The sequence below is a fragment of the Cryptomeria japonica genome, chromosome 1 (assembly GCF_030272615.1).
Source record: "Cryptomeria japonica chromosome 1, Sugi_1.0, whole genome shotgun sequence".
NCBI lineage: Eukaryota > Viridiplantae > Streptophyta > Pinopsida > Cupressales > Cupressaceae > Cryptomeria > Cryptomeria japonica.
This window is the reverse complement of record NC_081405.1, coordinates 534757000-534829088: the sequence shown is the minus strand read 5'-3', so window position 1 is coordinate 534829088 and position 72089 is coordinate 534757000. Positions and strand designations below refer to the sequence as shown.

The window sequence follows — 72089 nt, the reverse complement described above, 5'->3', positions numbered from 1 at the left end:
ATCAGTTGCATGCAATGCAAAGCTGCAAGATAGGCTAGAATTGATTTGGTTCATCGTGTGCACAAACCAATTTCATGAGCACATTCAGGTGGGAAATTTTATGCTAGGAATGTTCTTCTCATACATCCCAAAGTGCCATAATGTCGAGAGTCATAGCCTGTCAATGCGATGTACAAGTTGCTTGACAACTTTTTTGACATTTTATTGACAATAATGACAATTTTTGCTCAAAATGTATCTAGACTCAATCTATAACTCCTATGACCTGATAATGACTCAAATAATTCTCTATGATTATACAAGAATCAAGAATGCTCATTATTGACCTATCACATCACATAAACTCAAAACATAGTCTCAAAACATAGACACAAAAAATAGCCACAAAACATTGTCACATATTATTCAAAAATTTGCCTCTAAATATGGTCAAATTAGCTCTTGGCTATTTGAATATACAAAAAAATGTCTTACAAATCATCTCATGGGCTTTTATATAAAATTTGGCATTACAATATGTGCGATTCAGCTCATCGCCATTTTAATATACAAAATTTGGCATCTAAATATGTACAAATCAGCTCATTGCCATTTAAATATACAAAATTATGCCCCTAAACATGTAAAAATCAGCTCATGGGCATTTATATATATATATATAATGAATATAGAACAATTCGTCGATGATATATACAAAATTCTCAAAATCATTCTACTCTAAACCATAGAATCAATCAAGTGAGCCTTCAAGATCGGCTCTAACCCATATTGTGTCAAGTATTGCCTCGTGGTCAGATTCACAAACTTTCCATAAAATCTTGTTATGAGGTCTACCACGATACTTCATCAAATGAATATTTGTTGCAACAACAAGGTTACAAAAATAAATAATATGTCTACGTGTTTCAAAGTCCTCAAACAACCAAACATCAGAATTCTTGATAGGGTATCTCCTAAGCCATGTTCCTATCACGACAACAGACCCTATTGGGTACTCAATACCCTCTCTGTCAATGATTGTGGTTGTCAATTTTATTTTAGGCTCAACATAATGACACAAATAGTAATATGTTCCTTCCTCATTGTTCTCTTCTACAACAACTGCATAAACATGACCTACATTTTATAAAGTGATAATTAATACCAAAAATAAAGTGTGATGTACAACAAAATGAACCAAAAAGAATACTTGCAAAAAAATTAACTCATAAAATCACCTGAATTCACTAGGCCAGATACATGGTCAAAATCCAGTGATGTCTCCATCTGGCTCAATTGTAGTGCTTTGGGAATTTGATATGTATCAATGGGAACCAATGGTCTACAAGACCATTTGTCAACCCATTCTTGTGATTCACATTCTTCCCACAAACAATACATGCATTAAGAGAAAAACCATACCATTTGTCTCGTATAAATTACTAGTGAACTTGCATTTGAACTCATAAATGAGTGCATGTCACTCGATCCTAAAACTATACAACAATCTAGATAGTTTTCAATGTTAGATTCAGTGATCAACCGAAAATATCTATAAACCATTGATGTACCTGGATTACCTAGACCCATCGTAGACACACCATCACACAATTGTTTTTGCATCTATCAACTGAGCACCACCTTCGTACTTCAATTCTTCTCTAGCTAGGGCTTTTTTTACACATGCTCCTACACCATCGTGCTCTCCCTTACCATGTCCAGTCTTAGTGAAATTCCAAAAATGTAGTACACTACTTGTCATATGCATCCTTGTCAACCAATAAAACATCCTTGCATTCTTGAATTGTGCGGTGCAATTATCTGACCATATTAAGTGTTGGTTATATTGTATGTTTATTTCCTTTAAATTATCATAGAAAACTTTAAAGCATCCTTGTACAAACTCTGATGAATGAGTACGATCATCACTTATGTAGAAGTGATACTCTCTTAAAACCTTTCTATCCTCCTCTGTGCTATCATTTGCATGCATGAATGTTATGTGTACAAAAATAGAAACTTGTGTAGAATGATAATACATAGATTGCACTTCATTTTCATGTTGTCATGTATAATTTTCAGCAGAATCAATGATAGAGACAATGGTGCCAAGAGGAAATGTGTCCTTACATAACTTGAATTTCTCATCTAACCATCGATCTCTATGTGTATGCATTATGTACTCATAAACTAGTTTCTCTTGAAACATTTTTATAAATTCAGCTACACATATATCATTTTTCACTAGCTCGCATCTCTTCAAATCTTTTCCATCTTTAACTCCATATGTGATTGTCTTGTATTTTCCAAAAGAAACAAGTTTACTACCAATTTCATGTGTGCTCTCCAAATGTACACATCTTGGTAAATGTTGCAAACCACCACATATAGCACAAAAACCTTTCAAACAAAGCATCTTCTAATAAATGCAACCATCATGTCTATTACATAGCACACTTGAAATAAATTCTCTTACCTACTTAGGAGGTGCTTGTATATTGCATTCCTACAAAACATCGTTAGTGTGCAAAGTAGAAGAAATATGATGAAAAATATCATAGTGCATGGAAAATTCAATATGCATCCTACAACAACACATGGTCCATACATGATTAATCTTAATATAAAAAGGTTTTTCCATTTCAAAAAATCTTTGAGAAATTCTTATTTAAGGAAACTTTTGAAGGAATCTTTCATAAAATTTTGTTTGAGTCATATCCAAATAGTGTTTGGCATGTGGCTCCTGATTTGTAGACCCGATTCGTCTTCTAACAAAATCTCTTTGGTTGGGCGAAACTCTTGTGTTGTCATGCCAAAAATTTTAAATTAATGTTCTTAGTGCATCAACAACAACCTTGTATTTGTGTGGTAGTCTACCCGAGAATGCCCAAAGAGAATTATTGTTAGGTCCCTCTATTTTTCCTTGCCTCTGTAATGCTTTACTTAATGTTGTTCTACTAATGTTTAATGACTTACTTGTTTTGCTTATCAAATGATGTCTTTTTATTTTCTTGTTGATTATGATTGATGTAATGACACGTCGATTAGCATTAGAATCTTTAGGACGTGATTTTGAACCAATAGCTTGATATGCATCAAATAGATTTATCACAATAGTTCTTTACTGTTACTTTTAGATGATCTTAGGCCTAGAATTTTGATTGTCTCTCTAAAATCCAAATTTTTAATCATTTGAACAATTAATTGACATCTTGCAGTTTTTTTTAAGTTTTCAAAATAGTTTTGCCATATTATTTTAACCATTCTCCTACAAGTTCGTTCATTCATTTTATCTGGCATTGGATTCAATATATTCTCATCAATGTCAATTAGATACTTTGGTTTCTTACGAATGATTCTAGGAAGTGTTAATATCAATGCATTGTGTACATTCAATTCATCAAATAGAGAAGGTGTATGTTCATCATTTAATTGATTATTTAGTCTAGTATCTTCTTCAATTGCATTAGGTTCATATGGTAAATCAAATGTCTCTTCTTCAATTGCATTAGGTGCATTATGTTCATTTGGTAAACCGAATTGAGATGTTGAGGATGACATACCATCTTCTCCCATTGTTCTTATGTCATGTAATTTCTTCATATGCTTCCTTTGTCTTTCCTTTTCAGCCTCTCATTGCTCCATTGTTCCTCACTTGTTCTTTCCCCTGGTTGATATCGATTGTCCTAAATAGAATCATAATACATATATATGTAAACAGAAGTTCATAAAAACAACAAATAACCATAAATATGCATCTTATCATTATTTTTTTGAATCAAAGCTATTAAACAATCACAATAATATTGACAAAACTAATAAGAACAACAATTCAATCATTCGAAATCATGCAAAAACAAAAAAATTGCTTACTTCTATGTATAAAAAAGTGATAGAAGTGCAGACACAATTGTAGTGAGGCCTTTAATGACCTCAAAAACTTCTTTTGAGGTCGTTGAGGCTCTTGGGAAAAACAAACGATGTCTAAGTACCCTGTACATGCTATATTAATAACCATGTGTGTGTTGTTAGTCCCTAAAATGTTGGCAAGCCCAACGGTATTTTTTTTCACCCTGTACTAATAAATAGTGCGTATGCGCTCATATGCCTTAAAAATGTTATGGCAGGGCAATGAAGTAATAGGCTCATTACCTCATACATGCTTACAAGTAATAAGTAGCATGTACGTGCTCCTACATCTTTAAAATGTTATGGTAGGGCAGCGAACTAAAAGGCTTAGTAACCCGTATGCGCTATTTGTAGTAAAGAAAATGTGAAGGAAAAGGGGGGGAGAGAGAGGGAGAGAGAGAGAGGGGAAGGGAGAGAGAAGGAGGGAGGGAGGGAGAGAAGAAGGGGTATGGAGAGAGAGAGCGATGGGGTATGGATGAAGGGAGAAGGGGAGAGAATCAAGTCTCAATTTTTCACTTAAGTCTCTCTCTCTCTCTCTCTCTCTCTCTCTCTCTCCCATTCTTTATCTCTGAAGTCTCTCCCTCTCATCCTCTATCTCTATATATCACTCTCCCCTTCTCTTAGGTTTATCTCTCTCTCATTCTCTCCCTCTTTCCTCCCCCTCCCTCTCTCCCTTTCTCATTACCTCTGTTTCTCACTCTCTCCCTCTCTCCCTCTCTTCGCACCTCTCTCTCTCTAGTCTCTTGTACTCTCCTTCCATCCCTTCCTCCATCTCACTTAGACTCTCTCTATCTCTCACCCTCTCTTTATCTCTCTCTCACCTTCCCTCCCTCCACCTCTTAGGTATCTCTTCCTCTCCCAATCCCTCTATCCACCTCTTAGATCTCTCTATATCTCCCCTACACCCTATCTCTTTCTTCCCCTCTCTCTCTCTCTCTCTCTCTCTCTCTCTCTCTCTCTCTCTCTCTCTCTCTCTCTCTCTCTCTCTCTCTCTCTCTCTCTCTCTCTCTCTCGTAGTCTCTATACTCTCCTCCTCTCTTAGATGTATCTCTCTCCAAATCCCTCTTTCTCCTCCCCCTCTCTCCCTCTCTAGGGTCATCTGGTATCCTAGGGATCCATGCATGTGTCGTAAGGGGTCATAGGACACCATATGACTCCTTAGGACACCATATGATCGATAATGATACATAAGAGGTCATATGGAGTCGTAAGGGGTCATAGGACACCATATGAACCCTTAGCACACCCTACGAGCCATAATGACACCAAATGGTGTTCTAAGGGGTCATAGAACACTATATGACCTCTTAGGACACCATACGACCCATAACAACACCATATTGAGTCCTATGGGGTTGTAGGAGACCATATGACCCCTTACGACACCATATGACCCCTAACAACACCATATGGTGTCTTAAGGGGTCATAAGACACCATAAAACACATAACGACACCATATGGTGTCCTAAGGGGTCATAGGACACCATATGACCCTTAGAACACCATATGACCCTTAGAACACAATATGACCCCTAACAACATCTAAGGGGTCATAAGGTGTCCTAAGGGGTCATAGGACACTATATGATCCCTTAGCACACCCTAAGACCTATAACTATACCAAATAGTGTCCTAAGGGGTCATAGAACACCATATGACCCTTTAGAACACCATATGGTGTTGTTATGGGTTGTATGGTGTCCTCAGGGGTCATATGGCATCCTATGACCCCTTAGGATACCATATGGTGTCGTTATGGGTCGTATGGTTTCTTAAGGGTTCATATGGTGTCCTAAGGGATCATAGGACACCATATGACCTCTTAGAAAATAATATAACCTCTAATGACACCTAAGGGGTCATAGAACATGATACAACCCATAACGACACCATATGGAGTCCTAAGGGGTCATATGGTGTCCTAAGGGATCATAGAACACCATATGACCCCTTAGGACACCATATGACCCATAACAACACCTAAGGGATCATATGGAGTCCTAAGGGGTCGTGAGACACCATATGACCCCTTAGTACATCATACGACCCATAAAGATTATCCAACCAATACATCCACATGATCCAAAGAAACCAATACATTCATCTTCTTCAAACGTTCTACTTTATATCCTATCTTCTTTATAAAAAATAAATAAATCTGACCACCTTCTCAATCTTCTTATCACCTCATCTATATGCAAATAAAAAGAAGATATATTGGAGGAGCCTCCCCATAACTGTTTATAAATTATGTCATACAATTTTCTTGATTAATAAATGATAGCTAATAAAATGATATATTATTTAAATTTATGAATAGAACATCATACAATAGAACATCAGTATTTTAGTTTTGATATAGCTAAGTTAGACCATTGTTAGCTTAAGAGAGACTCTAGGTGAACAAACAATGAGGCTTCGCTAAAAAGTAAGTGTAAGAGCTTGACCTAACCCTAAGAGTATTGCCTTTCTAAAACATATGTTGCTCTTAAATTTGCAAGGCTATAGGACTGATCTCGATTGTGACTATAGGAATTACACACTTGATTTCTTTCATGGGTATGTACCCTTCCAGGCCTTTTCACAAGTGATGATCATCATATACTACCACTGCCATGATTACAACAAATTTCAATTTCTTTAGATGACATGTGTTGTGTAACAACATGGGAACTCTCGCATACCCACCACTATCATTCTCTATGACATCATCTATGTTACTCTCCCTCTTTCTCTTCCTACCGGTTGTTTCCTTCTGAAAAACATATTGCAGGTAGTCTGACTTGTCATTTTTCTTTGTTGACACTATTTTCCACATCTTCTTTGCTCATTAAAAACACATTCGAGAAGAATATTATTACAAGTTTCCTTGTTTGTCATAGTAATGCACCTGTGGTTCAATTTCAGACCCTTCTTCCTTGTATTCAATATACACACACAAATCCATCAGTCAATTTTATTAGGAGAGCATACATGATAAAAATCAAAGAGGAAGTTGTGGAGAAGAAATAAATTCACTTACTTTTATAGAAGTGTAGACACAAGTGCAGTGGGGAATGGAGGGAGGGAGGGAGAGAAGAAGAGAGAGAGGGATGGGGTATGGAGGAAGGGAGAAGGGGAGAGAGAGAGAGAGAGAGAGAGAGAGAGAGAGGCACCTTGTATGCAATTGAGAGGGGGAGAGAGGGAGACAATACACTTACATACACACATATATGTGTATATATACTTAATATATTATATATTATTATTATATATATATATATATGTATTATATATAAAAATTATATATTATATGTATATACATATATTATATATACAATATCATAATATACACACTCCCAAAATTTTAAAAAATGTAGCGTGTACGCGCTATTTATAGTAAACATAGCGTGTACGTGTTGTTTATAGTTAAGATAGAGTGTACGTGCTTCTTACACCATAAGTACCTCGTACGTACTTTTTATACCATAGGTACCCCATACATGCTTTTGACTGTTTAGGCTTGAAAATAGGCTTGAAAGACAAAGCTACGGTTTGGAAGTTTGATTTCCCTCCATTTCCCTCCCTTTTGACGTGTTTTATTTTATCAACTTGGTTTCTTGACTTTGTCATCATTAGGCTTACACTTCATCAAGTGGGTATCTCTAAAATTTCCACCATATTTTCATCCATCTTCTCAAATTTCTAACCATATAATTTTTTTAAAATTTGAACAACAATAACATTATTATTGAATTTCTTTTACCAATGTCTCCATAGTTCTCACAGACATAGGTGCACAATTTTTTTAATAACTTTTGATATACAAATCCAATTTTAAAAAATTTTACATATTATTGCAGTGCACTTGATTCTTTACAATTTAAAAAAAAACCTATATTTTCAATTTTTTAAGTGCAACTTATGCTTTGCGCACGAACAGGTACCTAATTTTCAGGATGTGCTCGATTGGAAAAATCATAAAAATAAAAAACTCAATAAAAAAATACACATCTTCTAGTGCTCACTCTTAACTATTTTTTTTCCAATGGATTTGTCAAAATACTAAATCTAACTATGACTTTTTTGATGCACACGTCAGACACTATGTTATGTTTTTCAAAAAAAATCAGCGTTTGTTTTTCATGCGCGAAGGATTTGACCCCCTTAATCTTATCCAATTTTGAAAAAGTTTAGTAGTTTGGAAACTAGATTGAGACTAATACAATATTTGTTCTTTGAGTATCTTCATATCTTGAGTGGATGACTTTCAAATTTTGCCTCCAAGTTCAGGCTCACCTGATTTAAAAAAAAAAATTTGTCCACTTATACCCCCCTTTTTTATCACCATCTTTGTGCACTTACGCGTCTATGAGTGTGTCTTTTGGATTCATGGTAAAAAATCATGCACTTTTACAAAAAATAGCACTCAGTTTTGAGTTGTTGAGAAAAAGTTATGAGCAAAACAATTTTTTGCCTTATTACAAAATTAATCTCCTATAATAAATTTTTTTTTAAAAATATATTCAATTTTAAGAAAATTGGCCCAAAAATCTAGAGTGCATTAAGCACCCTTGGGTTAGGAAGAACCAGGGGCTAAAATTCCATGTGACCAGGGGCTAAAATTTCATGTAACCAGGGCCTAAAACTCCATGTGACCAGGGGCTAAAATTCCATGTGACTAGGGGCTAAAGTCCACCCCCCTGAGTTTATTATGTCATCAAAAAGAGGCCAAAAAGAACAATAAAGGTTGCTTCCTGAAAAGGGGTTACCATGACCCACTATTCCACGTGGAGTGATGACTTGTCCAAGAACCTCTCGTGCTCCTTTTCCTTGTAGTCCCTTGCGGATTTGACTCTTGGATTGAAAAAATCTCTCACCACTCTGATACCTTGTAATAAAATAAGAGATTAAAATAAGCACAAGATTAACCCAAAAATGAGCACAGTTGACCTCTTAATAAGATAAAAAGGAGAGTACAACTAGATAGAGTGATTGGGTCGAATCAAAAGTCAAACCCAACACTCAATGAGTGGCGGCGAGTTGCCTCCCACTAAACTAGTATGAGGTGTCAAAACTAAGTTGACACCTCTCTAATCAACTCCTAAATGATCTTGACAACTTGCATGGACAAGTGTCAAGTAGAAATAGATGAATAAGTAGGCTTAAGTAAGCCTAAATGTAATTAAATAAAATAAATACACTAACAAGGAGGAAATGGGAGAAGAAGAGGGAGATGTGACATAGGGAAAGAGATAACTAGAGAGCAATATAGGGAGATGGAGATGGATAGAAAAAGAGATAGGGAGATAGGGGTAGAAAAATATATGAAGAGAGAGAGAGAGAGGTATAGACAAAAAAAGATAGAGAAGTAAGAGGGAGTTAGTGATAACTCAATGATGAACGCTGAGTACCAAACCGGTACTGAGAGGGGGGGTGAATCAGTACAGGCACAAAACTTTTCCTGAACTGATTTGACTGCAAACAGTGAACTTGACTGGCAATCACTAACACTGGTCTGAACTAGATTACTACTGGTTAAACACAATGTGACTATGAAAGACTTAAACTGGAAACACTTATCTGTCCACACAACCTACACCTTCATTTCCACTTTATCCTTGTGCATAAACAAGTAATCTACCATCAGAAACATACAAACTTGCTAGATCAACATGATTCACCATAAAACAAGAAATAACAAAACATCACATGAAAGAGGTATCACACATGACACACATATTTTTCACGTGGAAACCCAACTAAGAAAAACCACGGTGGGGATAAATACCCACAAGCTATTTTTGAACTCTTTAGAAGTCCGCTCTATTAGGAGCCTAGTTCGGTTAAAGACTATTACAACAGGTTCTGTTAGGAATTGATCCTGTTAGGGATCACCCGGTTAAGGGATGGCTAGAATACCCGGTTAAGAGTTAAACCCTGTTGAAGGTTACTTTGTTAGAGGATTTTATGAGCTCAATGGCTTTGAGTCACCCTGTTAAAGGATTTGCAGTAAGCTAGTTAAAGCTACCCTGTTAAGGGATTTTCCAACTGTTGAAATGGTTAGAGATCAACAGGTATTACAATGATTTGGTAATAGCACATGATGCCAATGCAGATCCGCTTTAGTTCCTTCCTTTTGCACACACACTCTGCAGGTATCAATTCTTTTATTTAGTCTAGCAAGAATCACATATCTCTACAGTTAGATACACACACAACATTTGCCAACAACCTCAACATGAAACACAACCTCGACCTTATAGGAAATAGATAGGCTGGTAGCATAAACCCTAAACCCTAAACATTTAGGTTAAGCAGTTTTGTCGGTTCAATCCTGACCATTAAACACTTTGCATTTGAATACAATGGTGTTGAATAGATCTCAAGACATTCTCCATCGTTCGTTCTTCACCACTTATTGGAGGTGATAACCCATCACAAGTTCTTCACCGTTTGCAGAGACTTTGCACAATCTCGAGGTAGATAGGATCAATCTCCTTCATGCAAGATCCTTCACGCGCACGAGGCTGACGTGGCAACATGATCTGATCTTCATTACAATGCTAACTCATCATACAATGCCATCGGTTGAATCACATAGGCTCGAAACACTTCAACTGGAAACCCTGAAGCTGAGACTAGCAACCAGTAGTCATACCATATTAAATCTTGATAGAAAACATTCCCTATACCGGTTCTCAACAGCATACCGGTTCACTTTTCAACATATTATCGATTCACTCTTTAGCATACCTGTTCTCAACAGCATACCAGTTCACTTTGCCAATTGCTTGGCTTCAATATACTGGTTCATTCTTCAACATATTACCAGTTCACTCTTCAGCATATTGACATCAATGACAACACAATATCATCATGTTAACATACTCTGCACATATGCCAACAATTAGAAGGAGAGAGAAATTGAAAGATGGAGATTAAAGAGGAGAGATGGAGTGAAAAAGAGGGAGGTAGAGATAATGAGACAAATAGTTATAAACTAAATTTATTTTAATTACTTTTGATTATTAGTTGTAATTTCATACAAAGAAATAAAAAATTAAAACAAATTTCAAACTTAAATCTAAATTAAAATGAAAAGTATTGAAAAGATGATAAATCAATTTGTAATCTTACAATTTATATATTTCAACTTGTATATACCTAATAATAATTATTAATGTTACTAAAATTTATATATATTATTTTTAATTACTTTTAATTATTAGATAAATTATAAAAAGATATGATTAATTATAATAAATTTTAAATTTAAATCTATTAAATGAATCTTATTAATAAGATAAAAAATTAATTCATAATTAAATATGATTTATTTAATTCAGTTTGTATATACATGATAATAACTATTAATATTATTAAAATCTTCATATATTATATATTAAAATTAATTTATTATATATTATAGTTTAATATATATTAAAATAAAAAATAAAAAATTTACAAATTATTATGTATTATTTAAATATTATATAATAATTATAGAAAATTAAAAAGTTCTAAATGTATAAATAGCAAGATAATGTTAAGTCGAATTTTAAATTTAATAGAAAAGGAGGAAAAATAAGTGCAAAATCTACATTATATAAAGATAAATAAATAATTAAAAATTATATAAATTAATTAAAATATTATAAATTACATTATATAAATATAATTTAAATTTATAAAAAGTCATCTATTTTCTTTTATATTTAATCTCTCAATATTAAATCATATAACACATTAACATAATATCGATTTCATAATAAAAAAAAGTTATTAAAAACAAAATGAAAATACCCTCTTATATAATTAGAATATGCAATTTAAACGTGGTAATTAAAGCAAATAATATAATATGGACTATTTTTTTATTTTTTTATTGAAAATGTGAAAATAGGGTGGGGAAAAGATCCATCACAGTACGCCTGCAACTTCGCCATGCATCCAGGGCTTGGCACGAGATTGCAGGGGTCGTAGCCTCTAACGTGGGGGAGAGCAGGCGGCCTTCTCCACATAGGTAAGTTTCTCTTGTCTCCTGGGTGTCTTTTTATTTTTTGACTCTTCTTTTTCTCTTGTCCTTCCCCACTGTCACCCGTGCTCCTCTCTATGTGCGTGGGTTTATGAGCATTTATGGAGGGATCGTCCAAAGGCATCTCCAAATTGCACGTCAGATCGGGTGTCAAAGATGTGAAAAAGAAAACCTTTAAAGAAGCAGTTGATCAACCACTTGATGCCATTGCAGAGGGTGCTAGGTTTGTTACAATAAATAATGGTGGCCCCGTGGAAAAGGTAAGGACCCTAACTCTACCCTGGACTCCATCTTTATCATTCCTAATGATTTAATGTGTAACGAAATAGCTCTTGAAAAGAATAGGTTAAAAGATACTACTATTTTCTTTGCTGCTATTGATGTTGATAAATGTCTGGCCCAGAAATTTCTTGATGACAGGTTTAGAAATGTTTGGAATATCAAATTAGGTTATCATGTTTCATTTTGTAGATTAATTCAAAAAGGATTATTCTTTTTTTTTTTCAAGGATCATAAGGCTTAATTGGAAGTCATTAGTAAACAATACTGGACAGTGGGTAAATGTACATTGCATGCCCTAGGGTGGTCTCTTGAAGTGGTCAATGAAGAAATATTGGCACTTTCATGCCCTAGGTGGCTTCTGGTTAAGAATGTCCCTCGGTTGCTATGGAGATTCATACCCCAAATGATTGATCCTATTGGAAAGACTATCCGATTGGATAATTTGGCTTCCGATTTCAATCAACCCTGGCCTTGACCTACCCAGTTCACTAAACATTGAATTAGGGGATGAAACTGTGCCTTGCCCAATTGAAATTGTCGAAGCAATTAATGCATGCTTCCTCTGCAGAAAAGAGGGACATATTCAGAAGAAATGCCCCATTATTAATCAACATAAAGGAGTGGATAAGGTCTATAATGATGCTAACGATCCTCCACCAGTCCACAACAACCAAGTGCCGCTCATAGATAAACTTAACACCCTTAGTAAAAATATAAATAGAGCTATGAATGGAGCAAATAATATGTCTCCTGAATCTGATAAAAATGCAAGTATTGGGAAATATAATGAAGTCCCCCCTTCCCATTCTGCAATTTCGGAAGCCCTAAAACAGATGGATGAAGATCAGTAGGATGGTTTTCAAGTGGTTGAAAAAAAACCTAGGAAAAGGAGAAGGAAAAACGCCCAACAATTGGCTCCAGAGAAAATTAGAGCTACTAACCCTAATAACAATAAACATAAAGAGGATAAAACCTCTGTGGTGAACAACCTAGCCTTGCCTATGGAAGATGATGTGCAAGAAATCCCCCCAGAAAGGAGATTCTGAAACACGAATGCAACCTCCACCCTTGACAGATCCATAGCTAATAATTTCGAAGAGAGGGATGGTTTCAGCAGTGAGTTAGGTAAGGGAGGGAGCCCTAGTGGGACGTTGAGTTCAAAGGCTACTCATAAGAACTCTGTAGATATGGATGTTTCCTATGAGCTTGCCTTAACCTATGTCCCTGATAATGCGATAGGAGCCCCCTCCCTTACAGAATCCACTCCTGAAGCGGTCATCTCCCTCCCCCCTAATAAGTTTGTTGAAATTGAGGATAACTATGTGATTGAGGTCATTTTTGCTAACCCTAATAGATGTGATGCCAGTCTTACTAATCCTTTAGCACTTGAGGATGAGACCCTAGGCAACTATAATAGTTTAAAGGCATTCAGACGTTGTTCTGAGAGTGGAGAGGCCCCCAGTCAACCTGATCCCATTAGGGATCTAGATTTCGAGGATGACTCTCAATATGATGAATATACCCACGAAGAAGGGGAGTGCATGACTGATAGTGAGAACACTGTGGTTAAACCTAGAAGAAGAAGAGGTAGACCACTGGGCTCCAAGAATAAGGGTTTAACCAATAGAAGGAAAACAAAAGAGAAGAAAGATCTCCCCAGGTGTTTCAATAGTTTTAAGACTGCTAAAGAATAACAAGCTCTCATTTAGTTATAATGAAGTGCATTTCATGGAATATTAGAGGCTTGGAGTCACCAAATAGGAAACAGACAGTTAGGAAGTTTGTTAACTAGCATAAAGATGTAGATGTTGTCATGTTACAAGAATTAAAATTTGTCACGTTTACCTTGGAGGTCAATCTATAATTCATCTAGAAAAACTATTAAGATTTGTTCAGACCATGATAAGGGAAGAGGGGGAGTTGGGGTTCACATCAACTCCAAATGGAAATATCACATTGTTAACCAAGGGTGCTCATCGTGTAATAGAACAGTGTAGGCCTCACTGGACATTGACAAAACTATCATTGATGTGTGTTAAATCTATGTTGCCAATGACTATAGGGAAAGGACTGAATTATGGGATTGGATTGCCTCCCTCCCTAATATTCCATGGATTATTGGGGGAGACTTCAACATGATTGAAAGTCATGAGGATAAATGCGGTGGTGTAGCTATGGAATGGAAAGGAGCTAAGAAACTTCATTGGGAAAGGATGAAGAATTGTAAGAAACTCTTTGACCCCCTACTTGGTAACAAGAAGGATGCGAAAGGAATTTGGTTCACTTGGTGCAATTACCAGAGAGCAAAACATAGAATCTATTGTAGACTGGATAGGTTTTATGTAGATAGAGAACAATTCTCCTTTACACCAGATAATCACGGTAATCCTATGATAGCATGGCCAGTTTCTCTCGGACCATCACCCCATGGTTTCTCTAATTAGGTTCAGAGACACTCCAACCAAGTAAGGGAAAGCAGGAGATAAATTCATCCTCAACACCCATCTCCTTAAGGACCCAGATGTGTTGGTCGCCATAAAAATTATTAGATTACTCATCAAAAGAAATAAGGATTTGAAATCTCAGGTTAACAAATGGAACTAAAATGTTAAGAGTTGGCATACCCTTCTGTAGACTATTGGGTAGAAAAAAGCTAAAGATTATAGATCGCAGGAGAAAACACTTAATGATGAAATATATCAATGCAAAGTAGATATCCAGAACAACTCGAGTAAAGTAGAATTATCTAACAAAGTTGCTCAGGCTAGAGATGCTCTGAGGAAGCATCAACAGGTTAAGATTAGAGGTGCAATGATTAGGGCCCAAAGTCAATGGATGCAATTTGACGACAAAGGGTATAAATTATTTTTCAATATGCTTAAGCAGAAACAAACTAAAGAAAAGATTGATAGGATATGGGTAGACAATGAAGAGGTAATGGAAATAGAAGAAATTAAATAGGTGTTTTGCCTTTTCTACAAAGGACTCTTCTCCTTGGAAGATTCACTCAAGTCTCAAGAAGCCAAAGAGAAATACAGAGCAATTATTCCCAGTAGGATTACTGAGGAGGACTCACAAGCATTGAGGAAAATTATCTCTGTGGGTGAACTGAAAAATGCCATTAGAAACCTTAATAATGAGAAGACACCAGGCCCAAATAGACTGCCTGTTGAGTTTTATAAAGCTAATGAGGAGTGGATTTGCCAAGACCTCCATGAATTCTGAGGCCTGTGGGAGTGGTTCTCTAGGAGAATTTATCAATAAAGGGACTATTAAGCTATTACCCAAAGAAGGGGACAAGTCACTCATAAAAAATTGGAGACCCATTACCCTCCTCAATGTGTCTTATAAAATTCTAACCTAGGCTCTTGTACTCAGGTTAGAGAATGTGATGCCCAAACTCATTTGTCCCACACAAACAGGGTTCATTAAGGGAAGATTCATCCTGGAGAATCTAAGTATTATTTTGAAGGCGATGGACTAGGCAAATGTCTCAGGGAAGAATGTGCCCATGTTTCTTTTACATTTTGAGAAGGCTTATGACAGGGTTGAATGGAAGTTTATTTTGATGATGCTAGGATCCTTTGGGTTTCCTATGAAGTTTTGTAAATGGGTGAAGATTCTCCTTAAAGATGCGTTCTTTGTACAAGTAGAGATTAATGGATCTCTCACTCAGGTAATTACACTCAGTAGGTCTATTAGACAGGGTTGCCCTCTTGCCCCTGCACTATTCATTATTACTTCTAATGCCATGTTCTATATATTAAGTGACTACACCATATCCCCTAAAACAAGAGGTGTTATTCTTCGTGATGGGTTCGAACTGATTAATACCCAATTTTCTGACGACACTGCACTTTTTGTTGAACTTACCAAGAAAAACATGGAAGCCCTGGAGTGCAAAATTAAGTTCTTAGGTGAGATTTTAGGAGCAAAAATCTCTCAAGCTAAATCTACCCTGCTTGGGTGAAAAGAGGAGCCTCTAGAATGGTTACACTATTTTGGAATCCAATGGGGGGGCCTAACAAGATTGTCAGATACTTGGGGATACCCTTCGCCATCTCCCCCTCTCTCAAGGAGATGTGGATATGGGTTAGAGGTAAAATTGACAAGAAGCTCAATAAATGGAATAATAGATATCTATCACTTGCTGGTAGAGTGCAAGTTTGTCAAAAAATTCTATCCTCATACAACATTTACTATTCCTCTATTTGGATGTTCTCCAACTATCAAATCCTGGAAATACAAAATTCTATAAGGAATTTCCTATGGTTTGACGGGAAAGGAAATAAGAAGATACACTCTATTAAGTGGGGGTGGTGCCACATAGATAAGAGTCTAGGAGGGCTCGGGTTAAAAGACCTAAGAGTACAAGGGGTTGCTCTTGCTGCAATATGGATCTTCCAGGCATTTGATGGTAGTGAACCATGGAAAATTTTGGTCAGAAAAAACATCATGAGACTTGTTCCTAAGAAGGTTGAATCTTGGAAATATTTACCCTTCTGTGACCTAGTGGCTGGAGGATTTGCAGTCTCAGTGCAAGGTTCGAGTGCCTTTAAGTCCATTTGGAAAGCCTAGGAAAGTATTAGACCTTACATCACCAATAGTAGGGCCATCAACAATGACCACATCCATGGGGAGAGGTCTATCTGGTGGAACCTTTTTCATTCTTCTAAACCTCTTACGCTTACTCAAGGGTGATTTGCTAAGTCATGGGCCATTAAAGGTATTTGCTGCTTTAAAGACATTATTGAGAACAATAGGCTTATTAGCTTAGATACCCATAGAGTTAGATATGATTTGCAGACTTCCCAAAAGAGAACCTACAATATGGTGAAGCATGCCTGTATAGATCTGCATTTGCCTAAAACCTGTAAGATAAGTAATGAAAGATGCGTTGATCTTATGTGGAATAATAATATTTTTGTTTCCAATATCAAATATATTAATGTTTATAATACCATTTGATATGACGAATCTATTATAAAGTATGCTAACACTTTGTGGTATGCAAACCTCTCTGTGAAACAATGGAAGAAGATATTTTCATGACTATGGAGCATCCCTACTACACCCAAGAAAAAATGTTTTAAATGGCTGATGATTATTAACAAGTTGCCATTCAAAAAAGATCATAATAATAGTGATATATGCAATGTGTCTAGAGTACCTGAGTCTGTTAGGCACATTTTCTTTGAGTGTAATATTGCTAGAGAAATTTGGTTGTTGCTTTGGTATTTCTATTCCTAATCAGATTCTTTTTCTAGATGTTCTCACTAGGTATGTTAAGGGCTTGAAAAAGGATACTAACCTATTTTGGCATATTCTATCCACTAAAATTTTATGGTATATATGGAAAAATAGAAATGAAGATAAGTTCCAAGGTAAAGCTAGGGCCTTTACTAAGTCATTTCGTGGACTCACTCTTCATCGCATCTTTTTGCAGGTATCTGTTACAATGAACATTGACAAGAACAAATTCCTTAGATTCCTTAAAAATGGACAAGCCAAGATGTTCATACATGAGTTAGAGAATGGGTTCAAATGGAGGCAGGCCACAGGGGAACACCAGCCCATTCATTTAGTATTGGAGAGTCTTGGGTTAGAGATTGGGAAAACCAGAGACCCAGTGGTGGAACACATTCAGAGGCTTAGTTAGTTACTTGAGGGAAAGTAGGTCGTGTGGATGGAAGTTCCTCTAGGGTGGATGAATTGGATGGAGACCTTTCAGGACCATGAGAAGATGTGATCTGGCTTCTCCATTCCATATGCACACCCATGTGATCTGGATACTTCATACTACATACTAGTGTCTTCTTTGTAGATATATATGCATAGCCTTTTATAAGTTTTTTGTAGTCTTCTATAGTTCTTTGTATCAGAGATCCATATGTACACACAAATGTAATTAGTAAGGTATTGGTAAAGACAACCTTTTTTGTATCAGTTCACTCCTTATATGCAATATAAAAAAAAATGTCAAAATAATTGAATACAAAAAGGATAGCCAGATTGTCAAAAATAGTGCATTAGCCAATCATAACCAGGACAATTAACTGGATAAAAACTTTAGAATCCATAAACAAAATCATTCCCATATAAATAGCCATGGTTTGCAACCATAAAAAGTCTCATTATACAAAAGAATATCACTCATAATTGTAGCAATAGCAACAACATGAACAACTGGAAAAGCTAATTTAGCATAATAGACCTTAGTCTTTGAGGAATACATATCTTCTTATCTCCGAGCAGTAGGAACCACTTGACATTTGATGTGTTGGAATTGAAGCTCCATATTTAAATTCCTTCTAGAATCCACCTGCAATTGAGAGAAGAAAGAAGCAAGACAAAAAAATATGCCAGAGTAAAGCTTTAAAAATACAACTTTGTAACAATCGTTATGATGCTTATTTAAGATAGATTTTCATCTGTATATCCATTTATGTAATAGGATTACATGTCAGATTCCATCAGTAATAATGTTATTATCAAGCACAACACCAATCAAGGCCTCTTTCCACTTAAGTTTTTGTTCAAAAATAGTAGAGAAATCCTAAAAAATAGTATTCCATTGTTTCTTAACAAATGGGCATCCCTAGAAGACGTGCCTCATATCTTCTTACTTTTGATAGTAAGGGAAATTAAGGGGTTGAACCATTATACACTTCAACCTACCACCAACAGACAACTTGAAGTGTAAGATCTTTCAAGACATTAATTGAGCCTCTGAATTGGATTTTGACTTCTAGATCCGAGCAAGAAGTTTTATCTAGAATTTTTCACTAAATCTACACTTCCACTTCACATTTAGATGAGATTTCATGGGAAAAGCAGGAAGAAAATGCTGATAAACCTTTTTCAAAGGAAATACTAAAAACTTATATGATGACAACCAAAGCCAATCTTTGAAAAAATTATAGTCAAGAGGAGTATATAGCTTCATAGATAGCTCCAATGGGACCAATGATTGCACAAAAAATATAAAAGATTTATATTTGTAACTCAGATTGAAATGAGATTCAACCACATGCCAAGGTAACCAATCCAAAGTAGTGAAATCCCATAAGTCTCCAACATTATTGATACCTTTTTTTATACAAAAAATGGGATTTCTTTAAAAAGCTTAGCTGCAATGGTTGCCCATGATATTGAATATGTTTATTCTACCAAATAGATGAAGTGGAAAAGATAAAGCCATTTTTAAGAGAAGAATCTCACCATCTTAAAAGATGGTTGGTATGTTGACAGGCTTTCCAAATTGATTGGAGAGGAGGGGGGCCTCAATAGAGAAAAAAGATGAATAAAGAAGTTTATCCAACCAACCCATAGTCTGCCATTTTCCTTTGACTGAAGCAAGGTTAATTATATTTCAAATAATGATTTTCCATAGCTCATCATCTTTGGCTGCTCTAATAATCCATTTCGTGGCTAAACAAGCCCCTTGAGTTTTTGGGTCAATTAATCCTAGGCCACCTTTAGATTTGAGCTAAATGAAATGAGCTCAAGAAGTGGCAATAAAACCACTGTTACTATCCCATTTAGTCCATAGAAACCTTCGAATAATCTCGATTAAGTCATTAAACCCTTTATTGGAAGGCATCCAACAAGATGAATAATAGACATGAGTGGAAAGAAATTTTTTGTAAGCAACTTCAATTCTGCCAACTAAAGATAGAAATTTATTTCCCCAGATAATTTTTTTTTCTTTGAGTCTATTGAGATACTAGTTCCACATGTCGGAAAGGGGAACACCAAGACCGAACAATATCCCAAGATACCTAATAATTTCTCCATGTTTAATCTATTTCCACTCTTGAGGAATCCAATGAGGCACATGCACTACTTGAAACATCAAAAGTTGAATTTTCTTATGAGAGAGTTTAGATCCAAAAATAGCACAGTATAGTTCCAGAATATCCATTGTGCTAGAAATTTGTTTTTTAAAATTTTATAAGAATAATAAATTGTCATTAGCATAATGAGAGTTTATAACAACACCATTATGAGGGATGGAAATACTTGAAATGATATTCATTTTATTAGCACTTTAAAACATATAACCCAAAGCATCGGTCGTGAGAGCATAGGGATAAGGGGCTAGGGGAAATCCTTGGCGAATGGATCTCTGTAGTGGGAAGGAATCAATCATCTGATTAATGTTAATAATCTGATCATTAGCATCTTGAAACGACATTTGCACATGGGCTTGAATTTTAGGACCAAACCCCAACCATTGAAATGTCTTAAGGATGAAATTTCATTGAATCCTATCATATGCTTTGTCAAAATCAAGTTTGGTAAGAACATTTTTATTTGTTTGTTGGGCCCATTTACAAGTTTCCCATGCCAAAATTAAATTGTTAAGAATGTATCTACCAATAATAAAGCCTATTTTTTCATCTTGAACAATTCCTTGAACCATAGGGTTAATCCTTTTAGCTAAGGCCTTTGCTATAATTTTATAAGAGGTGTTAAGTAAAGTAATGGGAAACCAACCAAAGATAGTATCCTCTTCTTTCCCTTTCATAACAAGCTTGATAATGCCACCATTAATGACTTAACCTAAAGATCCCTTCTCAAATGCTTCAAGGTACAAGGAGTAAAATTCTTCCTTAATGTGAGACCACATGGCTCGATAGAATTCCATAGGGATCCCATCGCTTCTTGGACTTTTATAAGGGGTCATAGAAAAAAGATCATTTTCTAACTCTTCCAGGGAGAGAGATTTATCAAGATATCGGCTACAATTAGGGTCAATTCAATTAGGAATATAACCTCTAACCATATCCTCAAGGGCTTCTTAAACATCTTGCCATTGATCATTTTTGAGGAGATTTTCATAAAATTGTTTGAAGAGATTGCACATATCAGCTAGTTCAAAATAAAGAGTGTCCAATTATTCTTTTATAGCACCATTTTTTTAATTTTTTATGCTTGTAGGGTAAGTGCACCAAGATGGTGTGCTTGTAGGGTAAGTGCACCTTGATTTGATTGTCCTTTGATTTGAATGTGTGCTTGATGCTATGCTTTCATAGATGCTTGAAAATTCTCCATGAATGGATTGGATATGTAAAACTAAACAAAAAATGTATTCAAGATGGATGGATGTGGGGAATCAAAAAGGTATTATGATGTTACAATAGCATGAAAGTGGATGGATTGTGAAGGGAAAAAGGGGATTCAATAGGATTTGATGGGGATGAGAAGAAGCTTGAGGATGTGCCACTTGTCTCACATGAGGGCAAGTGGTAATGCAAGGAGTGACAAGTGTCCTTTAGAAGGGCAAGTGTCAATGCAAGAAATAACAAGTGTAACCAAGTACACATGCCTATTTGGGAGATAACCACCTGAAATTCTAGTTTTTTTCATAATTTATCAAAATAAGCAATGTGCACATGACTTGGATAAGGTTGGTTGAAGGGACAGGGTTGGTTAGAACCCTTGGGTTAGGCTAGATGGGAGGTTAGAGTTAAAAGACATGTGACTAAAATGAATTATTTTAATTATTAAAATTCAAATAATAGGAAGAAAAATGTGACATGAACCAAATAAAATAATTATTTATTTTATTTGGTAGAAGAAGGATATGGTAATTAATTAATTAAAATAGTAATCAATTAATTGGACATGGCTCAATTAATTAAATTAATTTACTCATAAGGGATGCCATAACCAGTTAGGTGACCAAAAGGGATTAAATTTGATTAAATTAACTATCCAAATTTAACTGTCTATAGTTACATATAAAAATATTTAAATGGTTCGTTGAAGATCCTAGCTTATGTTTTATAAATTAAATTTCTAGTTCTCCTGTTTTGTCTTACAAATGTACTTGTGAGAGCAAAGGTTTAACTCAATTGCCTGAATGAGTAGTGCACTGATTTTTTTGTCATATTTCCATCCTCCACCATTCCTAAAATATTTAATCATCTCACTTCTATTGTAAGTTGGGAATATTATAGTTTTAATTTGTTATATAATACTACATAAATTTTATCTATTAGGTATCTTGAGTGATCAAATATTTTATTTTATGATATATTTATCAAAGATCTTAGTCATGCCAATCAACATTGATGAAAACCTTAGGTTGTTGAATCTTTCATGCCTCTCATCCAATAATGTCAATGCTATTAAACCATTGCATTTGGACTCACAATCCACAAGATTTCATGAGAATGCTAGTGATGTTGAAATAAATCTGGAGTGAATGTTGATCATATGCCATCATGTAAAAGAAGCTACATACCTAATGAGAAATTTGATATTATAGAGGCCTTGATGAGATAACTATACAAACCACGAGGGCTTCACTTAGTGAACTTGGTTTATAGAGCATGAGTTCATGGCATACTAAAGAATCCCCCTATTTTCAAAAAATATTACGCTAAACTCCTTTTTTGTCACCCCCTCCCAATACACATCCCGAATTAAAAGCCCCCCTATTTTCACCAAATATTATATTTTTTCATAGTCAAAATTAAAAACCCCTCCATTTTCACCGATAGGCAATATATTGCACCCTCATTTTTGGCATATTAAACCCCCCAATATGAGTGCATGTGATATAATATTGCCTAGCTAGTGAAGCCCCCATGATACAAACTAGTATGTGAGGTTGATATTATTGTAGTTATTATCAATTTTGAATGTAGAATTTCTCATGAGTTTAATGACACCACTGGTGGAGATATTTCTATTTTCATTTAGCTTGATGTGCTTACAAGTTGCTTGTATAAAATTGTTTTGGTAAATTATAGACAATATTTAGGATATGGTGTGTGGGCTCATTAATGATTCTTATATTTAAATTATATTTAGCATTTCTTATGATAATCTACTATTAGAGTACCAAAATTATTCAACTACATTCTTTGCACTATTATCTGGCCTCTTATTCACTCCTAAAATCCTACCACTAAAATTCAAACTATCATTCTGAAGAGTACTAATACATTAATACATATTCTTGATCTAAAGTCCATTAGTACTTTTTACAATATTTAAGATTTGCATTTAAGTTAAGATATGTTTGCCTCATTAATCAATGTTTTCTTAAATGCTTACTTATTTTTGAGGTTACTATTACTTTATGAACAAAACATGTATATTTATCTGTGTAATCTTTTTGATGTAATCAACAATATTATAATAATTTTATCACAATTGAATAATTTGTTTGTTTGAATCTTTAATCCATTTAGTAAAGGTCTTATTTTTTATATTTTAAAATTATGCAAAATATTGGCGTTGTTCAATTAATACTTTATTTATAAAATTATCATTCAAAGCTCACAAAAAAATGATACTTGAGGAATTATCATCTTCAATCATTTTCATTATGTTTTCATTGATTTCAAGAAATGATATATATATGGTTAGTTGGATTATTTAATTTGTTGTTATTTTTAATTATGCCGAAGGTGAAGACATTCTTTATTTGAACTCCAACAACTTGACTAAGTCTATAAATAGTTGTTGAAGTATCTGAAATGATGTAAGACAAGTAGGAAGACTTCAATCATCCATCACTTTTGTCATCTTTTTCCCATCATTTTTTTTTTTTTTCCAAATTTTACTTCACACAAGTCTTATGGTTGCTAACAATTATAACTCCCCTCCAAGGAAAATGACCTAAAAAATAAAAAAATAAAAATTGTTCCTCTCAACCTAAGATTTCATAACAACTATTTCTTAAAAAAGTGCTATTCACTTTAAGTTTAAAGATAATAATACAATCTCAATGTTTCTTTACATATTTTTTTGAAAGCATTTCGTGTAGAATTCCTCATCATAAAGCTACATAAAAAACAATTATAATTAGTACTCTTATGTTCCCTAAAAACTTGAGCTCTTTTCATTTGACAAAAATTAATAACTATATAATTCATTGAAATATTTTTTTTCAAAGTAATAGTCATAAATTTGTGTATTAAATGGTGAGACACTTGTAGAACCCTTTTTTTATAATGAAATTTGTAAATTTATGGCAATCTTTTATATTTATCTTGTCCACTTCCAATTAAATTTTAGGTACTTATTATTATGAATTTCAATTACAACTTTTTTAAGCAGATTTTTTTTAAAAGAGTATCAAAACTTTTTTTTGTTCAAAGTTGATTTAATATCGTTGAAATAATATATTTGGGTGGGTTCTCTTTCTCCTGGCCGCTATTTCTCTATCTCCTTCCCCCTTTTGTCTCTCTCTATTACAAATATTTTGTGAGCCTATTTTCAATATAGCTTGATTATCTTCCCAATTCAAAGGGGTTTTAGTTATTTTTGGATCCCTATGAGTGGATGTAGACTTGAATTGAAGCTATCACTTCTCCAATTAAACTTTTGTTGCACAAACATTGTCGTTTGCTTAATGGCCTAGAAATTGAACTTGTACTACATAAATGCATGAAATAAAAGATTAATTTATTTCCTAATTGCCTTCCACACTTCTTCAACATACCCATTTTTTCTATTTAGGTAGCTATTATAGTAGTTTTAAATTCTTCTCAAGTCTTTAAAGAGTTATTTTCAAAAGAGCATATAAGAATTTTTTTAGTTATAAAAAATATTAATGTAGATTTGGTTTTGTGAAGTTTTTTTAATTCTTTGTATTAGATCTAAATTAAATTCTACCTAGACTAATGAGATTTTAAATGAATTTCTAGTTTTCTATTTCAGATTTACAAAGGTTTTTGAATGTTTCTTCAAATCTCAACTTCATCAACCAATAGACTAAGGCACAATCCTTTTACATAAAATGATTATATTTATAATTAAATCTCATCATATTATTCTTTAAAGACTAATTTACGTTAGATTCTACCAACGTACACAACCTACTAATACATTATTCTAGCAAATATTGTGGGAGTCTATATTTGTTGTCTACCTTCATAGAGCTATGCATGTTAAGTTACTAAGTTGCATGTAAGGTAAGAAACACATAAAGAGATTGATTTTGAAAAATCTGAATTTAGTTTGTATCTCCAATTACATCTCAAACCTATTATTAATTAGATTTAAAGTAATCTTAAATCCACACAACTAATAAACTAATATAAGATATATTTACAAATACATACTCAAAATATCTATAAAAAAACAAAAAATATTACATAGGGGAAAGGACCCAGTAGTTGTGCACCCTAACTTTGTGCTTCTCAAAATCCTATGTGGAAATTTCAAATCACTTCAAATTTTGTGCATCATCTTACTTGGCAAGTCCCCTTCTTATAACTAAGGTTTCAGGGCCACATCATCAAATATGATGCCACATGTCCAAAACAACCAAAAAAAAAAGTGAGACCAATAGGTGTGCAAAAATGCCCCAATACTTGTGCAGCTGATGTGGCATCACATGATTGGTTACTTTTCATAACAAATAGTATATTTCATTCAATTATTGGTACTTATCATACAACTATTGGTGCAATGTTGTACAAAAGTTGGACATTAAATTAGCAAGTATTGGGTATTAAATCAACAACTTCTATCACAAAAATTGGAACGCGCTCAACTACTGGGTCCTTTCCCCTACTGACATCATTTTCCATTCCTTTCAATTGTCTTGTCAAAATCTATGAATACCCTCTTAAACCCACAAAAATTAATTATTAAATATAATACTCTAAATTAATACAAAATAATTACGCTAAAGGCTTCTCTTACTATGGAATGCACTGGATAACTTTTGCAAATCAATGGTTTACATTTACGTAGAGGCATGCAAGATGATTCAAACGTTTGCCGCCGTTGATCGATTTTCATCAAATTTTGGTAGCGCTTTCCTCATAAACTTCCACGGGAAATGGTGACATGACAACTGTATTGATATTATTCTTACCACTCAGCGGTGATGTACTTGAAATGCAATTGTCATGTCAGTACCATATGGTTGTCATGTTAGTGAACTGTTAAACGCCAACTATCATGTCCCAATGTTAATAATGTTAAAAAAAAAAGTTTTTTTCTTACCACTTGCTTTATGTGGTAGATCTCTCTATGATTTCTATGTCATATCTTTTACCTCAAGATTGCATTGATCAAAACACCCACTTGCATATGGTCAGGAAATAGTACGGTCTTCGATAATTACAAAGGCTTATAGCCATGAGTATAGATTAGAACAAAACATGTCTCTTGTACTATTTCATGGGCGAGCAAAATGGGGGTTAATTAGTTATTCTTTCATATTTTGTGTTGCACTATCGCATTATTTTAGTATGGAAAGGAAGGGAGATTGATAATATATTGCAAGGCAATACGAATCAAACGTTTGCCACCGTCGATCTTGATAATATATTGCAAGGCAATACGAATTTGTCAGGTTCGAGTTTCGTGCACAACTATATCCGTAGTACAGGATTGACTCTAATATATTGCTTTAAAAAAAAATTAAGATTAACTTTATTGAATGCACACATATTTATGCATTACCTACAGTAATTAGGGTTTTCCATCGAGAATGGCAATGCACAATTTAAAATACAATGGACAAGTTTTGACTAGAAGGTGTCCAACTTTCACTATTTTATTTATTTTCCTTCATTGGGTTTACACTGGTTGGTGGGCATTAATATATGTTTCTTTCTACGATTAGATTCATATTATTATTATTATTAGGTTTTTTTTAAATTAGCATTGAGTATAATTAATAATTTGGTGTACTGCAATTTGTTGTTATTAAATATGATATGTTTTTTAAATAATTTAAGTTATATAAATATTAAATAAATAATAAAAACAATTATAATAGAAATTTGAGAATATAAAATAAATATAAATATAATTACATTAAAAATATATAAAAATATTACAAAAAATAATAGATAATAATCGATAATTGTAATATAATTTTTATAATAAAATATATTTTTAAATAGTTAATAAATAAATGTAAATATATATTATTTTTGTTATATCATCTTAGAACATGTATAACATTTTAAAAAAAAAGAGTATAATGTTGATAGTCTAGAATTACATTAACATTCTTAACATTTGTAAACACGGATTACATTTAAATGTAACCCATCATTGGCACATGATAATTCACTTCACATGCATAAAATTTGTAATCATGGATTACATGTAAATGTATTGCATAGTAGGCACAATCAAACTCACTTGACGTATGAAGGGTTTGTTAACATGGAACATGATCAAATATAGCCTACAAATTACCTCACATTGTTTAGAATTGTAATAAAATTTGTACTTATGGATCACATGTAAATGTATTGCATAATAGGCACAACACAACTCACTTGACATATGAAACGTTTGTTAGCATGGAACATGATCAAATATAGCTTACAATTTGCCTCACATTCTTTACAATTATAATTATGGATCACAATCAAATGTCACCCAGATTGGTACCATACACTGTGCTCAAAACTCCCCCATTGCAAACATGTTTTCAAATGTACTCTAGCCATAGATTACACACATTAAGGAAGACAAAGAAAGAAATAACTTGAGGTGTTCTCTACTTTCCATAAGAATTGTTTACTTAGTCATTAGATGAACGGGATTTTAATAAGAAGGAAAATACTTACTTTCTTTTCCATTTAGTACTACAATGATTAATTTCACATTAACTGATAAATGATGGAAATATATGAAAACAAATATAGATAAAACAAGAGTAATAAAATGCATGAGCAATAATAAATGTAAAAAGACAAAGATTAAGAAGCCAAAATTAACCAAAAATACATACCAAATGCTACTAGAATATTATATTAAGGAATTTATCTTAAAATGAATCTAAAACTAAAGAGAAACTAACACCATTAAAACATACACAGTGTCTTTCTCCCTCTCTATATCTGTATATCTCTACCCATCGCTCTCTCACATATATTGTCCTTGTTTCTCCCTCCCTATCCCTATATCTCTATCTTTCTATCTCTCCCATCTCTTTCTATCTCTCCTCCCTCCCTCCCTCCCTCCCTATCTACCTCTCTATCATTATCCTCTCTCCATTTCTCTACCCATATATATATATATATCCATCTCTCTCTTTCCCTTGCCATATATCTCTATCTCTCTTTCTCTTTACATATATCTCTATATCTCCCTCTCTCTATGTTCCCCCTATTTATCTCTTCCTCTCCCTATCCATCTTCCTCTATATTTCTCTATCTCATCCTCTCCATGTCATTCTCTCTATATCTCCCTTTCTATCTCTCTATCTCTATCTCTATTTCTATCTCTATCTCTCCCTCTCCATCTCTCTATCTCTCTCTATATTCATCTCTCTCTCTCTCTCTCTCTCTCTCTCTCTCTCTCTCTCTCTCTCTCTCTCTCTCTCTCTCTCCATATCCATGTCCTTCTCCAACTCCATCTCTATCTTCCTCTCTATCACTATGTCCTTAGCCCTCGTAATCTCCCTTACTCTTCCCCCCTCTATTTATCCCTCTTTCTATCCCACTCTCTCTTTCACTCTCCCCCTTTCTCCCTATTGCAAACATAACATGCCCATATTACTAATGGAACCTCCTTTACTACACAAATATATGCAAAAATAGACCAAAATGTTGCCTATTTATAAGGAAGAAAAAGAATATTAAGAATTGAAATTGATTTCTATTCAATTGACACAGTTGTCATGTCAACACTACCACATGCCAAATAAAGTTTATGTATAAAGAAATACAAGTGTATTTTATATTTTATGTATAACAAAAAGTTATGTTATCTTTATTTTTTAAAAGGTAATTATCTTAAACTAAATAAGTTAATTTGTTTTAATAGAAGTGATAAATATTTAGATATACATAATTAATATGATATTTATTATCTATTATATAATTGTTGGCAGTGGGCCAACATCCCTCGTAGAGATTCACGACATGGTTTAACAACCTCTTGTGGATTTTATAAGTCTAGTGGTTGTATTGGGCATTGACAAGACGATCTTTTGGTGCAACGACAACCCTAGCTCTCTCTCTCTCTCTCTCTCTCTCTCTCTCTCTCTCTCTCTCTCTCTCTCTCTCTCTCTCTCTCTCTATATATATATATATATATATATCAATTAATAGTTTAAACATATTATAATTATAAGATAAATAATACTTATTTAATGTATATTCTATAAGACAACCAATGGAATTTATAAGAATATATTAATATTAATATTGCGTATAGTTGTAAATTTTTTATTTATTATTTTTCTTATATTTATTTTTAAGATTTTACTCATTATTATATTATAATATATAATTGATAATAATAATCATTAAAATTTTATTTAATATCACATCATAATTTATAGATTAATTTAATATTATTTTGTAAATAGATAAACAATATTTATTTTAGTCAAAGTGATCAAATTATGTAGGAGAAAATTGCTTAGTAGAATTTTCTATAGATGCCTTATCATGGTTTTATGATCATTAAAAATGCACAAAATGGACTTGTAAAATTCTTTGGAGACCCTCAAGCAAATGAAAAATTAACATACCATGAACTTGTTGGTAATGGAGTTCTATTAACTTCCTCATCCAAAGGTTTTGTTTCAATTGTATTTCAAATCCATATTAGAGGATACATAGTAGATTTCAAACTAACACTTTTCCATTGATACTTTATTTGAAAATTATCATTAATTAAATAACTTATCAATTAACATCATATATTGCACAAAAATATAAAATAAATAGACCATTCTTTTCCTAATTGAATTTCCACACTTGTTCCGCCTACCCATTGCACAACAAGATGCAATTACTAGTTTTATTTCTTGTAACGCTAGAGTTTTTTCTTCTCAGCCAACTACCTGACTGATTTCACACAATTCAACGCAATAACGTGGAAGAACATACTCCACTCAAAAAACTTTACCTTTACCTTTTTTGTGTTTTGAAAGGCAATGACGTCGAAGCACACACTCCGCTCAATAAAACGTGTTTTTGGTGGGCAATTACGCGGAAGCACAAACTTCGTTCCAGAAATTTCACCATTTATCTACTATATGTATCTCCATATTCGTTGGCTCATTGCATTCCTTATTTTCAAGGATAGGGCATTTCTTACATAATCTATTCTGTATTCATTTGCTTTTACAGCGGAGCACCAATTTTCTATTAATGGCTTCCGCTTCGACATCTGGTCGAAGAAAACCAAAACGGCGCGTTGCACTTCTGTGCTTGAACCTGCCGTCAAAATGATAAAATCCCCGCTGACTGCAAAGCAGTATGATGTATTCATCAACCATCGAGGCCCAGACACCAAACCGAATCTAGCTCAGCAGCTCTACGATTCTCTACAGGAAGCTGGGATCCGAGCATATCTAGATGCTCCAGAGACTGAGCTCGGAGATTCTTTTTCTTCTGCCATATGGAATGCCATATCCTCTGCCGCAGTGCACATAGCCATCTTCTCACAGCGATATGCAGAGTCTGCTTGGTGCTTAGCTGAGCTAGCCTGAATGTTTCAAACCAATGCTAGAATTATTCCTCTGTTTTACAAGGTTCCGCCTTCAGACTTCCGCCACATTAAAAATGGCGTGGCATATGCATTTTTCAATCACGAACAGAAGGGCAGATATCCTAGTGTTGACATCCAACAGTGGAAAGCATGCCTGTTGGGTATCTAAGACTAAAATGTTTGTTAGTAAAATCAACTCTGCAATGAGGGATTTTCTCTGGAAATGCTCAGGAGGTCGTTTTGATCTTTCTTTGTTAGTGGGGGGATTAAAAATGTTAGATTCGTAAAGTAGTTGTGTTGGCTAAGCTGGTGTGGAGATTTATATCTCTCCTCAATGAGAGTGCACATTCTTTTAAGTTTGCTAAGTTCGATTATTGCAGAGTACTTTATAGTTCCCTTTTTTTAAAATGTTTTTAACGATTTAGACTGAACTGTTGTTCGCTGTTTTTTTGGGTTGTGGTTTTAGATCTTATACTTGTCTGATTTGAATATCTTTAAGTCTTATCTGGTTTTGTGGTCTTTTGCTGCATTTGGTTCTGTTGTGGCAAATATACCAGTTTTTCCTTTCCTTCTTACTGCAGGAGTTTTTCTAGGCTTCGGCTTTTTATTCTGTATTTTACTCTGGTCTCTAAGCTTTCTTTATTCACTTAGTTTTTAAATTTAATAATAAATTAAAAAAAAACTTAATTGCTTACAACTTTATTCTAATTGTATTTGTGTTTTTTTTTTGTTTTTTTTAAATTTTCAGTGATCAGAGTAAGCTGTGTGATGTTGTTTTGGCTGAGGTTAAGGAGAAGAAAAAGAGAAAAATCCCTTTTCGAGTTGCAAATTATGAGGTGGGACTTAATGAGATTGTGAATGATTTCCACAGTCATTGTCAGAGAAATGGGCGGATGAGAGATAAAATAATTGGCATCTCTGGTATGAGAGGGTCTGGCAAGACCACTCTCGCCAAATATTTATTCAATCGCAAACTTTCAGAATTTAGTAAATCAACTATTCTGTTTGATGTGCGGGAAAACAATGTCCTAGGGAAGTTGACTTTTCTGCAAACCAAGCTTCACAATGATCTGTTTTCTGGAAATCGTCATTCGTTTTCTAGTGTAGAAGAAGGAACCGCCAATATCGAACATGACCAGTAAAGGAGCCACGAACAAAGCTTCCTTATAGTTATAGATGGTGTTGATCATCAAGATCAGTTAGATGCCCTATTAACCATAGATGCCCTCAATCTCAATAGTTTAGTGATTGTCACAACCGCGTGACACGGATATTTGTTAGGTCACAGATTCAAACCGTAACTGCCACAACGACTTTTGTTGTCTTCATTGACTCCCCGACTGATTCCAGTCTTTCGATGATTATTACAGTCAAGTGCTGATTTTTTGCAATAACCTGGAACCAACCTTTGGCATTGTCGACTCGATCATCGGTTGTCGTGTTCTTGCAGGTGTGCGCGTGCAAACAACCTACCAGTTTAAACTTTCATCGCTTTTTCTGCATACTTTACCTGTTGAAGCACTGAATTTCTTTTTTTCAGCAATAGGGCGTTTCTAACATATCCATTCTTGATTTTGTTTTCTTTTTCACCAGAGCATCAATTTTCTGTTAATGGCTTCCACTTCAACATCTGGTCGAGGACAACAGGAACGCGATCCATTTTGGGTGCTTGAACCTCCCAAAAAAAAGATAAAATCCTCCTTGACTGCAAAACAGTTTGATGTAATCATCAACCATCGAGGCCCGGACACCAAAACGAAGGTGGCTCAGCAGCTTTACGATGCTCTACAGGAAGCTGGGATCCGGGCATATCTAGATGCTCCAGAGACTGAACTCGGAGATTATTTTCCTTCTGCCATTAAGAATGCCATATCCTCTGCCGCAGTGCACATAGCCATCTTATCACCGCAATATGCAGAGTCTCCTTGGTGCTTAGCTGAGCTTGCTTTGATGTTCCAAACCAAGGCTAGAATTATTCCCCTCTTCTACCATGTTCAGCCATCAGACTTCCGCTACATAAAAAATGGAGTTGCTGAAGCATTTTCTAAACACGAAGAGAAGGGCAGATTTCCTAGTCATGACTTTCAACAGTGGAAAGAATGCCCGCAGAATGTTTCATGGCTCAAAGGCTATGAACTCAACACAGAAAATGAGTAAGACATCATCATGTGCTTTCCATCCATATATATTTCTATATTTTGTTAATTTTTGTTTTCCTAGAAACTAGTTTAACTAATCTAGGAATCGTTTTGTATTTACTATTATAGCTTTTATACTTCACCCTGGACAAAGCTCTATAATGACGGACTTTCTCTGGAAAAGTTCAGGAGATCCTTTTGAACTTTGTTTTGAGCCTGGAATAAGATCTGTGTAAGTAGAGAAAGGGGGTCTTAGAGATTGAAAATGTTCAGATTTTTAAAGTGGAGGCTTAGAGATTAAAAATGTTGAGATTTTTTAAGTAGCTTTGCTGGCTAACCTGGCATGGTTAGGAGATTTATTTCCCTCAATAAGAGTGCTTATTTGATCTGAAATATTTTGTCAATTTAGAGAACAATAGCCAAAGCAGAATTGTTGGTATTGTAAACACATAATAAATCATATAAAAATTTCATTTCATTGAAAATATGTAAGAACCATACAAATTTTGGCAAACTCCGTGAAAGAGAATTGTATGCTCTTGAATCTATCCAATTTGGGCAAACTCTGTGAAAGAGAGTTGTATGTCCGGAATCCATCTAATTTGGGCAAACTCTGTGAAAGAGAGTTGTATGTCCGGAATCCATCTAATTTGGGCAAACTCTGTGAAAGAGAGTTGTAAGCCCGAGCCCATACAAGTTAAGCAATATTGTAAAGGAGATGTATGCCTGTAGACTTCATGAGAGCTGATACAAATTGGCTAACTCGACAGATGAGATGCATGTCATGGCTTTGCAAATTCGTCTTAAGAGTTGTATGTCCATAACTCTGTAACTCTATAACTCTCCAACTCTCTGCAATTGGATTCGAACTGGGCTTATTTATAAACTTTCAAAGAAGTTGAACATCCACTACATTTATGTCCTCATCAGAAATCGAAAAGACAATCCAGTATTGAAAGGTTATTACATGTATACAAGAACAAAAATTAATTAAAGATTAAAATATTTAATACTGACTTATTTCTGATCATTATTCTTTCAAACTTGCTAAGTACTACTATTGCGGAGTATTTTATAATTCTTTATTTTATGATTTAGACTGAAGTGTTGTTCAGTTCTTAGATGGTTTTTTCGCCTATTGGCCATATATGGCTCTGTTGTGGCAAATAAACAAGTTTTCTCTTCAATTTTGCTGTACAAGTATTTTTATACGCTCCGACTGCTTTTGTGCTTCAGCCACTAAGCTTTTTCAATTCGACAAATATTTTTGTTTTATAAATTGAAAAAAACTAAATTACTTACAATATTTTAATTATATTTTTGTTTTAACTTTTCTTACTTTCAGCGATCCAAGCAAGCTGTGCGATGATGTTCTGACCGCTGTAGTTAAGGAGAAGCAAAAGAGAAAAATTCCATTCCATTCCAAGTTGCACAATAGGCTGTGGGACTTGACGAGCTTGTGAAAGATTTCCATAGCCATTGTCAGAGAAATGGGCAGATGAGAGATAAGATAATTGGCATCTTTGGAATGGGAGGATCTGGCAAGACCACTCTCGCTAAATATTTTTTCAATAGCAAACATTCAGAATTCAGTGAATCAGCTAGTCTGTTTGATGTGCGGGAAAACCATGTCAAAGGTAAGCTGACTTCTTTGCAAAGTAAGCTTCTCAATGATCTGTTTCCTGGAAATCATTATTCATTTTCTAGTATAGAAGAAGGAACAGCCTATATCAAGCATGAGCTTCAAGGGAGCCACGAATCAAGGTTCCTTATAGTTATAGATGATGTTGATCATCAAAAGCAATTGGATGCCCTGTTACCCAAGGATACCCTCAATCCCAATAGTTTAGTGATTGTCACAACCCGTGACGAGAGACTTCTTATAAAGTTCGAAGCGACAGTCCGTTATAAGATGAAAGAGATGAATCCAGAGCATAGCAAAGAACTCTTCTGCTGGCATGCGTTCCATACGCAATCTTGTAAAAGGGGATTTGAGAATTTGGTAGATAGCTTTGTCGAAGCGTGTGGAGGTTTACCTCTTGCTCTTCAAGTAATGGGTGGGCATGTATTTGGGAGTGGCATGGCTTATTGGAAGTTGCAATTAGATGAGGCTAAGGCAAGACTAGACAAAGACATAAGAGATACGCTTAAAATAAGCTATGACGCTCTAGAAGAGGATCAAAAACAGATCTTTATGGATATAGCTTGTTTTTTTACAGGGGAAGATGAGAGAAAAGCCATAAGTATATGGAAGGCTTCAGGTTGGAGAGCCGAACATGCACTTCAGACCCTCAAAGATAAGTGTCTTATTGAAGTGCAAGATGGGGTGTTTGCCCCTCTAGGATGCCATTATGAGCCAACATTTGTTTTGAAAATGCATGACCACCTCCGCGACTTGGGGAGGGAAATGGCAGATAAAGAAACGGTCCAGCCAACAGATAATCAAATGAGCCATCCTCGTCGGCTGTGGCGTCCTGAGGATCTTGTATGTGTTTTATGCAGCCTTAAATTTATGCTCCTAGTTGCAAATGATTTGTTTTCTGTAAGCTGTTAGAACATTTATAGGTAAGTTAGAGTGAACATTTTCTAACTACAAATAATTTTGAGTTCAGATTGGAATGAGAAAAATCAAGGGATTCCAAGGCACCCTCGCTGGGTCTGAAGGAAAAAGTTGCAGATGTTTCATAAATCGGGTCGACATTGAAGATGATTTTTATATGAGATGTTTTCTGGGGAGTTCAAAGACATCAACTGATTTACAAGTGCTTGAACTTTCCTCTATTTTTGGTCATCGGCGTATTCCTGAATACCCGATTCCTCTACAAAATTTGCACACTTTAAGTCTTGAAAGAGTATCACCTGTGATATTGTGGCAAAGGGATGACCAGGTACATGCTTTTTCTTGATCAAAAATTAAATTTTGGTCGCACCAGCAATTATTTCGGTCTTGTGAGATTTTTTATCATTGAAAAAAATAGCAGTTTGAACAAAGTGGTTGTAAATTCCAGGTTCTACTCAAGTTGAAAGAGCTATCTTGCATCTTTGATAGTATCTTAGACTCCAGCCTTCAAAATATGTATATGAGCGATTTCAAGAAACTGCTGAGTTCGTTTGGAATGTTCAAAAATCTGAGAAGTCTGCAAATAGAATGTGGACCTGAGTTCTTAAGATGGGAAAGTATTATTGAATGGAATCGCTTGCAGAAATCTATAAGAGAACTCACCTATCTGCAAACTTTAAGCTTGAAATCCTTTAAGGTAGAAGGGGAATTTGCTCTAAGCAACAGGGGAAAGACAACTGTTGATCTGTTTCCTATGAGAAATCTTGAGGCCATAATTCTGTGCGGTGTATTGAAAACAACGGTGGTCTCCATTAGTGGACAGTTCTGTCCCAACCTTAAATCTCTTCAGCTTTGTTGTATGACAGATCTGATTGAAATGGATTTGACAGGGATAACCACACTGGAATGTCTGATACTGTTGAAATGTCAACAATTGAGAAAAGTATCGGGCAATGATCTGCTAAAACTTGAATTTTTCCAAATAAAATTATGTCCGACTATGAGAGAGTTACCAAATTTTGGGGGTGTCAATTGTCTCAAGAGGATCTATATTAGCCAGTGTGAGAACCTGCAGGATGTATCAGCTTTTGAAAGATTGGAGAGATTGAAGAGGATCTGGATCGCTTATTGTCCAGAGCTGAAGAGTATAAAAGCTATTGAACACTTGAAGGGATTGAAGAGAATCTGGATTCAGGGCTGTACACAGTTGCATGATGTAGTTTGTTTTAATGAATTGAAGGAGTTGAAGAAACTCTTCATTGGGAAATGTACAAGGATGCAGAATATGGAAGGCATTGAACATTTATTACGCCTGGAGAGCATTATCATTGCTGAATGTCCGAAGCTGACGAATATAAGAGGCGTTGAAGAATTGGAAGGACTGAAGGAGATGATTATTTCAGATAGTCCTATTATAAGTTGTGTCGAAAGGTTGCAGGTACTAAACACAAACACATGTAGTTACTCATCATTTGTCCATTATTTCCTTTCAATATAGTGGCTATGTTGCTTGTTAATTTTTTTTGGAACAATTGCATCTCAATAAAGTATTTCTGTTCAGTTTTCGACTTTCCATATGTACTGTTGAAAATAATTTATCGAGAACACTATGATTTCAGAGATTGCCATCTGAGCATATAACTATGGTGGGGAGATCAGCTATGTCAGATTTTATTTCAAATGAGGGTGATGAAGATGAAGATGAAGAAGGATTTAGATTTGGCTATGTGAGGTGATCGTCCATATCATATTTTACCGCAGATAAAATTGGGAACACATTGTCTCTGGTGGATGCTTTTTATGAAATAGAGCGTGAAGGAAATATAAATAATATTTTGGACTGGTTTCATAAAACCCATCGCTCACTCAGTACATTCATCTTCTGCGCTTTGGTTTGGGATTCTCCTCAGATAGAGGGCGATATTTTTAATGGGGCCAGGATTGTGCGTCAGAGACCTCATCACCTAAGACATATAAACCTGTTTAGCGGTGCTGCAGACTGGATATATATGTGCGTAGTTAATGAAGAAAGGTTCTCAGAATATGACTCCTGGATTCCATCCTCTCCTTGTATAAAGAAGGCGTTTATAATGGGAGTGAAGGCAGGCGAAGAAAGGAAAACCCTTCACATACTGCAAAGCTTATTTGCTAAACTATGCATTCACAACAGCTGAATATTCTGAAAAAGATCTGTTGCGCTTTGGGCGTGTTGATTGGTGTGAGAGAGTGACAGTGATCTTGATTGCTCTGAGAGATTGACTGCAGAGGAGCATGCTCTCTCTGATTTCGCCGAACGATGAAGGATACATTAGTGGTGGTGCTGATGATGATGATCATAATGCAAGTGACTTTTAATTCAAATTTCAGTTGTTGCAAATGAGATTATGTAGATCTTAAAATACAGATTTTTTTTAAAATCAAATGGGTCTTTATATAGAATGATCTTTTATTGGAAAAGGTTTTATACTCAATAAAATTAGAATTAGTATGCTATTATAATTAATCAACTATTTTCCTCTTAATGAAATTTATAAAAAAAAAAATAATAATAATAAATTTTTTGATAATTTTTAAAGTATATATAAATAAATTATGTACAGATCAGTAAATTTATATATTTAAAGATTAAGCTAAATGAATCAAGTAGAAATTGAAAGAAGTTATTGATAGAATTAAAAGTTGTGTGCATAAGTGATATAAATTCTTAGAGAATTTGTAGTTAGATATAATTTTTTTTGGAAACTATAATATTTTTATTGATTTGGATATGTTTATTTTAAATATGATATTGTATATGTTTTTCGAATTCATTTAAGTAGGTTAAGATAATCAGTTGTACATTCTTTTTCTTTCATGAGATTCTGATCTATTCTTATTCTCGTAGATTTGAAAACTTGACTAAGCAATCTTTTGTTTTTTGTTTTTATGTATTATCCTACTCTTTATTGGATTTGGAAATTATAAGGTTGTTTATATATAGTTTTATTTTCTTCTTCAATAGACTCAATAGCTTATCTTTCTAATCTCTAGATGTAGATTTGTTATATTGGCATTTGCACATCTCTCAAAATCTCTATCTTATTTTAATTAAGGCATTATAACTTTATTGTTTAAATCTCTCTTAAGAAATTATTGGGTTATCCATCTACTTGCATACTTCTAAAATGATACTGTAGCTCATGTTAATTTAAGTACTATAGTTCTTGATTGGAAAATTACAGTTTGCTTTCCTAAAATCTTATAAATTCACATTTTCTCTTTTCTTTTCTTTTGAATGACATAAAGAATTAAGAAAGATCTATAAAAATCTATTAATCTCGTGTTATATATTTTCTAGTAAGATCTTGATGACTACATACTTTCTAGTTATATTACCAACATTTTCATTGATTCCAACATGTCTAAAATTCTTAAGTTAAAGAAAAGCTTTTCATTTGTGTTGGATGACATAATAACAAACAAGAGTTTGACTCTTACATCAAGTGACCTACTCACAAAAGGCACATTTTTAGTTCAAACAAACCTCACCATTGCATCTACAAATCTAAAGGCATTTTATTTCTATATAAAGGTTGTCAAATTTAGACACAAAAACTATTTTCTAAAAGAATCATTAAGGATCATACAAGTATAGAATTAAAGGTAAGTTTTTTATTTATATAGATAAACTACTAGTTAGGGCTAGTCCCCTTTCAAATCACTTTCGATTGGAGCTATTAACCAGTGAGACCACATTTTTGAGGGGCTTCATCCTCAAACTTGATCGACATTAACACCCTAATAACTCCTTGCATCTCCTATCTATATCTCCATTTTATCGCATTATCCCTCCAAAGACCAATCCTTCTCTCTCCATTAATCTCCTTATCCCTTCGGTCCTTATCACACCCTCCTTATCTCTCCAATAGCACAATTCTCCTTGTTTCTCCAAGGGCACATCAATTTGTGGTATCACCTGCAACTACAGTTTGCATTCACCGCTATCGTGTTGCATTCTTTATTTTGTCCCTGCTGGCTCCACCTCTTTTGCACGCCACCTGCGTAAGGATAAACAATATCCAACATTAGCAATGGCAGGGGGCATTGTCTCCTGCAATCCACCATGGCACTCTGAATGGCTACGCAAGCAAGGTCGCATCTTGCATAGGGGTGTCACCCATGCATCCTCCATACACCATTTTTACAGAGAAGACCAAGCAAACAGTGTTCAAGGTAGCATGTATGCATGTTGCGAGTCAAACACATAACCTCCCCTCAGGCAAGCATGCAACACAATCATTGCATTATGAGGTCATCCTCATTAAAGGTAAGTTTTATATATAGAAAGTTAGTTAACTAATAGAGGCTAATATTTAGTGTTTACATCAAATGCTACTAGCTAGATTAGTACTAGTGAAACAATCATGTACCCAAAAGTTGATGAATACTAAGAGGAGCAGGGGGGGGGAATTAGTATACCAAAAATTCTTGCACTTAAACACTTAAATAGTCTAAAGATAAATCGGTAAAGCAATTTAACAGACAGACCAATTATCACACATGCAAACTAAAATGCAAATAACGCATTCACCCACAAAAGCAATACAACCATAACACAAGATATTTGACGTGGAAACCCAAATGGGAAAAACCACGATGAGATGGAACTCACAAGTCACTATCTGCAGAATAGAAACCAGACCGATTAAGGTCAGACCAGTTAAGGTCTTACAGTGTTCTTCACCAGAACAGATCCTGTTAGGAATCTCAATCTCTATTAGGAGATAAGTCCGATCAAGGACTACCTTGCTAGAGGATTTTAGATTCACAGAGGCAAACCACCTTGTTAGAGGATTTTACAAAAGGCTTTTGGGCCTACCCAGTTAAGGGCTACAAACTTGTCAAATATGTGAATAATCAACAAGTGTTTGATCTATCTAATAGCACAGACTTCTCAATTAGATCCTTGATAGCTCATTCTTAATGCACTCCTACATTACTTTAGTCTTCTACACATTCATATTCTTTTTAACTCCTCAACCACCTTAAACCCTAGTCACAACATAAACCCTTTCAGCAATAGCCTAAAACCCTAGACATGATGTCCTTTTAAAGGAGTCTGATTTCATGTCGGTCCAATAGGATTACATTTCAATTTCCTAGGTTCAATGAATCTAGACATACTCAGTAACACGACACAAGAAGCACCGCTAGTGTGTCGGCACCGTCAAACAATCGGTGGATTGATAACTCATCACAAAATGTCGGTTGATAACTCATCACAGAGTATTACCGGTTCATACAAAATATTGGTTGCCGGTTTGACAAAAATGAAGACTGGTCGAAATGTGTAATGCCGCTTTAATCCCTCGCAGTTTGCATTCACCACTATCGTGTTGCATTCTTTATTTTGTCCATGCTGGCTCCACCTCTTTTGCACGCCACTTGCATAAGGATAAACAATATCCAACATCAGCAATGGCAGGGGGCATTGTCTCCTGCAATCCACCGTGGCACTTTGAATGGCTGGGCAAGCAAGGTCGCATCTTGCATAGGGGTGTCACCCATGCATCCTCCATACGCCATTTTTACAGACAAGACCAAGCAAACAGTGTTCAAGGTACCATGTATGCATGTTGCGAGTCAAACACATAACCTCCCCTTAGGCAAGCATGCAACACAATCGTTGCATTATGAGGTCATCCTCATTAAAGGTAAGTTTTATATATAAAAAGTTAGTTAACTAATAGAGGCTAATATTTAGTGTTTACATCAAATGCTACTAGCTAGATTAGTACTAGTGAAACAATCATGTACCCAAAAGTTGATGAATACTAAGAGGAGGGGGGGGGGGGTGAATTAGTATACCAAAAAGTCTTGCACTTAAACACTTAAACAGTCTAAAGATAAATCAGTAAAGCAGTTTAATAGACAGACCAGTTATCACACATGCAAACCAAAATGCAAATAATGCATTCACCCACAAAAGCAGTACAACCATAACACAAGATATTTGACGTGGAAACCCAAATGGGAAAAACCACGATGAGATGGAACTCACAAGTCACTATCTGCAGAATAGAAACCAGACCGGTTAAGGTCTTACAGTGTTCTTCACCAGAACAGATCCTGTTAGGAATCTCAATCTCTGTTAGGAGATAAGTCCGATCAAGGACTACCTTGCTAGAGGATTTTAGATTCACAGAGGCGAACCACCTTGTTAGAGGATTTTACAAAAGGCTTTTGGGCCTACCCGGTTAGGGGCTACAGACTTGTCAAATATGTGAATAATCAACAAGTGTTTGATCTATCTAATAGCATAGACTACTCAATTAGATCCTTGATAGCTCGTTCTTAATGCACTCCTGCATTACTTTAGTCTTCTACACATTCATATTCTTTTTAACTCCTCAACCACCTTAAACCCTCGTCACAACATAAACCCTTTCAGCAACAACCTAAAACCCTAGACATGATGTCCTTTTAAAGGATTCTGATTTCATGTCGGTCCAATAGGATTACATTTCAATTTCCTAGGTTCAATGAATCTAGACATACTCAGTAACACAACACAAGAAGCACCGCCAGTGTGTCGGCACCGTCAAACAATCGGTGGATTGATAACTCATTGCAAAATGTCGGTTGATAACTCATCACAGAGTATTACCGGTTCATACAAAATACCGGTTATCAGTTTGACAAAAATGAAGACTGGTTGAAATGTGTTATGCCTCTTTAATCCCTCATACCACTTGAGGTCAACATGCCGCTTTAGACCAGGAAACACATTCTGCAAAACATCAATAGTCTAAAGACTATAATACAACATACGATTTGGAACAAATACCTGTTGTGCCCAAACTTATACATATAAAGAGGATCTTAATGCAAGTGCGTGTCCATCAATGACAATCACAACATAAACATCAAAAATGCCAACAATCTCCCCCTTTGGCATTGATGGCAACACTTAGGAAATAAAATTTTGACATCTAAGTGTTTTACAACAAAATCATGCCATTAGCAAAATTGCTCCCCCTAAGCATATACACTATCCCTTTAACAATACAATGAATAGAAATGTTGCATACAGAGCATAAACATTGAGATATCAGAGCATATATCAAAGCATATATCAAAATTTTAAACTAGATACTTCTCCCCTATACTTCTCCAAAATAGAGTACTTCTTCCTCTTTGCCAACAATGACAAAGTATCGTTGAACAACCCTATTTCTATTTGATATTAAAACAATAAATGTTTATGACAATAAGGAGTAGTACTTGTCAAAAATAGATTTATAGTCTTGCAAGAATTGCTTCATTGATAAAGGCCAGGACTCAAGTAGGGAGGTGGCCACTTCTTTCTTTGTTTGCATCTGGGAGACCTGTTCTTCCATGGCATCAATTGTGCTCATCTCCTGTGTAACTGTCAAGGCATCTAGGTTCAAATAACACTTCTGAAGAATTTGCAGATGTGGAAGTAAAACCAGTTGTAGCTCCTGCAAATCTCTAGACCGTGTGTTGATTTCTTGCTCCATTTTGGCTGACTGGATATGAAACCGGTGAACGGTTTGCCCATAATTTGTGAAGGAATCATAAGGCAGCTTGAATGTGCTCAAGTAGGACTGCAAGTCCTATTCAAGTTTTTGCTTCTGAGCTAGCACATCATCATAGAACAGATGGGGTTGACAGATTTTGCTGAGTAGCATATTCCTCTCATCTAGAGCATCCCTTATGTCCTTTTGTTCTTTCTTTAGTTCAGACCAGAGCTCATTCAACTTTTTCACCAGAGCTATATTAAGAGCCTTTTGATGCTCCTTCTTGACATTCGCCTTTGCTGCCTTTTCAAGACTCTACACTTGATCATCTACTACTGTGCATAGGAACTTTAGTCTAGCTAATGAAGAATCGGTGTTTGGAAGATTTGTACCGGGTATCAAACCGGTAAGCATATCCATAGCAGCTTGGATTACATCCTGCTCCTTCTTCCGTCGAATGTTTTCAAGGCGCTCTTGAGCTACCTTGATGCTCTGCATTAGCTCTGATTCACTTGTAGACTAGAGATCGATAGGACTGGTGATATCAGCCGGTTTGGCTTGACTCCCGGTTGCCTTTGGAGTCTCCATCTGTGTGCTCTTCTCCGCTTCTCCTATCTTGTCCTTTTCCGCTTTCTTTTTCTCCACTTCCTTATCTTCTTCTTCCTTCTTCTTTTTCTCTGCTTCCTTCTTATTTTCATGTTCCTTGTCTTCTTCGTCCTCTCAGCTTCCTTCCTCTTCTCCTCTTCTTTCTCTTCCTCTTCCTTCTTCTTCTTTTCTTCTTCCTTCCACTTCTTCACTTCTTTATCCTCTTCTTCTTTCTTTTTCCTTTCATCTTCTTGCCTCTTCTTCTCTTCACCTTTTCTTTTCTCCTCTTCCTCTTTTCTCTTCTCTTCCTCTTTCCGCTTTACCTTATCTTCATCCCTCTTCTTCTTCTCTGCTTGTTCCCTAGCCACTTCCTTTCTGTCCTTAGCTTGCTCATTGCCCTATTCAGCCTGATGCTCTTGTTCTGTTCCCTCAGAAGGTATGTCCTGAGTGACATCTTCTACATCTAGGGCATTGACATCAATAGTGTCGATTGGTTCTACAACCAAATTTCCTTCATCATCAAATGCTTCATCTGGTTTGGATATAACTAATTCTTCTTCTGCTTGCCGGTTGGCTAAACGTGCTTTGTGAGTCTGGACAACAATTTACATAAACAGATGGGTGTCCTTTTTGACATCAGTAACTCTACCTTCTAACAACCAGAGTCTTCTTTTTCTAGTGAAGAAGAGTCCTTTATTTAGTTCAATTACATCATATAATTCAGAATTTGACAGGTTGGGAAAGTATTGTGCAAAAACCTTCTCTCTAATTCCCTGTTCTTTCTCTATGGCAATGTGCCATCTATTATCTAATGACATGTATAAAGAATCCGATGTTTGAGACTTAATCTCTGAGGGCGACCAGTTATTACTACACAGATACTGAATTATTTCCTTTTCAACCACTTCCCTTTCATCCTCATTGAAGTCATCAAAACACTCAAGTAAATCATTTAACACTTTTCTCCTAATATTCTTTATTGCTCTTTGACAATGTGTCAAAGGTTTATAGGAGGAGATATCTATATTTACCGGTGCTGAAGATGTCGGTTCACTCTGTGTCTTCTTTCTTGTCTGTCTCTCCTTTTTGGGTTGCTCCTTAGACACAGTTTCTTCCGAGTCCGAAGAGTTGCTTCTTGTCTTCCTCTTTCTCTGGAACACTTTAGCTGGTGCAGCTTCCGGTTTCTTCTTGTTGCAGTAGTAACCGGTATTGATGCTACAGGAACTGGCTTTGCCTTCTTCACTGCCGGTCCTTTCTCTTTCACTGTTGGTGGTTCCTCAGTCAGTGCTATCCTCTCCAAGTAGGTGCCAGTTCTCTTCGCCTTAGGATCAAGCAGTGAGGCAATAAGAGTAGAGGCATACCCTTCCAGCATGTCGTACATCACCTCATAGCCCATTAGCTCCACTTCTTCCATTCTAGGCTCAACAACCTCCATTATACATTTGTCTACTTGGATGGTGAAGCAGATATCGTCTTCATATTTCTTGATGATGTCTCCTGATATCCTCACTCTTTGGCTCATCTTCCTTCTGAACTCATCAAAATACTTGTTCAGAATATCAGGGTAACTGGTTCCAAGTGCTTCAATGCTTTCCTTGATTTGCTTAGTTATCAGTTGGTCACCAGACCACTGAACGTCTCCTACTCCTGGGAAGTATCCTTGAAAGTAAAAGAACAACCCACCCAATAGTTGTCCAAACTTGAACCTTAGTGCATTATCTTGTTTGATTTATTTCAGGTTCAATAGGAGTTGCCTCTGCATACTGGTGCATAGGTCAAATGATGCATCCTCTTTTATCATTCGGTAAGTAGCATTTACCGCTGCAGTAGATACAGAGTTGATTCTGCTGGCTGAGAACGTCTGGTAGCCTATCACCATGCAGGCATACTTAACTAGATCATCCTTGATTGAATTTATAGTCATGCCCCATGAGTCACTTATTGAACCGGTGAGCTTGGACATCTCAGTTTTGCTAATTGTCCTTAGGGCTGGTACTTCCCCTATATTGCAGAAACCGGTGATTGCATGAATTGCCTACGGTGTGATATCATGCATCCTCTCCAAGTACATTTTGTCACCATGGACCCTACTCAGAATAATCCTTATATGATCTTCTGTGAAATCCTCCAGAAAGTAAACAACATTGTGGAGTTTCTTCTTCTCCAGAATACTATACTCTAGTTTGATCATCTTATCTTGTCCACAAAATAGACCTAGTTGGGTATGGATAGCTAGAGACCCTAGGTCTTCAAGTTTACAATCAATATAATATGAGATTCCCTCTTCTACTATCACTCTAGCCAGAACTTGAGATAGGGCATTATACTTTGACTTCCGTTGAATAAAACTTTCAGACTCAATAGATGCACTAGAACTAGTATGAGATGCGGAAGCCATTGTAGAAATTTTAAGAACTCGAGAAATACCTTTCAAAACACGCAAATTTAGGGATTTCCAATTCTCCTTTACTCCTCACTTCGTCGGTAGCTGAATCACCGCTTTGTGTTCTCCACTTGACCATATGCTATTTGAATTTGAATCTCCTTCACGATTTCTCAATTTCTCCAAATTTCTACTCAAAACGCCTTTTTGTCACTCTGCTCTTTGAAAAAATTTTCTTCGCTCAAAAACTAATAGTGAGTAATGATTTCAAAAGTAGTTTTAAACATAGTCCTCACCTACTGTCATTAATGCTCCTCCATTAGGGCATAAACCCTAATTTTCCTTTTTACCATTTTCGGTCTTCTGCCAAGCAATAGGTATCATACATCGATTAAGGTCTTTTGCCTATTTAAACTGCGGGTTCGAAAACATTTTTCCGTTTGCTCCCCCTAAGCCTTTTGAAGCTTAGTTTGTCAGTTCCGATATTTCCACACTAGGTGCAGAAACCGGTTCCTCTTCCAACATTACTGGTTTCCTCTTCCAGGTTTTGTTCATGTCCGCTTGAACTATTTCAACATCAATTCCTCCTTCCTGAGTGACTGGTATATCATTAGATATACTCTTTCTGCTTCTACAGAATCTTGCAATGTGACCCGGTTTGTTGCAGTGATAGCAAACCAATCCAGGTGCTCTCCAAGGTCCATTGTTCATGTTTCCATTCTTCCTTCTGCATGTTGCAGCAGTGTGACCATGACCATTACAGATCATACAATTTCCTCTCCATTCGGTTGCCGCTTCTTTGGTGATGATTAAAGACATTAAACCGGTTGTGATTCCGGTTCACAAAAGGTTCAGGACCAACTCCTTGGGTCCTCTGAGGATATCTTCCAGTGTCATTCATGACAGACCTGCATTCAAATGCTCTATGCCCATACTTGTTGCATGCATAACAATGACCATTGAACTTATTGGATCAAGGTACATTGTTAATAGAGTAAGGAAAATTATTGTAGGCTTCGCTCCTACATACATTGGCAGTGTGTCCTTCTTTAAGACAGTTAAAGCAAACAGGTTTGAATTTTTGCTTACCTTTATCTTTGAATGCCGGTTGCTTCTTTGATGCTTCAGCATTTGTTCCTGAGGATTCTCCTTCCTCATGTCTAGAGAAACCAAGTCCATTGGTATTCTTTACCGGTCTAGCCGACTCAAGCTTTTGCTCTAGCTTCACAGTACTTTTGTTGAACTTAGCAAGTATTTCCTTTGACTCAGAGAGTTATTTGGAAACAGCAGCATTTGTTTCCAACAAATTTTCATTCTCAAAGATGGCAGTGTTCAATTCTCTTTGCATTTCTTCCTTTTCCACCTTGCTTGCATGGAGTTGAGCATTTAGAGCACTCATTTCTTGTTTCAACTTGGAGATCTCACAATCTCTTTCTTTCACTAGGTCTTTAGTTTTTCTCCGATTCTCAAGATCTTGACACATCTAGATAGTCAGTCCTTCCAATTCCTTTCTCAGGTTGGATTTTGACTCATTCAACTTATTTACCTCTGCAATTAGGGCTTCCATGTCTGCTTCATCTGCAGAACTATTTTTAGATAGCTCCATCAGCTTTTCTGCATGTTCTCTCCTTTTTGCTTGAGATGCCTTGTATTTGACCATAAGATCATCATAGGCTTGCTCAGATTGAGTGAGCTATTGAGTAAGTTCCCTCAATGTGTATTCCCCCATATCTCTTTCCAAGTGGTTAAACTTATAGAAAGGTTGGCTTTGATACCAATTGATGAATACTAAGAGGGGGGTGAATTAGTATACCAAAAAGTCTTGCACTTAAACACTTAAACAGTCTAAAGATAAACCGGTAAAGGAGTTTAACAGATAGATCGGTTATCACACATGCAAACCAAAATGCAAATAACGCATTCACCCACAAAAGCAATACAACCATAACACGAGATATTTGATGTGGAAACCCAAATGGGAAAAACCACGGTGAGATGGAACTCACAAGTCACTATCTGCAGAATAGAAACCAGACCGGTTAAGGTCTTACAATGTTCTTCACCAGAATAGATCCTGTTAGGAATCTCAATCTCTGTTAGGAAATAAGTCCGATCAAGGACTACTTTGCTAGAGGATTTTAGATTCACAGAGGTGAACCACCTTGTTAGAGGATTTTACAAAAGGCTTTTGGGCCTACCCGGTTAAGGGCTATAGACTTGTCAAATATGTGAATAATCAACAAGTGTTTGATCTATCTAATAGCACAAACTACTCAATTAGATCCTTGATAGCTCGTTCTTAATGCACTCCTGCATTACTTTAGTCTTCTACACATTCATATTCTTTTTAACTCCTCAACCACCTTAAACCCTAGTCACAACATAAACCCTTTCAGCAACAACCTAAAACCCTAGACATGATGTCCTTTTAAAGGAGTCTGATTTCATGTTGGTCCAATAGGATTACATTTCAATTTCCTAGGTTCAATGAATCTAGACATACTCAGTAACACGACACAAGAAGCACTGCTAGTGTGTCGGCACCGTCAAACAATCGATGGATTGATAACTCATCACAAAATGTTGGTTGATAACTCATCACAGAGTATTACCGGTTCATACAAAATACCGGTTGTCAGTTTGACAAAAATGAAGACTAGTCGAAATGTGTTATGCCGCTTTAATCCGTCCTACCACTTGAGGTCAACATGTTGCTTTAGACCGGGAAACACAACTGCAAAACATCAATAATCTAAAGACTATAACACAACATACTAGTTGGAACAAATACTGGTTGTGCCCAAACTTATACATATAAAGAGGATCTTAATGCAATTGTGTGTCCATCAATGACAATCACAACATAAACATAAAAAATGCCAACAAAAGTGATTTCCCATACAAAAAATTATGGTTTTGTATTTGAAAAGAGTGGTATTGACCACTAAAGATAATGTTCAAAGATTTCTATGGTGGTTTTAGCATCTTTAGAAGTATATTGAATATTTTGGAAAGTTTTGACTTTTCAAACCAATAGTAACACCATGATGTTACGCTAACATTATTTTTCATCCCGCTTTCTTACCAATTTACCTATGGTGTTTTCAATTTTATGCTTCAACTTTGTAAGGTCCATTCTTGATCATACTAATTTTTTACTATATTTATTTGAGGTAGAATTTCACTCTTCATAGTTGTTTAAGTGGCTTCTTGATATGACACTCTTTACTTCCAATGTTTTAGTTTTCTAAGTGGTTTTTATAGTCAAGATTATTTTTTCAAACATCAACCATTTATAACTTTCACATGAATGGGCTCCTTCTAGGTGATATGTTTTAAGAAATTAAGCTCTACAAAGAGGTATGGATTGTTTATTCCTATTCTATAATCACATAACTTTTTCCTATTTTAGCACTTTATAGTATAATGCGAGTTATTTATAGAAGCTCTAACCTACACCATTGTGAATCAAGTTAAGGAGAATATGAAAGTCTTTGGTAAGTCCTAAACTCGCACCCCCACCCTCATCTTTGGACTGACTTATATCCAAGAATTGGGATATGGCTAACATTCTATCTAATTTTAGCTTCCCACATTTTGGGTTTAGAAACAACATAAAATGTCCACCCGCTAATACCAATTGGTTAAAATTAAATTTTGGTAGGCCTTCTTAAGGAAACCTAGGTTGAATGGGTAGGGGTGGGATCATTAGAGAATCAAGTAGCAGGGTTGTGGTAGCCTATGTGGCTAACCTAGGCATTTAAACTTTTAATGTGGTAGAAGTGATGGTATCTTTCTTTGGCATTTCTATTTCCAAGGATATGGGCTACCAAAATATCATCACCGAAGGTGATTCTAAAAATGTCATTATGATGTTGCAAGGTAAGGCAAAACATGGCCGGTGTGTGGTGGACCTTATCACTAAGTGCCAAGGTGTCATTGCCACCTTCATCTATGTAAGGATTCAACACACCTTAGAAAAGGCACTAGGCCTACAAATGGAATAGCTTACATTGGTCATTTTTTAGGGGCTTAAAATTTGGAGGACACAGCATGAGTTACCTAAAGATATTCATGTCATGATCCTTGAAGACATTAATCCCAATGAGACCTAAAGATTTTAAAATCGCCTTTTCCTTCATTATCCTATCCACTTTGTTCTTTAATAAATTATTGATGTGGACTTGCCTTGTTAAATCTAGTGAAGGCTATGCTTCTTTCAAAATTTCTTTTATTTGAGTTTACCCCATAGCTAGTTTAAGCAACGCCTTTCTAGTCCCTATGGGTAGAGATCTTATCCAAACCAGGCCAAACAAATTCTTAGATTTCAAATAAAATGGTGTTCTTTGTGAAAAGTATATGTTTAAGGAATGAAGGGCTTCAACCTTTCTTTATTTGAGTAGTTTACCCAATCCTAGGATGAGTGTGAATTCCAAGTGGGTGGGGTAAAATTTGTGATGTCTATGGAAAGCATTATGGCTGCTATAAGTCTTATGGTGGAGGGTATAACCTTCTCAAAGAAACCTAAGGGTAATTACAAGATGGATTTCAAGAGTTTCTTAAATCCAAGGGAGAAAGTTGCTTGCCTACAAAGTGGTTTCAATAGAGATCACTTACTTGAGGTTTGGAAAGAGGTCATTGCTCGTCATGAAATTCATCACTTTAGATAGGAGATTTAAATAGTTTCATTCTTATCTTTTTCACATGCTCAACCATATGAGGTATGGCATGAAGATTAATTTCTCTTATTGGCCTTTCTTGTCTATTTACAAGTTTACAATTGTTGCCAAAACTAAAAATGTCCTTCCCCTACATCAAGGGCTTACTCAATGTTTGTACAATTTGCACCTGAATTTAACCCATGCTTGTGAGTCGATTAGTAATCCCTCTAGTCCCACTCTATGTGTTGAGATGTTAGATAATCAAGATAGTAACTTGATGCCATCTCCACTCCTAAACCCAAAGGAACCCCTACCTGGGTCAACCCTAGTAGGACAACTAAATTCAAGGACCCATCAACCCCTCTCGTTATTGAATGCATGGTTGAAGTGCTAGAGGCAAAGGTGAATGTTTATAAGGATTCTACATCCTTGTAGTATATTGGGTCTAAGTGGACCCTAAACAACCCTATTAGTAATATTGTCACCCCTTCTATCTCCTTGTTTGGCTCCCCTCCCCCTTCATTTACAAACTCACCAAGGAAATGTGACTTCCTTGCCTTTGTAGATAAGGTTAATGAACTTTGTGATGACTACAACAAATAAGGAGCTATAATCTATTTGTGTTTGTGGCTTGCTAAATATCATGTAAAATAAAATTAGCAAACTTGAGGCCCTCCTCAAACTAGATTCTAGATCTTCATGTTTGGTAATGGATGATAAGGATCAAAGGATTTGGGTGGCAAAAAATGATTTAGCTGAAAAACACATAAGGTGGGAAGGAATGGAAGTGGAATTTTAGCAGCTCTACATCACAAGATAAATGAGGAGGATAAGAAGGAGATGATGAAGGCAATTGAACATCTACAGAACAACCTGTTATGCCTAGCATATCTATTTCCCCATTTGGTTTCCTTGAGTCAAAATATGGCCCCCCTTTTTTAGTTTCTTTCTTCTCTTTTTGGTGTTGACCTTGAAACTCTGGAATCTCGGAGTCCCAAGGTCCCTTTTGTTTTTACCTCGGAACTCCAGAGTCCCGGAGCCCCGAGGTTCTCTTTGGTTTTACCTCAGAACTCCGGAGTCCTAGAGTCCCAAGGGTTCTTTTTGGTTTTACCTCGGAACTCCAGAGTCCCGAGGTTCATTTTGGGTTTCGCCTCAGCACTCCAAAATCCTGGAGTCTCGAGGTTCCTTGCTGTTCCAACCTCGGAACTCCGGAGTCCTGGAGTCCTGAGGTCTTGGGTCTTTCAACCTCGAAACTCCGAAGTCTCAGAGTGCTGAGGTGGCTTTGTTTTTCCTTCCATCCCACCCTGGAACCCTGGAGTCCCGGGGTCTTGTTTATGGTTTTCATACAGAAGGGTTTTGGGAGGCTATATATATGAGATAATGAACTTTTTGAGTTCATTTGTGCATTCAGAGTTTCTCCTCCCTAGCTCCAAGCTACAAACCTCCAGACTCCCGTGCTCTCTTTCTTGGCATCCATTTGATTTTCGATTCACCAAGTTGGTGAATTAGTTTTCTCTCCTTGTGTTTTTCTTGGTTTGGTGTCTTTTTGTGTTTTTGTCCTTTTTATTCTTTTTGGTTTTTGTTGTTTATGGGCATGCCCTAGCAATCCACCCCGGAACCCCAGATCCCCAAAGTTTCGGGTTTCATGTTGCAATCCACTCCGAAACCCTGGATCCCCAGAGTTCCAGGTTTCATGTTGCAATCCACCCCGGATCCCTAGAGTTCCAGGTTTTGCCTTCCATGCCACCCCGGAAGCCCAGATCCCCAGAGTTCCAGGTTTCGCCTTCCATCCCACCCCAGAACCCCGGATCCCCGAAGCTCCAGATCATCCTAAATCTGGAGCCCGGAACCCCGGTGTTCCGAGCCCTTTTCCTTTTTACTTACCCCGGGACCCCGAAGTCCCGAAGTGGATCAAGAATTATGTTTAATATTGACAACTAAAATTTGTGCTTTGCTTATAGGTTATAGTGGTTAGATGGACTCATCTGCCAACAAGAGAGGTAAAGAAATTGACAGACTTCTAGCCACCATGAAGTACCAATATCAAGGACAGGTTCATGTTTCGAAGCTAGACGATCAAATTAGATGGGTCATGGACACCGAAGTGGGACATATAGAGATTGGGGATATTGCAACCCAATTAGATAAACCTAACCTAGATGCTCTCCACCAAAGAATAAAGAGGTTGGTTCTTGTGGAAGCTACTATATTCCCACAGTCCCTTCAAGCACCTGAGTTTACAATGACCATCGCTCCATTCTACAATCCAGAGACAAGAAAGTGTATGGATACACATGGAAAAACTGTTATTAACTTGTCACTGGATATGCTAGGGTTCGTCTTTGGAATCTCGACTAGGGAAGAGGCATTCTTATTAACAAAAGAAGAGGCCTTGAAAACATGGAATGAGAAGGTGTCAGCTAGCAAAAGACACATGAATACCAACTGGTTGGAAGAGGAGAGGAAAATAGGGCTCAAGGCTACAGAGATCTTGAGGGCAGACTTCAAAGAGCCTCAAAGGGACTTGATCATCATGCTCAGCAGGGCCTTCGGCAAGCCTGACTGCAAGCATTTCCACCCTTGGATGTTCCAATTTATGAGTACCATATTGATAGGAAAGCAATAGTTTGATTGGCCGCAAATCCTTTCGGATAACATTTGTAAGCAGATGAAGGAGGTGTAGCACACCCAGAAATTCTTTTTCACATCCTATGTCATTTGGGTAGCTGCCAAAGCTGGAAAGTTTCCAGAGCTACAGGTAGAATGGTAGCTAGGAGAGAAGGAGGGACAGAAGAAGATATGGTAATATTATTCCCAGCTCACTCTAACAAATGCAAAGACACACTTTAAGAGGGTTAATGATGCTTTCATCTTCCCTATAATCATTAAGTTGACTTGAGACGCAGGATATCGGATAAGCCCAAAAGCCATGGCTATCATTTGGGAGTGGGTGTGTTGGTTCATCCAAAACCCACATCAAAGTTAGTCGACTCACAGGGAATCCAATGCTGCTGCCTTGTTATTGCAACGATAGGGTAATCCTACTGGAATATGTGAGACAACTTCTTGGTCTCCAATCACTGCTATCTTCTAAACATAAAATAGGTATTGACTTCTTGGTGTCCATTGGGTACTTCGCTTGTTCTAAAATACAAGTGGCAAAATTGGCCGAGCAAGAGCTTCAAGATTTGAACCTGAAAGAATATAATCATATTAGGGAATTTTATGATCCGTACGGGAAACTTAAGAAAGCTATGCCTAAGGCATATGAGGGGCATAGGCCTAGCCTGGAAGACTTTTGGGCCAACTTGCAGGACACTTTTGAAGTCAGGGAGAAGAATTACAACAGGTTGTCTATGCCACAGGTTAAAGACTTTGGTATCAAGACTAACCTCCCTAAACACTCGAGGGATGATGGAGAGTTACTCGATCCAATTTATAAAGAATTAGGGATAGACAAGAGGCCCCTCTCCCCAGTGAAATGGTCCGCAAGTGAAGATATAGATATGGAGAAGGTCTCCCAAGTAGTCATCAAAAGGACTAAGCAATGGTTAAGCTAGAGGGTCAGACCTAGTGCATCAAAAACAAAACAAAAAGAATCCACCTTAGGGGTGCTGCAATCGAGAGGCCATAAAGAGTATGCTCGAAATACGAGGTCAGTGTTGGCATTTTTGTTGTTTATGTTGTGATTGTCATTGATGGAAACACACTTTTATTGAGATCCCCTTTATATGTTTGAGCTAGAGCTCAACTGGTATTTGTTCCAACCGGTATGTTGTATTCTAGTCTTTAGGCTATTGGTGATTTTGCAGAATGTGTTTCCTAGTCTGAAGCGGCATGTCAACCTCAAGTGGTTCGTAGATCTCAAGCGGTACGAGGGAGCAAAGCGACACAACACATTCTTACTAGTCTTCATTTTTGTCAAACCGGGAACCAGTATTTTGTATGAGCTGGTAATACTCTGTGATGAGTTACCGACTGACATTTAATGATGAGTTACCAAATCACTGATTGTTTGACGGTGCCGACACATTGACGGTGCTTTTTGTGTCGTGTTATTGAGTATGTCTAGATTCATTGAACCTAAGAAATTGTAATGTAATCCTATTGGACCGACATGAAATCAGATTCCTTTAAAAGGACATCATGTCTAGGGTTTTAAGTTGTTGCTGAAAGGGTTAATGTCGTGCTAGGGTTTAAGGTGGATGTTGAGTTGTTGTAAGAATGATCTTACCTGAGAAGATCAAGTTGTAACTAAGAGAGAGATAGAGAAGACTGAAGTAATGCTGGAATGCATTAACTGTGAGCAATACTAGATCTAACCAAGTAGTTTGTGCTATTAGATAGATCAAAAACTTGTTGATTACTCACATCTTTGAAAAGTTTGTAGCCCTTAATCGGGTAGGCCTCAAAGCCTTTGTAAAATCCTCTAATAAGGTGGTTCACTTCTGTGAATCTAAAATCCTCTAACAAGGTAGTCTTTAATCGGACTTATCTCCTAATAGAGATTCAGATTCCTAACAGGATTTGTTCTAGTGAAGAACATTGTAAGACCTTAACTGGTCTGACCTTAACCAGTCTGGTTTCTACTTTGTAGATAGTGACTTGTGAGTTCCATCTCACAGTGGTTTTTCCCAGTTAGGTTTCCACATCAAATATCTTGTGTTATGGTTGTATTGCTTTTGTGGGTGAATGCTTTATTTGCATTTTGGTTTGCATGTGTGGTAACCAGTCTGTCTATTAAACTCTGTTACCGGTTTATCTTCAGACTGTTTAAGTGTTTTAGTGCATTGATTTTTGGCATATTAATTCACACCCCCCTCTTAGTATTCATCAGTTGGTATCAGAGCCTAGCTTTCTATAAGTTTAACCACTTGGAAAGAGATATGGGGGAATACACCTTCAGGGAACTTACTCAATGGTTCACTCAATCTGAGCAAGCCTATGATGATCTTATGGTCAAATACAAGGCATCTCAAGCAAAAAGGAGAGAACATGCAGAAAAGTTGATGGAGCTATCTGAAAGTAGTTCTGAAGATGAAGCTAATACGGAAGCTATGATAGCAGAAGTAAATAAGTTGAATGAATCAAACTCCAACCTAAGAAAGGAGTTGGAAGGACTGACTATTCATTTTAGTCAAGAGCTTGAGAACCATAGGAAAGTTGAAGATTGGATAAAGTATAGAGATCATGAGATCTCCAAGTTGAAACAAGAGATTAGTGCACCGACTGCTTGCCTTCATGAGAGTAGAATGGAAAAGGAAGACATGCAAGGTGAACTGAACATAGCCATCTCTGAAAATGCAAGTCTAATGGAGACAAATACTGCTATTTCCATAGAACTCTCTGAGTCAAAAGAAATACTTGCTAAGTTTGGCAAAAGTACTGTCAAGCTAGAGCAAAAGCTTGAGTCATCTAGACTGGCAAAGAATATCAATGGTCTTGGTTTCTCTGGACATGAGGAAGGAGAATCCTCAGGAAAAAATGCAGAAGCATCAAAGAAGCAACTGACACTCAAAGGAGAAGGTAAGCAAAGATTCAAACCTGTTTTCTTTAACTGTCTTCAAGAAGGACACACTGCCAATGTATGTAGGAGCAAGGCCTACAATAATTTTCCTTACTTTATTAACAATGTACCTAGATCCAATAAGTTCACTGGTCATTGTTATGCATGCAACAAGTTTGGGCATAGAGAATTTGAATGCAGGACTGTGATGGATAACACTAGAAGATATCCTCAAAGGACCTAAGGAATTGGTTCTGAACCTTTTGTGAACTAGAACCACAACTAGTTTAATGTCTTCAATCATCAGTCAAGAAGCGGTGGCCATCATGCGGCAACCGGATGGAGAGAAAATCGTATGATCTGTCATGTTCATGGTCACACTGCTGCAACATGCAGAAGGAAAAATGGAAACATGTACAATGGATCTTGGAGAGCACCTGGATTGGTTTGCTATCACTGCAACAAACCAGGTCACATTGCAAGATTCTGCAAAAGCAGAAAAAGTATATCTAATGATATACCGGTCACTCAGGAAGGAGAAATCAATGTTGAAATAGTTCAAATGGACATGAATAAAACCTGGAGGAAGAAACCAACAATGTTGGAAGAAGAACCGGTTTCTGCACCTAGTGTGGAAATATCGGAAACAACAAACTAAGCCTCAAAGGCTTAGGGGGAGAAAACGACGAAATGATTTTGAACCCCGGGTTTACACCAGTAAAAGACCTTAACCAGTATGCGATACCTGTCGCTTGGCAGAAGACCGTAAACGGTATAAAGGCAAATTAGGGTTTACGCTCTAATAGAGGAGCATTAATGGTGGTAGGTGAGAGACATGTATAAAAGCCTATTTCAAATCATTTCTCACTATCTGTTTTCAAGTGAAGAAAACTTTTCAAGTGCAAAGTGAAGAAAAGACGATTTGAGCTAAGATTTCAAGAAATTGATAAACCTTGAAGGAGATTCAAATCCAGTTTGCAAGTGGTAGTGGAGAACTCAAAGTGGTGATTTGGCAATCGATGGAGAGTGGAGTGAAGCAGAATTAGGAAGCCCTAAATTCACATTTGAAAGGTATTTTTCATGTTCTTGAAATACTCTACAATGGCTTCTGCATCTCATACCAGTTCGAGTACATCCATTGAGTCAGAAAGTTTTATTTAGAGGAAGTCCAAATATAATGCCTTATCACAAGTTCTGACTGGAGTCATAGTTGAAGAGGGAATTTCTAATTATATTGATTGCAAAATAGAAGACCTAGGGTCTTTAGCTATTCACACCCAGTTAGGTCTATTTTGCAGCAAGGACAAAAAGATCAAACTGGAGTTTAGTATCTTAGAGAAGAAGAAACTCCATAATGCAGTATATTTTCTGGAAGATTTTATGGAGGATCACATCAGGATCATTTTGAGCAGAGTCCACGGTGACAAGATGTACCTGGAGAGGACGCATGATATTACGCCTCAGGAAATTCATGCAGTCATCAGTTTTTTGCAACATAGGGGAAGTGCCAGCCCTAAGAATGGTAAGCAAAACCAAAATGGCCAAGCTCACCGGTTCAATAAGTGACTCATGAGGTATGATAGTTAATCCTATCAAGGATGATCTGGTGAAATACGTTTGCATGGTGATAGGCTACATAATGTTTTCAGCCAGCAGGATTAATTCTGTATCTGCTGTAGCGGTAAATGCTGCTTACCGGATGATTAAAGAGGATGCATCTTTTGACTTATGCACTGGTATGCAGAGGCAACTCCTGTTGAATCTAAAGGTAATCAAACAGGACAATGTACTAAGGTTTAAGTTTGGACAACTACTGATAGGGTTGTTCTTCTATTTCCAAGGCTACTTTCCTGGAGTAGGAGATGTCCAGTGGTCTCCTGACCAACCGGTAACCAAGAAGATCAAGGAAAGCATACAAGCCATTGGAACCGGTTACCCTGAATTACTGAACAAATATTTCGATGAGTTCAAAAGAAAGATGAGTCAAAGGGTAAGAATATCAAGTGATATAGTAAAGAAATACGAAGATGACATCTGTTTCACCATTCAGGTGGACAAATGCTTAATGGAGGCTATTGAGCCTAGAATGGAGAAAGTGGAGCCAATGGGCTATGAAGTTATGTATGATATGCTGGAAGGGTATGCCTCAACCCTTATTGCCTCACCTCTTGATCCAAAGGCTAAAAGGACCAAAACCTACTTGGAGAGGATTGCACCGGCTGAAGAACCATCTGCTAAGAAAGGAAAAGAACCGGCAACAAAGAAAGCCAAGGCAGTTCTAGCAGCATTGGCACCGGCTACCACTGCAACTCCAAGAGTGACCAAGCGGTCACCTGCAAAGAAGAAACTAGAGGTAACACCGACAAAAGTCTTTGAAAGAAAAAGGAAGATGAAGACAAATGAACCGGACTCTGAAGAAACCGAGTCTGATGAAAAGCCAAAGAAGGCAAGACAGATAAAGAAGATGAAGAAGAATGAACCGGCCGCATCCACACCGGTAAATATTGATATCTCCTCATACAAACCTTTGACACATTTTCAAAAGACAATTAAGAATATTAGGAGAAAATTACTTCATGATTTAGTAGATTATTATGATGATTTTAGTGATGAGGAGAAGGAAGAAATATTATAGGAAATCATTATTTATTTGTGCAAGAATGACCGGTCGCCATCAGAGATTAAATCTTAGACACCGACTTCTTTATTTAAAGCATTAGATAATAAATGGTGCATTGCCATTGAAAAAGAATAGGAGATTAGGGAGACAGTCTTTTCACAGTACTTTCCCGACCTCTCAAATTCAGAATTATTTGATGTCCTGGATCAAAATAAAGCCCTCTTCTTCACAAGGAGAAGAAGACACTGGCTATTGGAGGGAAGAATTGATGATGTTGAAAAAGACACTCATCAGCATATGAACCATGCTATTCTAGCTCACAAAGAATGAATGGCCAACCTCCAAGCGGAAAAAGAACTGATTATTTCCAAACCAGATGAAGACTTTGATGAGGAAGGAAACCTGGTTGAAGAACCAATTGACACTATTGATGTCGATGCCCTGGATGCAGAAGATGTCACTTAGGACATACCTTCTGAGGGAACATAATAGGGGCAACAAGCTGAACAGGGTGGTGAGAAGGCTAAGGACACACAGGAAGTGGCTAAAGAACAGGAAGAGAAGAAGAAAAAGAATGAAGATGAGAAAAAGAGAAAAGAGGAAGAGAAGAGAAAAGAGGAAGAGGAGAAATGAAAAGATGAAGAGAAGAAGAAGCAAGAAGAAGAAAGGAAGAAGAAAGAAGAAGAGGACAACGAAGAAAAGAGGAAGAAAGAAGAGGAAGAAAAGAAGAAGAAGGAAGAGGAATTAAATAGGAAGAAAGAAGAGCAAGAAAAGAAAAAGATGGAAGAGGAAGAAAAGAGGAAGAAAGAAGAGGAAGAAAAGAAGAAGAAGGAAGAGGAAGAAAAGAAAAGGATGGAAGAGGAAGAAAAGAAAAAGAAGGAAGAGAAAGAGAAAGAAGAGAAGGAGAGGAAAGAAGAAGACAGGAAAAAGAAAGAAGAGGAAGATAGGGAACAAGAACAGAAGAAAGAAGCAGAGAAAAGAAAGAAGGCAGAAGCAGACAAGGCAGCTGAAGCAATGAAGAACACACAAATGGAGACTCCTAAGGCAACCGGGAGCCAAGCCAAACCGGCTAATATCTCGAGTCTTATCGATCTCCAATCTACAAGTGAGTCGGAGCTTATGCAAAGCATCAAGATTGCTCAAGGACGCCTTGAGATCATTCACAGGAAAAAGGAACAAGACATAATTCAGGCAACTGCAGACACCCTTACCGGTTTAATCCCCAGTACTAATCTTCCTAACACTGAATCATCACTAGCACAACTCAAACTACTATGTACTATAGTGGATGATTAGGTGCAAAGCCTGGAAGAAGCAGCTGAGGCCAATGTCAAGAAAGAGCACCAAAAGGCTCTTAACATTGCTTTGGTGAAAAAGATGAATGAGCTTAGGACCGAACTATTGAAAGATCAAAAGGACATAAGGAATGCCTTGGATGAGGGAAACTTACTACTCAGCAAAATATGTCAACCTCATCTGTTCTGCGATGATGTGCTAGCCAAGAAGCAAAAGCTTCAAATGGACTTACAGTCCTACTTGGGCACATTTAAGACACCTTATGATTCCTTTGCAACATATGGGCAAACCATTCACCGGTTTCAGATCCAGTCAGCCAAGATGGAGCAAGAGATCAGTACATGGTCTAGGGATTTGCAGGAGCTTCAACTGGTTTTACTTCCATGACTGCAAATTCTTTAGAAGTGTTATCTGAACCTGGATGCCCTGACAGTCACATAGGAATTGAGCACAGTTGATGCCATGGAGGAACAGGTATCCAAGATGGAAATAGAGAAAGAAGTGGCAACCTCCCTACTTGAGTCTTGGTCTCTATCCATGAAATAAATTTTGTAGGACTATAAATTGGTTTTTGACAAATATTATTCATTCTTGTTATAAACTCTTTATATATATCAAATGGAAACAGGGTTATTAAGCGGTACTTTATCATTGTTGCCAAAGGGAGAGAAGTATATCTAGTTTTTGTTTTTAAAATTTTGATCTTCTGACACAGGGGAGAAGTATCTGGTTTTGAAATTTTGATATATGTTTTTCTATATGCTATATGCTCTGATATCTCAATGTTTATTCTCTGTATGCAAAATTGCTATGCATTGTATTGATTAAGGGATAGTGTACATGCTTAGGGGGAGCAATTTTGTTAATGGTAAGATTTTATTGTAAAACAATTAGATGTCAAAATTTTATTTTCCTAAGTGTTGCCATCAATGCCAAAGGGGGAGATTGTTGGCATTTTTGTTGTTTATGTTGTGATTGTCATTGATGGACACACACTTGTATTGAGATCCCCTTTATATGTTTGAGCTAGAGCTCAACCGGTATTTGTTCCAACTGGTATGTTGTATTCTATTCTTTAGGCTATTGGTGATTTTGCAAAATGTGTTTCCCGGTCAAAAGTGGCATGTCGACCCCAAGCGGTTCATAGATCTCAAGCAGTACGAGGGAGAAAAGCGACACAACACATTTTTACCAGTCTCTTTTTTGTCAAACCGGCAACCGGTATTTTGTATGAACCGGTAATACTCTATGATGAGTTACCAACCGGCATTTTGTGATGAGTTACCAATTCACCGATTGTTTGACGGTGCCGACACATTGATGGTACTTTTTGTGTCATGTTACTGAGTATGTCTAGATTCATTGAACCTAGGAAATTGTAATGTAATCCTATTGGACCGACATGAAATCAGATTCCTTTAAAAGGACATCATGTTTAGGGTTTTAAGTTGTTGCTGAAAGGGTTAATGTCATGCTAGGATTTAAGGTGGATGTTGAGTTGTTGTAAGAACGATCTTACCTAAGAAGATCAAGTTGTAACTAAGAGAGAGATAGAGAAGACTGAAGTAATCCTGGAATGCATTAACTGTGAGCAATACTGGATCTAACCAAGGAGTTTGTGCTATTAGATAGATCAAACACTTGTTGATTACTCACATCTTTGACAAGTCTGTAACCCTTAACCGGGTAGGCGTCAAAGCCTTTGTAAAATCCTCTAACAAGGTGATTCACTTCTGTGAATCTAAAATCCTCTAACAAGGTAGTATTTAATCGGACTTATCTCCTAACAGAGATTGAGATTCCTAATAGGATCTGTTCTGGTGAAGAACATTGTAAGACCTTAACCGGTCTGACCTTAACCGGTCTGGTTTCTACTCTGCAGATAGTGACTTGTGAGTTCCATCTCACCATGGTTTTTCCTAGTTGGGTTTCCACGTCAAATATCTTGTGTTATGGTTGTATTGCTTTTGTGGGTGAATGCTTTATACGCATTTTTGTTTGCATGTGTGGTAACCGGTCTATTTGTTAAACTCTGTTATCGATTTATCTTCAGACTGTTTAAGTGTTTTAGTGCATTAATTTTTGGCATACTAATTCACCCCCCCCCCCTCTTAGTATTCATCAGTCAGCATCAAGACATAATACCTCCACTGACCCAGGAGGGGAGGACAAGCCTCAGGAAAGCACTGAGGACTTGCTAAACAACTCCAAGAATAGATGAAGGAGTTTGAACTACTAAAGAAGGCTGCAGACTTAGGGGTGACCAATGGGCTAGGCGTCGTTCCACTTGCTAGAGTTTTCCCACCAAGGACTACTATAGGCCACACTGGAGGAGAAGATATTCAAGAACAAGAAGGGAACCTAGAAGCCACCAAGAAGGTATCTACTCAGCCACCTTCCATAGGTATAACAAGTCCTTCAGGCACCGCTACTCCTGCACCACCATTTGTTAATGTATCCACAGGGTAGCCCAGAGTGCAAGCTTTTACATCCACTACTGAAAAAGTGAAAATTAGAAACATCGAGTCTAAGTTTGACGAGGAGGAAGAGGATCTTGACCAACAACAACCTCTAGGTAGTGAGAAAGAAGGAGGTGAAGCGAAGGATATCCTGAATGAAAGGTTGATTCTAACTCCTCAAGACCAAGAAGACTTGCTTAAGGATATAGAAGTTGGGCAAATAGAGATGGACCTAGGGAATGAAGAAATGGCATTCAATGAGGAGGTTAGTGGTAAGCTAGGAGAGTTACACAAACAACAAGCTCTCCAAGCTAACTTAGCCCACCAAATTTCATCAGTCCACGTTACTGGCCAAATGGGAGCTGAAGCAGAGGAGTAGGTAGAGGAGCAGACAAAGGTGCATGTAATAACTACTGAGATTGTATCACATCATGGTGATAAAGCTGAGGATATACTAGAATGGTTAGAGTTCACCTTTGAGAAGAAAAAGAGAAAATCAGAGCTTCCCAAGGCTACTCTACAACAAGCAATCATCGAGGAACCACCAGAGATTAAGAAGTTGAAGATGGTTCACCACCTGTCGAAAACTAGTTCCGGTGAAGTGATTGCAGATGTGGTGGTTCCATCGCAGGCCGAAGGACAAGCTTCTCTAAAATACCAAGTATCGCAGGTAAACCTAGGTAAGCAGACCAAGTGGGGAGAGTTAGATACCTTAGAGCTAGCCACAAGCATTGACAGAGGGTGCGTGGAAAAAGTGCATAGTTCAAATGTAGAACTTAAAGTGCAGCTTGGGTAGTCTAAACATCTCTTGGTAGAAATGTGCAAACCTTTGGACTCTTGTAGGACAGATGACCTGCCTTCAACCTCATCCTTGCCAGAAGGAGATGTAAAGGCACTATTAGAGGTGAGACGAGTAGCTGCAGCTGCTAAGTCTTGGACTCAAATGAATGCTGCCAAAATTAGGTTATTTTTACAGGACATGATGGAAATATACCGTAAAGTGGTATAGGTAGGTGGAGATTTGGCAACCTGTTCCACACATTGGGAACAGAAGGAAAACACCTTTAATAAATAGCTCCGAATTTTGAAGAAGATACTACAGTTAGGAGAGGAGCTAATAATAAAAGAAGATCTCTTAGGAGGAGATAGTTATGAGAATTTACAATCCTATATTTACATTTTGGAGATGAAGGTAGAGATGTATCAACAATATGTCAAGGAGATGACTAATATTCGGGACCCTCTTCTCAGAGAGATTTTGTCATATGAAGATTTTGTAACAAATATACTAGGGCCTTTTGGCCTCGGAATGGTTGATACCGGTATAATGGACCAACAACAAGTTTTGAATCAATGGGATGCATATGAGGCACAAAATTTAGGACCTGTTGCCCAGTTCGATGTTGCCCTTATGGATAGATACACACAGCTGATTACTCAATGTCAGAAGGTGGTGGATATGGTAAAGGAATTAGAGGAACAAGGAGTACATGCAGAGGAGACTTTGAAGAAGTATAAATTTATAATAAGCATGTAGCTAATCCGCCAGTTCAAGCAGTTGCATGCATAATTGAAAATTATAAGGCATTTACCAAGAAATAAAAAAAAAGCTAGGGACACAATTGCTAAAGATAGCCAAACTTTTTCTTGATATTTAAACTACTCTTCTTACTCAAAGTTCCAATTTTCAAAATCCTGCATGGTTACGAAAATGTGGCTCACCCAGCATGGTCTTCGTAGTGCTCATGTAGCGTCCATTTCGTAGTTGTTAAGTGGAGTGTCTAGGCAGAAACTTGCAAGTTAACTGCGACTCCTAATTTTTAGTTCTTAATTTAGGGTAGAATTATTTCCTACACAATAGGGTTAAAAACTTTTATAAATTGGGAAGTTGAATTCATTTGTAGGGGTCCCCAAATTGATGATTTGTGGCCCACTTAGAGATTTTAGAGATTTTTATAGATTGTTAAGAAGTTTGAGTTATTTTTGCTATACATTCATGGAGATTAATATGAAAAGCAGCTTGTAAATTGTCTGATTTACATCTATATTCTACCAAATTGTTCTGTGTAATTGGTAACGTCTATTATTTTGAGTTAGCAACATGGTAATCTTTTTGTCTATTATGATATGAACCATATTGCACACATCAGTGGTGTATGGGAATTACTGTGATAGGCCATATTGTTGATGATTCTATGTCCACAGATTTGTGAAATTGGTGATTTTGTAGGTTTTATGGAAGTCCGTTGTTGAATGTTAACTTGGATAATATTTGATAATTGCTCAAATTGCAGGGAACTAATTGAATAGTTTATTGAGTTGTCATTGTATTGATTTTCATTGTTATTTTCTTGTTTCCCTTATGCTTCACATTTTATTTCCCTAGAGAGTCTTAAATCATAAAATACAAAAAAAAAGGGAAGTACAATTGTTCGTAAACCAGTGAGATTTAGTTTTAACTAGCAGGCCCCTTTATAGGTATAACCACATCAGTCATTTAGTTATCCATCACCTTCAAGACCCGACTACAAAGACCTTGGAGTAGTGAGTTCTTCCGAAGCCGTTACTTTTCAGAAGAGGTGGTGAGTGTTTGCATAAACTACCTAACTATTGGTGGGTGTGTCAAAATGCCCATAAACAGAAACTGGCGCTAGAAGGAGGGCCTTAGGCTAAACCCTTCATAAGTGAATCGCATTTAGTATTTCCATGTAATTGAGGTATTAAGTTGGATCGTATATCATCTTTTTCTTCCGAGAGATTCCACCGAGTCTTAAGGAGTGGTTCTTCATCGTCTAATTTAGTTGATTTAGGACCTTCCACTAGGAGGAAGAAGGACAAAGCTAAGAAACAACCCTCGACATCCTCACCAATACAATCATCCATACCCAACGTAAGAGACCAACTGATCCCCAGTGCTTAGCCTATCGTTGCACCTTTCGTAACTCAACGTTCACCATTATTACCTTCGATGGCTTACTTCAACCAAGACACTACACTGCTAGGAACCATACCAGGGGGTATACATGACCTACCTAGAAACCCTGACAAATTTTGCAGCAAATTTTACTATCTAGGCGGACGAATGACTGATGAACATATTGAAGCATTCAAAGATGCGGTTGTTTGTAATCATATTAAACACCAAGATGTAGTATTTAGACTCTTCCCATATTCACTTGGGGAGAATGAATACAATTGGTACTTAACCCTACCTGCAAACTCCATCACAGGTTAGGATCTTTTGGAGAAGGCCTTCATTGATCAATTCAGAGTGTACGTAGACCGTGGGTCATTATACCATCAGTTTGCCTCTCTTAAGAAATTGCCAAATGAGCCATTAATGAATTTTAATACTAACTTCCAAAGGGCATTCAAGAGGTTGCAGGCCCCTTACTAGGTAGCACCTAATGTATCCATTGACTCATATCTGAGAGCTATTGACCCTTGGACTGCTATGTTCATTAAAAAAAGTGTTCCTCAAGATCAAAGGGATACTTTAGCGAAAGTTTTCACATTAGCAATTAGCATGAACTAGGAGTTGAATCAAACCCCAGGAGGGATCGGATATAATTTACCCACAAGGGTGAATCAAGGGAATTACAATCAACTCCTAGGTATACCCTTGTCTTTACTTGTCGGTGCCCCAACAATGAGCCATGTGCCAATTTATGCACCCCAACCTTAGGCAAGTCAACAATTCACAACTTAAGCATCGACTTGGCAAAATGGTACCAATAACATTCCCACTCAAACGCAGTACGCTAGTCAGCCGCAAGCTGGAAATCAACATTTTGACAATATGCATTCGACAAACCAACTTCCAACTATGGCACCTAAGAATCAATGATCCCATATATCTGCTGAAGTAGAGGCCTTAAAGAAAATGATCTCGCAGGTTACTTCAGACTTGATCCAGCTAAAGATGAATTGACTAGGAGGGTATAATCAATCTCAATCATATAATAATTAGTGAAACTACAATAACCAGAACCAAAATCAAAGGTACAATAATAAACCTTATAATAGGCAATGGAATATAGGTCCAAATAATGGTGGGGTGAACCATGACCACCCAGATGCACGGGATAACCCAAACCACACACAAAGTGTTAACCTTGCTGATATGAATCTACTAACAAATTGGTGCAGGTTGCATGACACAACTTCCCATTCTGAGGTTAATTGTGCATAGTTCGAGAAAATCATAAGAATTGCTCAAGCTGACTCTCAGCCCAAAGAATGTTCCAATGATGAACCAGATAAGGTTAATATTGCTATGCTAGTTGATACTTTCTTGTGTAAAGAGTTTCAAGCTGAAGCTGATGGTGAACCATGCATATACGATGCTTAGGCCTTTTAGACTAGGAACAACTATAATCTTAGAAGTCAAGGCAAGATTCCATTAACAGAGCCACCTCCCTCGATGGGCGGGTTTGTACCCCCAGACACTAATGTGAGCAACAATCCTCGTCCACCTCCATCTTTCCAAGGAACACACCCTAAATAAGTTCAGGGGCAAGATTATGTTCTGAAAGGATCATTTGACGTTACTAAAGAGATGGAAAGGACTGCCACTACTATGTCCTTAATGGAAGTATTGAGATATTGCCTCAGACAGAAGAAGGCTCTCCTTAGGAAGTTGGAGATGTTAGAGTCACAGAGTAATGAGGTTAAGATGGCAGATTTTAATGAAGTTAATGCTAACGTTAGTAATGATGCAATAGAAATTCCACCATTTTTACTAAGTTTGAAGATATTTGGGAAGAATTTACATAACTGTTTGGTGGATTCAGGAGCTTCAGGAAATGTGATGCCTTACTCTATATGCCAACAACTTGGACTTCAACCAGTACGTGCAAATAGTAAGGTAGTACAATTAAACAAAACAAAGGTTAATGTCATTGGAGAATTGAAAGATGTATATATCCAGTTAGGCGTTGATGCTTGAATATCTCTATATATTGACATTCAAGTGGTGGATATTCCAGAAGTATATGGGATGCTTCTCAGTAGAGATTGGTCCAAGACATTGGGAGGATATTTCTCAACTTGTTTTATGTATTTATGGCTTCCTTGGAAAGGGGTGAGCAACCAGATCCGAATTGATAGTGAGCCTAAATTGAAGAAATTGGTCATGGATTATGGTGCTCTTAATGAAGTGGCATTTGCTGAGGTAAGCCCAGGGGTTTATAGAGTCAATGAGATTCTTACTTTTTCTGCACCAACCCCACTTCAACCATCTCAAACCGACAAGACCGCATATAGAGGGCGGGTGAAAGAGTTCGTTATAGCAATACAACAAGGAATGTGCTTATTAGGAAATACTATGAAGATACAAGAGTTGCTGCTACCAAAGTGGTGTCGGATACACCATGAGGAACACTTAGAAGTTTCATGTATCCCATGTCAGAATGAGATCACAAAGTTGATGAATGTGGTTCCGTTCGAAGAAGATGGTCATACCAATAATATGGGGGAAGTTCAAGGTATCGGATTAGAGTCTTAGACAATCAAGCTCGTAGACAAGATTACCATACCTAAAAAAGTACAACCACGAGGTTCTTATGGTTAAGGTTGTTAGAAAGGAAGAGGGAGATGTTCCTCTAGAGTTTAAGAAGGAAGAAACACAATCCAAATTTCAACCTCAATCTGAATAGAAGGTTGTTTCGAATACAATTGAAGAGCTTATACAACCAGGAATTGAACAAATTCAATTGTCACAAAGTCTTGAGCTTGAGGAGCAACAATCCTCAGATCTGACCTTAGCATTGACCCAAAGGTGAAAAATACGAAGAAACCAAAAGATAAATATGGTTTTTAAAGTTTGATGAGTCAAGATCCAAACAAGGCAGTGGAGTAGGCGTAGAGTTAACCAACCCAAAAGGGAAAACCCTTTTAGCTTCTTACCGACTTCAATTCCCTTGTATTAATAACGTAACGGAGTACGAAGCTTTAATTAGAGGATTACTTTTCGCTCATAAGAAAGGAGCAAAGTGTTTAAAGGTGCAAGGAGATTCAGAGTTGGTGGTTAAACAAGTGTGAAGCCAATATGTGTGCCATGACAAGAGGTTAGCGGCATATCGGAATAGAGTGTGGGATTTGATTGAAGATTTCGAGGCTTTTGACATTTAACTAGTACCTAGGAAAGTAAATGGAATACCCGATGCGCTGGGTGTAGCTGCTAGTACATTAGAACCAGTAAGCCAATCCCCTTTAAAGAAGTTTTTGGTGGAATTAATCTTTGCACCTGTGGTGCCTAATAATATCAAACATTTCAAAGTTTTCCTAGATGATGCCCATATCTTAGCTTTTCTCACCAATTCAGGGGATTTTGAAGATCAAATTATTGATGAGGAAGATAAATCGGATGATTTCAATAATGAAGGTAATGTGGATATTTTGGATTTGCCAACCAATGTTATTCCTAAAGGGATGGTCACCTTGGAGAGACTTTTCGATTTAGACCCGAGAGTAAAAGAGAGTTTAACAATCGACTCAGATGCTCGAAAATATGAGCCTCATAATATTGGTCCTGAAGGACAAGAGAAAATTGTTTATATTGGGAAGATTTGCACTCAAGGTGAAAGAGAAAAGCTGATACAGATCTTGAAATAATTCATCGATGTAATAGCATGGGGGTATGAAGATTTAAAGACATTCGATACAACGATTATCACCCATGTGATTCCCCTAAAGCCAAACATAAAACCCTTCAGGCAAAAACAACGTCCTGTCAATGCACTGATAGAACCTTTGATCTTCAAGGAAGTGCAAAAGTTACTTTCCGCTAAGATAATTTTTCCAGTACGACATTCTACTTGGGTTGCTAATTTGGTACCGGTACGGAAAAAGAATGGAGAAATACGGCTTTGCGTGGATTTTCACAATCTCAACAGAGCTTCTGAGAAAGATAATTACCCACTCCCTTCTTTGGATGAAGTATTACAAATTGTGAATGGTTCACAAATGATGTCATTTTTAGATGGTTATTCAGGATATAACCAGGTGTTGGTAAATTATGAAGATCATATGAAGATGACATTTACAATGAAGTGGGGAACATATGCGTATAAAAGAATGCCATTTGGATTGATTAATGCTAAGGCAACCTTCCAGCAAGCGATGGACACAGCATTCAAAGAACTGATTGGAAAATGCATTATTATTTACATGGATGACTTAACAATATTTTCTAAGATCAGGGAAGATCACCCAGACCACCTCATAAAGGTATTAGAGAGGTGTAGGAGATATGGGATTTCCCTTAATCCCAAGAAATGTGTGTTTGGAGTGGCTGAAGGAAAGTTACTCGGCCACGTAATTTCTGAGAGGGGGATCTCTATAGACCTAGATCGGGTAGAAGCATTATTAAAAATACAAATGCTCGGTAGTAAAAAAGAGATGAGATCTTTCTTCGGAAAGATCAATTTTGTGAGAAAAATCATTACTGGCTTTGCAGAAATAGTCAAGCCTTTGAATGAAATGATGAAGAAGGATGCTAAGGTTGAATGGACAACTGAATCAAAAGAGGCTTTCACCTAGATCAAGAAATCCATTGTTGAAGCCCCTATACTAACTATCCGTGATTACATACTATCATTTTACATATATTCTTTTGCTTCACTACACTCAGGAGCAGCTGTTTTGACGTAGAGCCAAGCAGGAGATGAGAAGCCTATTAAATTTATGAGTTCTCCTTTCAAAAGAACTGAGATTAGATATTCTGCTCTTGAAAAATAGGCGTTTGCATTAGTAAGAGGGGTAAAGAAGTTTAGACACTACATCCTGAGGAGTAAAATTTATGCGATCATTCCTGACCAAGTAGTAAAGTCACTACTCATGCAGTCTGAACTTGGAGAACCACGAGGGAAATGGATGGCGATATTACAAGAATTTTACTTAGAGATGCATCCAATGAAATTAGTTTGAGGCCAAGGATTCTCTCAGGCCATGGTGATCGACATCCCTCAAATCCAGTGCCAACAATATACATTGAAGTCATTCACTCAGGACCCTTGGTACATAGATTTGGTATCTGTATTATTGAATAATAGGTGTCTTGAGGGATTGACAACTATGCAAAGATGAGCATTAAGATTCAAGAGTGCTAATTATATGATCAAGAATTCAACACTCTACAGAAAAAATTATGAGGGTATTTACCTTTCGTGTCTTGATCACCAAGAAGCTCACAATATGATTGAGAAATTTCACGAGAAATATGGTACAGGTCATGGGTCAGTTGATGCCACTGCACATCAAAATTTGAAGGCTGGATATTATTGGCCTAGCATATTTAAGGATACTCATGAACATGTTCGACATTGCCATACGTGTCAAACTGCAGCCTCTAGAGAAAGAAATCCTGCTATGCCTCTCCAACTAGTGTTTGAGGTAAGACCTTTTGCTCAATGGGCTATGGATTTTGTAGGAGTTATTAACCCTAATTCATTTGTAGGTCATAAGTTTATTCTTACAGCAATAGATTATTGTACCCAGTGGACGGAAGCCATAGCCTGCCGCAATGCTACTGCTGAGGTAGTCCTGAAATTTATTGAAGAGCATATCATCACCAGGATTGGTATGTCATTCGCTCTGGTATGTGATAATGGTCCTGCTTTTACTTCTGCACAGTTGATGCAATGGTCATACCAATATAAAGTGATATTGAAATTTTCATCCAACTATTACCCGCAAGGAAATGGGGTAGTTGAATCCACAAACAAGAACATCCTAGATGTCATCAAGAAGCTACTCGAGAAAAATCCCAGGGATTGGCATAATCAATTAAGATATGCCTTGTGGGCTGATCAAACAAGAATAAAAGCCGCCCTGGGAACTTCTCCATACTACCTTGTCTATGGCCAGACCCCTGTTTTCCCAATTAACTTGCAAATACCAGTCCTCCAATTAATGAAAGAACTTGATATTGAGGATCAGGTAGAGGTTTGCCTCTTAAACTTGTTAAGACTTGATGAAAAAAGAATTAATACACTACAACACTTTGCCAAGCACCAAGCTATTGTTAAGCGATGGTTTGATAAAAGAGCTAAGGTGAAATCTTTTCGAATCTCTGACCTAGTCTTGTTATGGGACAAGGCCAAGGAAAAGAAAGGTGATCATCACAAGTTTGAAAGGTTGTGGTTAGGTCCTTACCAAATAGCTGAAATTCTAGTGAGAACACTTTTAGGTTGAGCTCATTGACTAGAGAACTAGTACCATTGCCCATCAATGGTCAATTCCTTAAGCACTACTTTGATTAAATCCTTAATAAAGCTTGACTTGTTGTATATAGTAGTTAGTTGTTTTTCTTTTTGGTTGTGCTTCGTTGGGCCTCATTGTGTGTTTTCCCTTTTGTTTTTGTTTTCTTTTCTTGTTTCTTCTTTTGTTTGTTGAGTCAAGGTATATGTTTTGTTCTTGAAGATTTTGAAGGGAAGTAGGTATCCTTTGTATAAAATCTTGCCAAATTCTGAGAGACTTTGACTCTCTGCTATTTATATTTTCATTGTCATTTGGTTGAGTTCGAAACCTTTGTCTATACTCGTTCAAAGTGGTATATAATCATTTAATTATGATACAAGTTTTTGACTTTCAATTTGGAAAAGGCTAGCTTGATAAACTCAGCACTAACATCACATTAAGATACATTAGAAAGGTTTTGTGAGATAACAGATAAACTGGGTCTCAAGTGAAAAATCCGAAGTCAAGGCGTTTCATGTTATCCACCGTGG

At 36.7% G+C, this 72089-nt stretch overlaps 3 protein-coding genes across 4 annotated transcripts; all 3 read left to right on the top strand.

Moving 5' to 3' along the window:
- The first annotated feature begins 30073 nt into the window (after positions 1–30073).
- On the top strand, positions 30074–30631 carry LOC131073713 (probable 2' cyclic ADP-D-ribose synthase BdTIR). The gene is made up of 2 exons (XM_059210881.1): positions 30074–30116; positions 30270–30631. Exons 1-2 carry the CDS (start codon positions 30074–30076, stop codon positions 30629–30631), a joined length of 405 nt encoding a protein of 134 aa, XP_059066864.1.
- On the top strand, positions 30194–37744 carry LOC131073723 (disease resistance protein Roq1). 2 transcript variants are annotated; one of them, XM_058010224.2, is made up of 6 exons: positions 30194–32080; positions 32224–32783; positions 34114–35253; positions 35381–35656; positions 35777–36766; positions 36948–37744. In XM_058010224.2, exons 3-6 carry the CDS (start codon positions 34267–34269, stop codon positions 37062–37064), a joined length of 2370 nt encoding a protein of 789 aa, XP_057866207.2. In that variant the 5' UTR covers positions 30194–32080; positions 32224–32783; positions 34114–34266; the 3' UTR covers positions 37065–37744. The 2 variants fall into 2 exon arrangements, with proteins under 2 accessions (XP_057866207.2, XP_057866208.2); XM_058010225.2 differs by having other exon boundaries at positions 30194–32783.
- On the top strand, positions 32242–32787 carry LOC131073714 (probable 2' cyclic ADP-D-ribose synthase BdTIR). Its single transcript, XM_058010215.2, has one exon. The coding sequence runs from the start codon at positions 32242–32244 to the stop codon at positions 32785–32787; it is 546 nt and encodes a 181-aa protein (XP_057866198.2).
- Positions 37745–72089: the final 34345 nt, after the last annotated feature.

Excerpts from the sequence above, each read along its gene's own strand:
- LOC131073713 (XM_059210881.1), top strand. The coding sequence starts at position 30,074 with ATGACGTCGAAGCACACACTCCGCTCAATAAAACGTGTTTTTG. Across the intron at positions 30,117-30,269 it reads CTCAATAAAACGTGTTTTTG|CGGAGCACCAATTTTCTATT; the intron begins GTGGGCAATTAC and ends TTGCTTTTACAG.
- LOC131073714 (XM_058010215.2), top strand. The coding sequence starts at position 32,242 with ATGGCTTCCACTTCAACATCTGGTCGAGGACAACAGGAACGCGATCCA.
- LOC131073723 (XM_058010224.2), top strand. The coding sequence starts at position 34,267 with ATGAGAGATAAGATAATTGGCATCTTTGGAATGGGAGGATCTGGCAAG. Across the intron at positions 35,254-35,380 it reads TGTGGCGTCCTGAGGATCTT|ATTGGAATGAGAAAAATCAA; the intron begins GTATGTGTTTTA and ends TTTTGAGTTCAG. Across the intron at positions 35,657-35,776 it reads TGTGGCAAAGGGATGACCAG|GTTCTACTCAAGTTGAAAGA; the intron begins GTACATGCTTTT and ends TGTAAATTCCAG.